Source organism: Limanda limanda, chromosome 21, assembly GCF_963576545.1.
Source record: "Limanda limanda chromosome 21, fLimLim1.1, whole genome shotgun sequence".
Taxonomy (NCBI): Eukaryota; Metazoa; Chordata; class Actinopteri; order Pleuronectiformes; family Pleuronectidae; genus Limanda; species Limanda limanda.
In genome coordinates, this window is record NC_083656.1 from 10,363,260 (window position 1) to 10,434,613 (window position 71,354).

Below are 71,354 nucleotides of genomic sequence, written 5' to 3' on the forward strand. Positions count from 1 at the left end.
CATATATATAATAGATCCAAACAAACTAAAGGAGGCCCCAAAATAAACAAGTCAAGAAATATAAAATATGAAGAGGCCTCCATTATTTGACCCAAGTTAACACATTTTAGTTGCTATCTTGACACATTATTGATTTTCAGAAGTATATAACACTGAAATATCGTTATTGTCTCTAAAATATTATTTTGTGAAGAATATTGTGCTCCAACACTTGCCCAGTAAAATTCTGACAAGTTCACTGCCAGTGGGCTCAGGTGTTCCTCACACTGGATGTTATGTTCCACTGCCCACGTGAGGCCCACAGGTGTAAACTGTACACCATCACATCGGGACCTGTGAAAGATCCTCTGCCCAAAATGTATTCACCACATCTTTGGCTCATACCCTGAAACTAGTTAGGATTATTTTAAGTTAAGAATATGTGAAACCCTTTAAGAATTAATAAAACACTGTACATTTTACAGTATTTACGATAATATATGATTTGAAAATGGGGATGACACATTCAGAGACATTTCACACAGAGTCATTTTATTATAAAACCTCATACATTGATCAAGTTAATTAAAGTTACATAACCTAAGGATGAAAACGTTTGATTGATTTCTTTAATATAGCTTGGCAAAAATAAATTGGGCTACAATCTATGCAACAAAATATTGATCATCCTTCATTTTTTTGACTGCAATACTTAAAAACACATTGACAACACAACAAGGATACTGAGATATGTACTGTCCAAAATACATTGTAAACTCAGTCAAAGTTTATGAGGAAATAACAAATGTAGACATTGAAATTAATGAATAGACTCAGACTGACTTAGTGTGTGTGCGCGTGTGCATGTGTGCGTGCGTGCATGTGTATGTCCGTGTGGAGGATGGCTGATGGCATCAGGGGGAAGAGGAGAGGAGCTCCAGAGAGAGACTGTTGTGTGGGCGAGGTGTTGACTTGTTTGTTTGGATCATGTGTCTCTTCAACAAATCATATCATTTTGTCAAACCAGGGCCGTTGCAAACATGTCTGAATCGCGAAAGTCAAAACCATAGTCTGTGACTGGACTCCTCTCCTTCTCTACACTTTTTTTTTTTTTAAATGTGATTTATTCCCAATAATCGCAGGATGAACATGCTGCACGCCAGCCAGCGGGGTGGCAGGATGTGGCCTATCTGTATGTACACAAATCACTCACCATTATGATTGACATGCTGGAGGATGGGGTTGCCTTGGAGACACAGAAATACAAACTGCCTTACATTGGCTCATAATTCAGAAGCAACACACAGCGGCCCGTCTCCTCAGCGTGTGCTCAGTCTAGCTCAACATTCTGTCATCTCTGTCATTTTTGTCCCATGATCCTTTATGGATTATTTCACGCTCCATCTGCCATGTGATATCTGTCACTGCTGTATTTGTCTGCCACCTTGTAGTGTAGTGCTTGCTGATCTGTCTCCATATTAAATTATCCATGGCTTAAGCTACTCCTACACCCTAAGCCCTCTGTATACCCCTTCTCCATCCTCACTTTGCTCTCACCTGTTCGCTCTTTCACAATCTTTCCCAGGTTTAGCAGAATGCATCTAGGTCACACACCAATCTTGTGTAATTTGTACCATCTGGTTTCTAAGCCAAAACAAAAGTGAAAGGCTGATGGGCAGACAAACACACACATTACATGCATACGCAGGGACCTCGGTGCAGCACAAAGCAGCAGCCGTCTTTGCCAATGCTGTAACCATGGGAATACAGTGTCAACAGCAGGCACTGTCAAAAGTGGATTGACCTTGCCTGTGTGTGTTTAATAAATAATTATTTGTGTATTCTCCTGTTCAAACTGTGCTGTTAATTAGACAGGCGCAGAGCTTTCTGGTTGAGGACGATGACTGGAGATTATCAACAGAACAAGCAGGTGCTAGACAAGCCCAATAAAATCCAACGTGACTGGAGCAGGGAACAGATTTTATCGATATTTCACGTTGGGATCAGCAGATTGTCTTTGTCAAGTTTCTTTCTGATGAAGGCAGCGCTGTGGATGTTTGGTACAAATTTATTGCAGCACTTCTGCTGACATGGTGCGCGCATATCTGGCAGATCGCAGTTTGAGTTCACTGTAGCACTGTACAAAACTGTGGTAGATGAACGTGATGGGCAGCGCCAGGAGAACGATCCCGCTGACTACGCACATTCCCCCGAGCACCCGTCCTCCAACTGTCACGGGGTACACGTCCCCGTACCCCACCGTCGTCATGGAGATGATAACCCACCAGGCAGCAGCTGGGATGCTGGCGTAGTCGGGGTTCTGCGTGCCCAAGTCCAAGCCGTGCTCCAGCAGCTGGGCCAGAGCGCTGTATATCGCCATGGCGACGAAGACAAACACCATCAGCATGACCATCTCCCGGTAGCAGCGCCTGAGCGTCATCCCCAGTGTCTGCAGGCCGAGGAAGTGTCTGGCAAGCTTCATGAGCCAGAACACTCGCATCATCCTCAGCACCCGCAGTACCACCCCGGCAACCCCAAGCCCAGCAGCCGGCATCCCTGCCCGGGCCATTACCATGGTGACATAGTAGGGGGTGATGGCAATCACATCGATGATGTTCAGTGGCCGGCGGAGAAATTCCCACTTGTCCTTGGCTACAAGAAAACGCACTATGCATTCCGCTGTAAACCAGCCCATACACACGGCCTCCACTATCCTACAGGGGAGAGAGCAGAGGAGAAAAATTAGTGTAAACAGGAAATGGCAGAGGCGCTACAGAGATATATGGATGATATGAGAGACACTGTTTGTCAAATGGTAAACATGAGGAAGAAGGAAGAAGAGCAGGGGTCACGTAAATGATGGGAGCAAGGGACGAAATCAGATGCAGTTCCGTGATGACACAAGTAAAGTAAACAATAAGGAAGCAGGAGAGAAAACAGCCCGGAGACCGCACAGAGGGAGACATCATAAACCCTCCTGCTGAGAGTGTGACACAAACAAACAAACGATCATCCCATTGATTAAGGCAATCAGAGTGAATGAGAGTGAGATGCTGTGTGTATTTAAGCAGCCTGGCCCAGCAAACGCCACAGAGCCATGGATGAGGATAACTCCATCAGAGCATTTATAGACCAAAACCAAATTATACAGCGATCGGGAGAATTGCATCATCTACTGGCATGAAACTACATTGGAATCATTTTGACCCCTGAGCACAAACTGCACTTTTAGTCGATTACCTAACCACTGTTATGGTTCCAAAACTCAAAACTATGTCCACCCTGAGTGAACCTAACCCAGCCTTATATAGAGAGAGGCCGCCTCAGCTAGAACAGCAGCTGAGAACAGGCCAAAATCATGTGGAAACAGAGGTGCATAAGGAAAATGAAGCAGAAATAACCATCCAAACACTGCATTCAGAGGGAAGGGGATTACTGTAAGTGGCTTGATTCCTTATTTTTAAGTCGCTTGCTTGAATATTCCCTGCACCTCAGCTATCGCCCTCATTATCCACTGGAAGATTATGAATCTGGCATGTATCTGACATGTTTGTCCTCCTTGTGTACTGTGCATTGTAAACTAACCAATGCAATTGAGAAAGTGATTGTGCAGAGCAGGGTGGTTTATGTCTGTTTAATAATTAACACTGCAATTTATGTAGATAATATGGATCTGTTATTGATTTGCTTCCCTGGGAACTTGTCTGACATATGAGGATACAGTCTCCCACTTGTCATCAGGCTGTATTGACTTGATAAGCATCCGTTCACAAAGCACAAGGACACATTTTCTGCAAATAACGAATACATGTTTACTAAATACACTGCACGGAAGCAGATGATGGTTTTGTTGTATATGAAAACGGTCACATCACAGTAGGATTAAAAAAGCAAACCCCTCCAAGCCAACCTTCTGGAAAATAAATGGAGAGAGCGTGTTTGACCGCTGCCTATAATGCACGCAGGCGTTGGCATGAGATTCTCAAGTGATAATGAGGGTGTTCATTTATTTATAAGGTCTTTTATCGTGATAGGCACGCATCCTTGACATGATTTAGCAGCTTTACGCACCAGTCTCCCTTCGCTCTGGGTCCCATCTCCTGCTCCAAACTTCACTGACCCTTGACTAACACCTACCTGTGCTCGTCCACAGTGGTTCTCTTGGCTGTATCCCAGTCCGGGAGGGTGCTGGCACACAGCATGATCATAGAAACCATCACAAAGATCACGGACACCGAGGCCACCAGCTGCGCAACGAGCGACGAGTTGGGCTCCTCGAAAGTCCTGCGCATCCTCTCCAGCCACAGCGCTCGGCCCGTGAGCGCCGGCCGCTGCACCGACTCGTCCCCGGACACTCCGACCTCCTCCTCGGACAGATCGTCCAGTCCCATCTCGGACATCCTGTCGTCCAGGCGCTTCTGGCAGCAGAAGTCCAGGTGCGCGCTCTCCAGCCCCCAGTAGAGCATCTCCGTGTAGAAGGAGAGCTCGCACACTCCGGGCACGAAGCGCAGGGTCCCGGAGCGCACGTAGAGCATGATGAACACGAAAGCCTGAGCGTGGCGGTCGAAGAAGAACTCGTTCCGGTCCCGGTCGTAGTCGTCGCACAGCTCCAGCACTTCTTTCTCTGATGCGCATGCATGCAGGCGGCTGACGCGCCGGAGAGGGAAATCCTTGATCACCTCCCGGGTGAAGGCGTACCGGGTTCCCCCCACGTTCAGCACGCAGATGCTCTTCCCAAACTTCATCTCGTCCAATGGGTCACCTCAACTAAAAGTCCTCTTCACAGTCCATCCCCCCTTCCAGAGAGGAGTTTGGACTCCTGGGGAGGAGGGGAGAGGGGGTCAGAGTCTCCCATGTTCCCCCCGGGGCGGGTGGGGTTGGCACGGAGTGGAGGTGGCCCTGCGTGCGCGCTGCTCCGTGGCTGATGGAAACTACTCCGTCCGTCCCACAGTCTCCTCTTCCCTGTGTGTGCAGCCTGTGGAGGAGTCTCCCTCTCCAGCCCAGTCAGCCAGGCCAGCCAATCCCAGCAGTGATGTCACATGAGCGCGCACGGACCGGCGCACGCCACAGGATAAAGTAACTCGAGGAAAGTACGGAGCAAAATGGATGTTGAACCGCACAATTATATACAAAGTCCCACCAACAAATATGAACCACAACTCCAAAACACTGATAACAGTTTACAGGTTTTTCCACAATAGTTGACCTATTGAACTCAATACCAGGAATCTTATTATATATTTGATACGTTTATATTGTACATTACATGTTTGTTTATATTGAACTTATTTAGATTTGTCTATAATATATGTATGTAAATATGTTTATTACCTTTACTGAGTGTATATTTCACTATTCCCTCTTTCCTGCTGTAACATGATAAATGTGGTCCAATGATTTATCTATAACTAACAAAAAACAAAATTATAAAAAAGAAGTGCATGAGGTCCGGAAATCAAAGTAGATTATTCTTATAATATGATGTTGTATCTTGTGTGCTCTGTTTTTAGTATTAAGCTTTTTATGTTAAATGTAACAATGGTAAAGTGTCTTTGAGTACTGTGAAAGGCACTCTTTAAATAAAATGTATTATTAATATAAGTAATATGAAGAAAATAGATATAAAAATAAATGTGTGGAATATATCTAGTTTGATTTTTGAGCAAGTTCATAGCAGTGATTTTGCATGGTGGTGATGAATAATAAAGTGTTGACACAATATCACAATTTTTGCCTATGAACTCGGTTTTCTCTTTCTTTTTCCATTCCAGAACGGCGCTGTTGGCTTCCCTCAACCTGTTGTCTATAATTCATCACACAGAGCCACCATCTGAGCTCACATAAAAGCAGCCGTCCAGCTCTGAATCTCACTTTCATGTGTGTACAGTATAAGGAAGGAGCGTTTCACTCTCAGGCTCAAGGCTCAAGTATTATCAGCAAATGATTTAACTGAGAAGAGGTTTGATAATATTTATAATCAGTGCCTTTTAAGAACGTCAACACACATCCATCAATTTTAACATTCAAAGATAATTTTTATAACATTGACCCACAGCCTCCATCACCAGAGCTTTAAAATATGATCACACTCTGGGCTCCAACAATCAGCGAGTTGGCGGGTAGAGTGGTCGTTCTCCAATAAGAAGGTTGCCGGTTCGTCCCCACTCTTTCCCATCTGCATGCTGCAGTGTCTTTGACAAGATGCTGAACCCCCAAAATTGGCAGGACTTAAACCATCTATTCATTGCACAATATCCTACACTATGTTAATTTTAAAAATATATTCAAAAAAATTCTAAAAAATACAGTTCACTTCTGCGCAGGAGGTGCGCAGATCGCTTCTGCGCAGGAGGTAAATAAAATAAATAAATTAAATTAAAAATAAATTAAAAAATAAATAAATAACAGAAAATAAATGAAAAGTAAATTTCACCACTTTCTACTATCTGCCAATTTTAGTAAGAATTTGAGCATGTTAAAGCCCTCAAAAAGCCAATTAATTTGCCTGAAACATAATAATAATAATAATCCTTACAATTTCAATAGGGCCTCACTGTCTGTCAGTGGCTGTCAGTGCTCGGGCCCTAATAACTGTTGGGAGATGTTGCAAAATAGTTGTCCTATACAATACCAGGGATTTTATTATATTTGATTCATGCTCTTATGGGGATTATGAATGTTTCATATCTTCTTCCAGTATTCCTGCAGTATTAATATGTCTTTTTTTGAGTTTATGTTCTACTTTAAATGTTCATGTTAGATATTTTCCTTTATATTTTCTTATTTAGCTTTTTGTCAATGATTCCTCTGAATCTTGGTGACCCCTTGTGTACATTTGTCACTCTTGGTGACAGTTTGGAGTAATGTTTCGCCTGACTGAAAAAAATGTGGCTGTAAACTAGTGTTATGGCTATATTGGACACCTACTGGTTGGTTATATTGAACACCGACTGGTTTTAACATTGCAAACTGTAAATCTGTTATGTATTGTGAAAAAGTTCTCCAGTTCACACCTGGAGTTTTATTGGACACTGGTCAGTAGTTTCAGAGATATGCAAAACATGTGTTTCACCAAACCAGAATCCCCAGTGACGCTGTCTCCAAACACATAGCAACTGAGAAGAAAACAAATTAAGACACTCGTATTTGATGACTTTTCCTAATTTAATGGGGACAACTGCTGGGTGAATACAAGATTTGCATGATTGTATGTCCTGCCTGCACTTTACATGCGTTGGTGTTATTTGGGGTCATAATCTTAAACACTTTATTTTTTGTTCTTTATAAGATGATTTCATTTTATAGTCTTTACACAACTTCCCTCTGTTTTAGGGCTCTAATCTACCTTACCATACTTGTAGTAGTGTAAGAAGCATGGCTCATCAGACCAGTGAGGAGGACGTTCAGTTCAGAGGAATAGCAAACATATAGAAGCTTGCACGACAGCCTTCTAAACTATTTCTCTTATATATTGTCTCGTAATTGGTATTTTGGATGTATAAAGGTTGAGAGGGAGGATAATGTTTGACCTGAAGAAACACAAAGAGCCTGAAGCATAAAACTTGTGTAACAGTTATGATTCTACATTTCTTTTCAGGGAGGTTAAAATTGCTGGGGTCAAAAAGTAGAGTATTGCCTCAAGGTAACATGGCCACTGGCAAAAATGCAACGCAGAGTTTGTGAGTGCACTTGGATAACATTGTGACTGTGTGTTCGGGGTGTGTTTGTGTGTGTGTGGGTTGTGTGTTTGTGTGTGTGTCCCCCCCCACACACACACACATCTGACGTCATCAGCAGCAGCCAGTGGTTTTTCTGGTTGATCTGCTGCTCTGACTTCACTGTAGTGTAAAGGGTGCTGTGAATCGTATCAGGAGGGGAGGGGGGGCTGAATTGCCCAAAAAAAAAATCCTCCCAATTGAGGTGCACATCCGGAGTCTCGTCGGACCCTCTACCTTTTTTTTAAGAGGTCCATTTTTTAACCTTAGTTTTTTTTTTTTTTTTTACTGTTGTTATTACTGTTAATTTATTCTTTTTTTCCCTTTCCTCGCTGGTTTATGGTTTACACTCCGGGAGGGCAGAAATGGCGGCCAACATGTACCGGGTCGGAGGTATGTATGTCAATGTGGACCTTCTTCCCTCCCGGCAGAGAGCCGGCCCCGGGTTCTAACTCCCCGCGGGGGGTTCACCGGGGCCACGGTTCTACTGGTTCGGGTTTCATGGCGACGCGAGGACGTGGTTTCGCCAACACGGGCTCGTTACCGTGGAGCAGGACGGCGATCATTTCAAAATATTTGGGATCCAAAATGGGTCGGGCCTCGCGTCTGTCGTGGCCACGGCAGCTAGCCGCCAGCGTGCTAATGGGCTAGCTCACAATGTAAACATTTTCCCCACTGGTCGGCACTTTCATCTGGGTTTCGCTTTCCCTGCGTGTTCCCACCGGGGAGAGAGGAACCCGAGCCGCGGCGTGGCTCCTCCGCCGGGCATGTGTTTTTTAAAACAGTGGTTCTTTGAACGCTACCCCGGAGAGTCTGAGGCTGCCTTTGTATTTGCCTCCTCTGGCATGCAGCCATTAGTACGATACCTAATTTAGCTAACGTTAGCACCAGCTATGGCTCCACTGATTACCCTGATCGAAGCCCGGGCACCTGGTTCGACCCTGTTTTTTTAGCCTCGCTTCTCACGGAACCAGCCACGTTACACGCTTCGTGCCCCCCCAACCCCCCCCTGTTCACCTACGTCCACCGCAAGTGGCAGTAATTAGCAGATGGGCTCCAGTGGTTAGCTAGCTCGTTAGCACCCGAGGTGGAATCCAACATCAAATTGTTGTCTGGGTTCGTGGCGTCGCTGCGTCTGGAGGATTTCAAGCCCCTTTATTCCCACTCACCTCATGTGTGTATTATTGTTATGATCGGGCTGAAAGGGTCTCGGTGCTTTGACATGTCACACTATCAATACCTAGCTCAGCTCAGGTGATGTTTAATGGCAGCACTTTAATCAAAGCAGGATCAGGTTCGTTTCACCACATAGTGTTGCTCACCTCCAGCTGCTGCCTTCAGGTGCTCTCTGGAAACGACTTCAACTTTAGCTTCTGTGGGCCATTGCTGTTTCCTGTCACAACTACTATCACACGTTTGTGTAATATCACACACCATTTTTAATAAAAGGTTGCTTCTCAATCCATAGGTAATCCCATGCACAGCTGCACTTAATGATTGTTTTCCTTATTGATACATTGTATAGTATGTGAACTTCCAACAACTGCTCATCACAACTTTACAGAATCACAAATGTCTTCTTTAAATCGCTTAATATGTTCAACTAAAACTCCAAATACCCCAAATATTGTGTTAGCAATAATGTATGACAAACAAAAGCAGGAAGTCCGCACACTTGGCATCAGTTTGCTGGTCCTTCGTGACTGAAACAAATGCTTTTTACATTTTCATATCAATCTATGTGACCAGTCTTAGCTTGGTTAATGCTGCTGCTACACTGGGAAAATAAAAAGAGGAATATGTCCTTCAGAGCTGTAATTCATCATTTTACAACTATGAGGATGGACTTATTCTGATTCCAGAGGCAGACAACAGTATGTCTTTTCACTGAATACAACTGAAGGTCTCACTTTGACAGCTGTGATATATTAACCTCTTGGCTGAGTTGTAAATGTCCCCGGACCACTGTAATTACTAAATTTCAGGCATTGCTCTAAGGCAGCATTTTCTATGGACTGAACATAACCCTATAATCTGCCCAGGTGCAATTGAACCAGGCTGGATTTCAGTGAGGTTAGGTTAGGTGAAATCAAGTGGACTCAGTTAGTTTGTTGAAGAGCAGAGGAAACTCTTTTGCCGTGTCCTTATCCCCAAATGATTTACTATACAAAAGTCACGACTGAACCTTTATATAAGCAGTCTATGGACAGAACAGAAACAGAAACTATCTCACAGCCTTTGGAAACCTTTCAGCACGCATGTTGCTTCTGTTGACCTGTTAAACGTGGGAGTTTATATTCTCACTGGTGCTAGCATGTTCAAATTGCACATTAACACACATGCATGTTTCTAGTTTAGACCTTTCTTATGTTTGTTTCATTTCAACACACAGGATTATTCAGCATCACAGTTTTCCGATACAGTAAAGTAATGTGTGTGTTGTTTTTTGTTGCAGATTATGTATTCTTTGAGAACTCCTCCAGTAACCCGTATCTGATCCGCCGAATAGAAGAACTCAACAAGGTATTGAAGTGGTCTGGTCTGTTTTTGTGTATGTGTGTTTATGCTTCTTCATGCCTGAGGGTGAATAACAAGGATTCCTCTCTGTTCCTGCACCCATCCTGCTTTGTAATGTTGAAGGCATGTGTGGTCATTTCTTGACTAAGTGCTTGTAATGTCATTAAAAGAGAGACAGATGTTCCCCATTCTTCTAAATCGCATTTCTATCTCTTGAGTGCTGTGTGTAGGTAGGAGAAACTATTGTAATGATTATTTTAGCTCATATAAGTCTGGACTAACATTTACTGCCAGGCTGAGTAACTGGTAATACTTGCTTTAAAATATGTAGAGTAACCTATTTCATTCGGTATTAAAACATACACAGTTTAAATACCACACTATCCTCTTTATCAGGCTTGTCAGAAATGCTTTTCCCATGTTGCACAGATCAAAGTCAACTTTATTGTCCATTCTACTGTGTACAGGACATAGTTGGGACTGAAATGCTGTTTCTCTAAACCCCGTTGACAGATATATTCATGCCATAAGCAGGTTGTGTTGGTGGGAAAATGTCAGATCCCATCAGGGTCAGCATCAAAGAAAACATACTAAAGATAGACTTAATAAGGTATAGACATAATACATTGTAATTATAGGTGAAAAGAAGTGGCGGCTGAAATAATAGGAACTCCCTGCAGAGTCAGTGTGACGGTTGCTGCCTGTATGAAGCTCATAATCTTCACTTTGTCTTGAGACCGACAGAATAGTTGATTAGTTGTGATGCAGGTTTTTCTAGCTGTAACTTATGTTGGGGCTGCACTGTAATTATTTTCATTATGCTTGATTTTTTCCCACCCACATCCCGCATGTGAAAACTGGTTTAAATGGAGATTTTCTGATACTGATACCGGTATCGGAAATGTCTCAAATACTGCCGAAATTGATGGATTGGGTATTGTAAAGTACGCAAATCTATTAACTGATCCCAACCATGACTATCAAGTGTATTAAATTGTATAAGTATCAACTGTATGCCGCTCCAAACAGCAGTTGCGCTGTACTGCCACTGGCAAGTACTGGTTGCAGAGTGGCAAAGTGTAGCGTTAGCTAGAACTAGCTCAAATGTCAGCAACCTGGCAATGTTTCAAGGGGGAAAGTCCCACCAGTAGAACAGTGACGCGTACCATATGCATTAAATGGTTTACCTGAGACAGGCTGTGCAAGAGGGATATCAGTCATCACTTCCGTACAGGGCTAGTTTTATCCAGCTGTTTAAGTACCTGTAATCTATACATGGCATCTTCAAAGTGCAAAGTCCAGGTATCGGAATAGGAAACGCAAAGGGAAAATAGTATTGAAGCATCATAAAGTACAAATGCTCTTACTGTACTTGAATCCACAAAGCAGAAGAAGTTGGAGCCACTTTTCTCAAACCTTCACTTCCCCTCACTCTCCATCAGTCACACAGTTAATGCCGGCCAGTGTCTTTATGCCTGTCAGCTTAATTATACAGCGAGACAATCAATCAATCATTTGATCTGATAAGTGCTGTTGATGTCCTGGTCAGCCTGCCATAGCAGCTCGAAGAAGCTTGACAGGCAAACAAAAAAACCAAGTCTCATGGGAAATTAGCAGTGTGTGCAGGGAGCCGCTGTCATCCCAGTCCAGCTTCATCTCTGTCATCTCTCTCTGTTTCAGACGGCCAGTGGGAATGTGGAAGCCAAGGTGGTATGTTTCTACAGAAGGAGAGACATCTCCCACAGCCTCATCCAGCTCGCCGACAAACATGCAAGTGAGTCATCAGTCCAACACACCTTTAGTTCGGCTGCCGCGTGCAAACCGCTCCCATGTAGGAGTGTCCGTCTTGTTTCTTTCAGATAAATGTTTTACATCTTTATAAAATGAATATATTTGTATATGATACATTTCTTTGAAAAGTATTTGCACTGACAAGTGATTGTGTTTTTTCCCCCACAACTTTCTGTGATTTTATTGAGAAAACAATTCAATGATGAAAAAATATTTGGCAGATATATTCATCTTCTCAATCTTAGGATTAATACCATGGTTAAATTGAGCACTCAGTTGATTAAAAGATCCTGAAATTATTGTTAATTACTATTAATAACAAAGGTAATATTTAAAAGGTTGCAAATCCTTTACTTTTTAGAAGTGAGGATTTATCAATATTAGATACTAAAAGGTGATAAGATAACAAACAAACTTGTTGGTCAGTTATTAGGTGATTAATGTACATTTCGGCACGTCTCTGAAACTGAATGGTTTTCAGCCATGGTTGTATTTTTAACCATCCATTGTGAATGGAAATGTCATTATGGGCTTTTTGCTGCACGTCAGTAAAGCAGACATTTCCTGCAGCCTTTCCACTGAGCGTTTTCTTTGCACAATGTAACCTGCGCTATCAATAAGTCCAGTTTTTTTCCCCATGTCGAGCACGGCCTCAGAGTGCAGCCATTTAGCGACAGCATTTTTGGAGGTGGTGCAACTGAATCTTAAAAATATGGCACTGTTCATATTGATATATGTTAGTTATTTCTGAATTGCTTGTTATTGAGAGGGAGAGAATCGGAGTGTGGCTGTAAGAATAACCAGCAGAAGGAGACCAAGTGAGAAATACCAGCTGGTCAATAGAAAAGACCGAAGCAGCTATCAGACTTAACACTGCCTAACACAGTTTGAAAAAACATTTCACACAATTTATGGCTCAGATTAGTGCACCCGTGCTCTAAGTGGAGTTATTTTAATGAAAATGTGTTTTTTCTCTCGTGTTGATTGATTATTGCACTTCAGGATCAAAAAAACGCTGCGAGTCAAATATGATCTCTACAGGAGAGTGAACAGGACCCATGTGTAAAATAAACCACATCTTCTCACCTACTCTCACTCGTGTCAAAGCATGCAGATGGTTTTGATTTTATTTCACAAGATTCAAAGGCATCAGTTGAAGTGATCTCCTCCTCTCAAGCTCAATCGAGTTGTTTGTGTTTCAAATTTCTGACAGTCTGTGCGACTTCCTCTTTTCTCCATCTTAGCTTGCAATATGAGAGGAATTAGCAACCAGTCGCTAACGTTGGTGGGAAGAGCGAGACTTCCTGTAGTTGTCCTCGAGTAGTTTACCTGCAAAAAGTAACTCAGTTTTGCTTTGTTTGTTTTTTTCCAATGCGATCACAGCTCTGATGTATCAAAGTAGAGCAGGCAGGCCGCTTTCTGTTGGACTGAAGTAAGAACACCAACATAATGCATAAGGAAAAAAGGACTGTTTTACACCAGACATTTAGAAACATTGAAAACGGCGAATGAAACAAATGACACTGATTTGTTGAGCGTGCTTCAGCTGAAGTGCTTGATGGAGGGTTCTACAGCCAGTGTCCGAAACCCACTTCCCTCAGAATTATTCCATTTTAGAAAGGGGCATAGTGTTTGAACGTCTTTGTAACTCCCACTTGTGTTATTTCCATGAATGCCTGCAGGCAAAGAAGATCCAAAAATGTGCAACGGCTTTTGCCTATCGCTATCATGACCGATATCGTTTCTCTACCTTTTCATACAAACTAGTCAGATTTAAGTGTACCTCAGTCTCAAGTTGTTTAAATGGTTGTTTTTCCAAACCGCTACACTAGAAAGCGGATCTAGAGGAAAGGTTAATATGGGGGCAGCAGTGCACATTTTTTTTACAGCGTCTCCTGCAAGACAATCATAGTGTTGCACTCTGTTGTTCTCGTGGAAAGTTTCAGAAATAGATTTGTCCAATATGTAAAGCAGGGAGTAGAGAGGATTAGTTCTCACCTCTGCACAGCTGGCCAATCACAGAACAGCGTGGGTGTAAATGTTGGATTCTGAAAATTACAGAAATGGTCTGATACACCCTCGCTCCTTCCAATTCCAGTGTTATGTTTCCAACGCTACTCGCCCATGCTATAAGCTGTTCTGACAGAATCAACCAGTAAAGCATGAAAATTCAGGGCTGAAGTTCCAGTAGGAATTTGTAACAGGAATGTAAAGCTGTACAAGTCCGACTCCTCGCTAATGAAAACATCCGGTGGAATAATACATGGAGCAGATCTTTTTTATTTATATGTATATGTATATGTCTGCACTGTTTAAATGTTTATTAGCTGCCTGCATTGTGTGGTGACTCAGCTGCAACACACCAGCTAATCCAATACTTGTGTACACTGTTTTCACAGTTAGAGATCTAGTAATAGTCCTGAGCATAATTACTTCATTGTGTTTTAATAGATGGCACTAATAGCTAGTGATTGAGAGTGTCCCCTGGAGACTTCTTACCAGTCTATTGTTTTGTATCTGAATATATCATTAATTGATTCTGTATGAAATCTGAAAGATAAATGAACGAATTTGGCTGCCTGTAATGTATCTGTCACGGGTTAGCTACACTGTGTCTTCTGTGACACGTGGCCACCAGTTATTATCAGGGTCTCTTTGAATATGGAATCTGAAGTAATTTGTCATGTCTGCATGTGTACTTTGCAGTGGAGTTGGAAGATGAGAAGGAGAACCCAACAGAGACAGATCTATCAGAAAAACAGAAACACCAGCTTCGTCACAGAGAGCTCTTCCTCTCCCGGCAGTATGAGAGTCTACCTGCAACACACATCAGGTACAGTACACGCAGTCAATCTGGGAACGCATGCTTCAAGATACCAATATCCGAGGAATTTAATAGATAAACTGATGGTATTATTGTCTGCAAAAGTCTTATTGTTGGTTGGTGGTTAATGATGCACATCCCTAGAAAACACTCTGCCCCCAACTGCTCATCATCTGCCGGCAGTGCTCATGGGTAGTCACTCATCCAGGCATGAACACGCCTATGAAATGCCTCATGTCACGTGTCGTGTGTTTTACATGGTGCTTGTCCCCTCTCTCTTTCTCTGCCAGGGGGAAGTGCAGTGTCGCATTACTGAATGAGACTGAAGCCGTTCTTTCATACCTTGACAAAGAGGTGAGCCGGACAAAGGAAAGACTTGATTTGCCTTCTCTTGCTAGTCACACTAGATTGTGTTTTTTTTTTCATATGCTGATTTTTTTGTTGATTTATTATTTTGGCTTTTCAGTGAAAGAAAAATGACACAAATATCAAGTTAAGTTTTTGAAAGACCAATATGAAGGTGTTATCACTTGTATTGTCCAGCTTAACACCTCAACATTAAAACTATATTGTCAAATAACTAAAGCAAGTCTGCATATTTTAGAAGTTGGAACCAGACCATATTAAATAATATGAAGCGTCTTTGCCAAGTATTTTTCTGTCTCATGTATGTAATTATCTTTAATTCTTTCAAAACAGTTTATCCACTTGTTTTTGTTCTTCTTTTCAGTAGATATAGTCATAAGGTTGGTTCTGTTATACAACAGCTGATTACAAGTATACCGGCAGATTTTCAAGTAGATTCAAGTTCCATGGTTAAATGTATATTAGCGCAGATGAGTTGACATTGGAGCCTGTGACAAAACCCTACGGCGGAAACTGTGGAAGCTGATTCTTTGTTTTGTTAATCACTGTCTTGTTATTTCCAGGATACCTTCTTCTATTCGCTGGTGTACGACCCGACGCAGAAGACCCTGCTGGCGGACAAGGGAGAGATCCGAGTGGGACCTCGCTTTCAGGCAGACGTACCTGAAATGCTACAAGAGGGTCAGTCTTTACTGCACATGAGCTAAATCCCTTTATATTTGATTTGTGAAAATACGCAGACAGGTTTTGTAAGTGGGAGAAGTCTCAAAGGAAAGTAGATATAGGCTTTGTTCTAACCATGAACAAGTTTTTTTATTAGCGAGCAGTGAAGTAATCTTGAATTCAAACCTGAAAGCATTTCTTCCATATTAGAAACAAAAGTTGTAACATTTCCATAAGTATTAATATTTCATAGAGCCTGTGGAGGTGAAAGTCTCAAAGTCCTCGATTTGTGGTTATTTTAAAATCTTGAGCATATTGCAGTTCCAGGCAGTTGTTGCTGTAAACCATCAGAGTGGAGAGCGCAGTGAACTGTACATTGAGTTCCTGGGGTTTATAGCAGATTAAACTTGGATCTGGTAAAAATGTGCCCATCAGCTATTGATCGAAAACAAAAACAACATTCACTCGGGTACAATCATGAAAAGTGATTTCTTTCCACAACAAGTGGACATTTTGTGGGCAATTTCATTGGGTTTATATGAGACATTGGATTATAAATTGATTATTTGGTCATTTTCTTGTGCTGATGCTGTGTGTAAGCCGGTGTCTGTGTCCTGCAGGTGAGGCAGATGACAGGGACCAGTCGAAGCTCGAAGAAAAGCTCTGGGATCCGGAGTGTCCGCTCAGCAGCAAACAGATAGACCAATTCCTAGTAGTGGCACGGTAAATAACATCTCACCTCCTGTTCAAACGTTTCAGATAATAATAACCTGTTATGAACTCAATTCTTTCAGTCTGCAACTGAAACAACTTTAATTCTCACTAACGTAGAGATTAAATCACTCTTGTCTTGACAATGTATGACCGTAGTAATTAGCTCTGTTTGTATATGATAATGTAAAGCATGACTGTAAAGTAGGACTGATTATTTTCACTCTTTAGAGAATTGTGGAATTAATCACTGCTAATTAATAACTATTGCATTGAAGATGAATTATACAAAGATGGTTTAGGGATGCACCGATCCGCTTTTTTCACCTCCGATACCGATATCTGAGGTTTAGTATCGGCCGATACCGATCCGATACCGATATAAGCATTTCTTTTAGGGTACCTGCAATCGCGTCACTGGTGTGTGACCCACGGAAGTTTTTTGCATTTAACATCGCACTGTTCGGCACGAAACTCTCCTCCAGCCAGTGTGCTGTTAAACTCAAAAGTGACCCGGGGGAAACGGAGCCTTTGACGTCTTTTATCCTCTCCAATATGTGTTTGGACACTTTACCATGCAGTTCAGGTAGAGCCATCCCGGACAAATATTTTCAGCTTACCATGTCATACCGTGGCTCCAGGTGGCTAATTAGTAGCCGAAATCCCTTGTCTCCAACAACCAACAGTGGTTGCCCCTCGGAACATTCACTTTACAGATGTTGCATGTAGCCGTGGAGCTTGTTGGCTGAGGTAGTGTGTAACAGCTCCAGATAGCCAATCCTTTCGCTCGCTCCATTTTGTAAACACTGTCGGCTCCGCACGGCGTGTTGCTTGCGTATGACGTCACTCACAGCGCACAGCATAGAATTACACTGAATAGATCAGCCGATATGGATCGGCCCATTGTCACCGATACCCGATCTAGAAATTTCTTCAATATCGGTACCGATACAAATATCGGATCGGTGCATCCCTAGTTTAAATATTGTAGTTTAACTTTATATTGTTTATTTTAATGCAAAAAAGGGCTCATTTTTGTTTGGTCTCTCTGGAAACATATTCTCATCTGTTTGTCTGTGGTTATTCTTATTCATCCCTACTCATGATGACATATAATCGTGTAGTTATGTGCTGGTATACATATACTTTCATATGTAGTATATATTCTATAACGTTGTAAATATGCATTTTTCCTCCCAGAGCGGTTGGGACCTTTGCTAGAGCGTTGGACTGCAGCAGCTCAGTCAGACAACCAAGTTTACACATGAGTGCAGCTGCAGCCTCGAGAGATATCACATTGGTGAGTGGGACGCACACAAGGGGATACTCACCCTGCAACAGTCAATTGTGATTTATGATAAATGATGAGTCACAGCTTCCTCAAGTCCAATTCTCAATCCAGGTTTATAGAGAAAGTCAAACCCCAGCCAGTGTATACCTCATATAGAGTATAATACGTTATGAAGGGCACTCTGTTTTCCCTTTTTTGTTAACTCCTGGACAGAGTGTTGTATAAAAATCTGTAATTCGTTCTAGATTTTAACTCCCTTCCCGTATCTCTCGGTTGCAGTTCCACGCGATGGACACACTGCATCGCCATAACTACGACCTGTCCAGTGCGCTGAGTGTGCTGGTCCCGGCGGGCGGCCCTGTGCTCTGCAGGGATGAGATGGAGGAGTGGAGCGCATCGGAAGCCGCCATGTTTGAAGAGGCACTAGAGAAATACGGAAAAGACTTCAACGACATTCGACAAGACTTTGTAAGTGGGTGTTTATATCTGTCAACTAGAGTCAAGGTGTAAAATGCACGCACTGCTCACTTTATGACCTCCCCAAGGGAAGTCTCTGCATCCTGCTACCCCAGAGGGCAGCAGTATTATGACCCAGCTGGAGGCTTGTTTAGGAGAGTGTATCTGGAGTAAGGACAATATGAAAGAGAAATAGACAAACATCAACCTGGACTCCAGAAGTCTGTTGGTATAATTTTGTATTGACAGCAGCTGATGTCAGCTTTAATTTATTCAAATCGTGTCCCAATTTAGGTTCATAAAATATTCTTAATTCAATGCTCCTGCCTCATTGCTTTCAATTTGTATACTCATGTATATCAGAGACCAAAGTCCTGTGAAGGCTACAGATAGTAGCTGTGTGATCAAAGGTATTTTAGTGAAATATTTGCCTTTTTAAAAACTTATTTAACACACTGTTGGACAGCATGCATGTACGATTAAGCTGCAGGAGTTATTTGATTAAGTTTCGGGGGATTTGCGATATGTCCCTTCCCAACTCAGTGGAAACTTGTCACAATGGGAATCCATTGTAATTGGTATGAATTCAAGCTGACCCCAGCCGCTGCTCTTGCTGTGAATGTAAATTGCCAATTCTTAACAGCCACCTTTCAGGCCTACAGGGGTTGGCAATGTGTTTCTGCTGAAGTTTTCCTTGTGCCACCTTCTTTTACCGTACAATGAAAGCAGGGTCTGGGTGTATACGGTGGCACCAGGTGCTCATGAGTACTGTGTGTGTGTGTTTTTGTCTGGGGCTCATTACCAAGCGACACTGGTAGCTTTCAGCCTCTGTGGTCACGATGCGTCTCTCTCATGAATATACATGAGGGATTTTGCACTCAGATGGCAAGAACATGAGATATTAATACCATCAATTTACTCTCTCTACCCCCACCCACCCCCTCATTCTTTCCTCTACTGAAGCTGCCATGGAAGTCTCTGACCAGTATCATAGAGTACTACTACATGTGGAAGACCACAGATAGATATGTTCAACAGGTGAGATCAATTCTGTGTTTTCAAAACAGATTTTAAATTTGACTTTGTACCTGCACATCTTAGCCTTAAACAACTATTAGTCATCAGTCATGAATTTTAATTACAAATGTCTTGAATCCTTTTGATTAAGTATTTTTTCCTCATTTGTTTTCTTATTGCTGCAGTGCTGACAGAAATCAGGCAAAAATCTATTTAGTCAGTAAATGAGTAGATACATATTTCTAGCTCTATTATGTCTGAATATTTTCATTCTTTGATTATCGTTACACTGAATAAAGTAGGTATTGAATAGTCTGTGTGGTATGAATTTTTTTTTCTGTTCTTACTGTATTAATGAGTATATTGTCTGTTGTTTCCTGTTTTTCCTCTGAGCAGAAGAGACTGAAGGCAGCAGAGGCAGAGAGCAAACTGAAGCAGGTTTATATCCCCACGTAGTAAGTCGCTTCATTTCACGTTTCGATACTCGCACGTCGGCATCGTTGCTGCAAGATGATAATGAGTTCACATTTAAAGTGCTGTCAAATGCTGTAGAAGTGTTTCTTGAATCTCATCATCTTGTTTTTCTCCCTGACAGTAACAAACCCAACCCCAACCAGATCTCAGTGACCAATGGCAAGATGGCGACAGTGAATGGAGCGGGCCCCGGGGCCTTCCATGCAACAGGCGGGGGCCGAGCCTGCGAGAGCTGCTATTGTGAGTTGTGTTTGTTTGTGTAACAATCAAAACACGAAAGGGAACATGGATAATTCAAAAACTAATGGGAAACTAATTCAGCTGAACGTCTAGAAGGGATGTTTTTATTTAATTTCTCCCATCACTGCTTCTGTGCCTTGACAGCTGTTTTTGATCCAGTGGTGAATGTCTCGTGGGATAATGAAAACTGGTTCCGCATTTAAACGTTTTTTATAAGAACCAGAGATTCTTAAAAAAAAAAAAAGTAAATCCCTGACAGCAAAGTTTGGATCTAATGTATTACATAAGTATGTTGATAACTTCATATGCATAGTTTCTGTGTATTTATATAAGCACTTATCTCATTAGTAACTAAAAGGCATCTACTGTGCCTCCTCCTTGTGTGTAGATATTGATAACATATATTATGTAAGAGCTAGAGACACTGATGAAGAGATTGCTGAGTGAGAGTGTCTTGAGACCGGCGATACATCTGACGAGCTTTAATGCATTTTGTACGTTAACAGCCATGCAGTCGGCCCAGTGGTACTCGTGGGGGCCTCCCAACATGCAGTGTCGTCTCTGCGTAGCCTGCTGGATGTACTGGAAGAAGTACGGCGGCCTGAAGATGCCGAGCAGAGCAGAAGCCCCGGAGGAGAGGACCTCACCGGTTCCGCCAAGCAATGTAAGCTCAGTCAGAAAGCACAGATGTGAAACGCGTGGGATATGGTGGAGGCGTAAAAATGTGTCAGAATCAGGTTTTCTGCCTGTTCTAATGTTCAGGATTGCAGTTGATAAAGCCCTTTGAATCCTCTATTCGTTTTCAAAGGTCCAAAAGTGATGAGCTTTCTTGGTTCAACCAAAACAAATTGGCTCATGTCCCAAATTATAAATGTTTTTCAGAAAAAATAAACAGTAAAACTAAACCCACTATTGCTTCTCCTTAAATTATAATATCTACAGTACATAAAATGAGCTGAAATATAATATACAGTAACTCACTTATTAGCTGTTAATAGCCTCACTTCACACATCTTCCATTTCTATTGTTGGATTCATTTTTTCTCGTGTAAAAACTGACCAGGCAAGAGAAATGTATTTCTATACATCCACAGCAGACTGTTGAATGCACGTCTTAATAACTGGTACTGAAAGAGAAATTGGAGGAAAGTGCAGTCCCCCTGTGACTAACTGTAGTTTATATTTTTTTTAATCATGAAGTGTAAAAGAAAATGTGACTAATAAATATGTCACCGTTCATTTGTGGAGTAATATTTTTTTGTTAGAGATTGCGGAGGACACAGTGCAGAGAGCTCAACCCTCAGACCCATGTTTGAGGGCTCGACAACCATTTTCTCAGCACATGTTTTAAAAGGAATATAATTATTAACGGTGTCACAGTCTAATTGGAGTGCCACTTGTCACAGTGCACAAAGGCAAAGTCGTGGAGTCGGATGATACAGATGGAGTGTAACCATTATTAATGTTAATTACACACGTGCACCTGCCAGTCCACAGTACGCGTCCCACATTTTAATTTAATAGCCGTGTGATTAATTCTTTCTTTCGCAGAAATGAAAATGTTCCAACTTTGCTGAAGCTGCTGATTCAACTCAGTGACCAGTTTGGAAATAGCAGTTACATAAACTCCCACCTCACTGTGTGGACACCAGTAATCTGGCTATTGACCTTATTCTAAAAAAGACGTTACACCGACTATGCTGTTTACTTGAGTTACGAATTTCATATTCCACTCATATTCTTGTTTACGCTTTACAGAGCCAAGATAATGACACATCAACATCACATCCTGCCACTTGTTTACCCTGGAAACTTGGGCATGAATCGTCTGCATAATGCAATGACTACTCCACATGTCTTCATTTGATTGTTGCTAATTCTGAGTATGACCTCATTCGGATTAACATCAGAAAATGTTATAAACATTGCAGCATCTTTTTCACACTTATAAGGTTCATACTAGAATATTGCGGCTCATATAAACATGTCTTTTCCAATATGATACAGTTTGATCACAACATATTATTGTTGAGTTGATCACATCTTCTGATGGTGCTTTTTATTTAATTCCTTTGTATTTAAAAGCTGGACTGTGATGTTAATCATACAAACAGCTTGGCATTATAATTTGAAAAGTGTGTTGAAAAACAAAGTTAGATGACAACACTAATCCATCAAAACTATAGCTTCGATAAGTCTTGGACATTAGAGTACTGTAATGGCCAGGAAATGGACTGTAACATGGGCTAATGGGTTTTTAAAACTTTTAATGCTCTTGAAAATTTAGTTTAAAGTCTGATATTAAATCTTCATAACTAAATATGCAACCGCAGCATATAAAGAACTCCCTTGGGTATTTAAAAAAAAAGTTTTAGACCACACAAAAAGAAAAGAAAAATATCTTATGCAAAGTAAAACTGTTCAAAGGTTTTTTATATTGCAGGGTGTCCTTTCCTCAGTCCACCTGTATTCAGTGTTCTTCTCTCTGTCTCCCTCCTTCCTTCGCAGGAGTTTCGCTCACGAGGTCACGCTCCCCGCCAGTCCAACCACATGGTGCCGATGCGGAACAGTGGCAGCCCCAAGTCCAACATGAAGACCAAGCAGGCCTTCCTGCTGCAGGCCACCCGCCTCACCAAGCTGGCCCGGCACATGTGCCGTGACATCATCAGGCTGCGCCGTGCCGCACGCCGGCCCTTTGTCCCCATTAACTGTGGGGCCATAAAGGCAGAGTGTAAGAGCTCTTTCAATTCCTCCTAACTTCTGCCACATGGACACACACAGACAAACACAGCATACGCAGACATATAGAAACGCACACACACACCCACACCACACCACCCCGCCTCACCCTGACCGCCCCACCATCAACCCCCATCTCTGCCCATCTCCGCCCCCACACCGCTGTCTGTCTCCCTTTCTGTTTTTATTATTATTGTTATTATTATTATTTTGGTTTTTGTATTTTTCCCCCACCCCTTTTTCCAATAAAGACTGCCTGTCCTCATAACTATGAGTTTTGATCATCTTTTCATTCATAGTTTTATTTTTTATTATTTTATCTGTTGTGGTGTTGTCTTATACTCGCTGTGAACTGAAACCCACTGTTGGAATCATACACAAAGACTTACAGCTCAAACAGGACTATTGTACATGAACACCCACTTTGAATATACACATAACAGCAGATTTTGCTCCTGACATTAACAGTGAGTCTGTAATGGAATCCAATAGAAGTCATATTCTAGTCTGAGCCGTATATTTGCTGAAGTTAGACGTAGAGAGAATGTATTTTACTAAGAGACGCTCTATTTTTTGTCTCAGCCACCAAATGTTTATTGTAAATACTAAACTTAAGCTTTGCTTTGTTCGCCATCATCATTTACAAAAATAGAAGAGATTTTTATTCCATATTTTGTGCACACACATCTTCTCCTCATGCTGTCAATCATGTGTTTATGGACAAAATGAATGATACATGAGCTTTGGACTGATGAAACTTGAAATAACGGAGGTTTAAAGCTTAAGAATTTATTTTGTCCGGTACGAGGAATAACGACAGCTGGGGTTAATCACTGTTCGCTGCTAGCTACACCCCCCCCCCCCCCCCCCCATTACTGTAGTTCAGGCTCAGGCCTTAAGACCTCATCTCCTGGACCGCAGTGTCTTAACCATACCATCCACTTCAGCTGTTCGCCTATGTTCACATCATGCTCAACACTCCTCTGAATCCATCCTGTTGCTTCCTCTGTTCTGTAAATCCTGTAGCACGGGATTTGCCATTATCCCCCCCTCCTCCACTTTGTCCTTCATTTTTATTGACCGACGTGTTGCAATATTCTCATCTCACCTTCTACCTCTGTCTTCATTTTTCTTGTTTTGCTCTTTTCTCTCATCACTGTGTGAACTCGGAGTAGACCTCCAATAAAGCCGCACCTGAAAGCATCTCTTCCGAGTCCTTGTGCTTCATGTGTCCATGTTATCTGTCCATCAACCTCCACCACACTCCAGAGGAACCACAACCCACCCTGTCACCCTGACCTCGCTCCACCTCCAGCATGCACTCAATTCTGAGCGCCTGCTCCCGTGACGCCCTCATGTATCGATGTGTGTGTGTGTTTACAGTGTGCTTTTCGTTGTTGTGAGTGTGCACTTGGAAGCATGTAGTAGAGATCTTAATTGGTTTTTCGTGGTCATGTCATACCAGGAAGCATCTCACCATTTTACTACCCCCAGAGTGATTTGCATTGACTCCTGTGTCTCCATGCATTCTAACCATCTACATCAGACGACCATAAACCAGGTCCCACTCCTATCAACTGATTTATATACAGATTTCAATGAACACTCACTTGGTTTTAATTGCATGAAATTTGCCACTTTTACTGCTTAAATGTTAAAATAGTACTTTGTGTTCTTGGCCAGCCAGCATGGAGTAGAGGGAGTTCATGCAATCTGAGAAACACTGCACTGCTTTGTAAAATGTGTGTGTGTGTGTGCGTTTAATTTAGACATGTTAAGGGTGTCAGAATGGCAGGGGACCCGCCTGCCCAAAACCAGGGCCGCCCAAAGGAGCACTCTGACCAGTGTCGTGCAGTTTCTAGGTAAATCAATGCAAATAATCTTTTAATCAATAGATTCGACCTTGATGAGTCACTATTTGACTCTATTGTACTGAATAACTGTCAAATGAATCCGATATGAGCTGACAACATTCAGGTGGTCCTCAGAAACAAGTTGATGCAGCCCTGGTGTGGCGTCTCTTTCAGAGTCCCGTCCCGCAGCCCAAGCCCCTCGCTCCCACCGCACCCCGGGCCTGCAGACGCCCCCCCCTCGACGCCTGCTCTCCTCTCTCCCGCACGGTCCCCATGGCATGCTGGGAAAACGCGGCTACCACCACCACAGCCGGGCTGAGCCTGACAGGCGCTCAGGTAGACACACAAGCACGCACACAAATAAATCAACCACACAAAAAGTAATTTTGTTATTGCGTACATTAATCCTGCCCTGAAGCAAAAGTCAGTGGATGCTGTGTTTAAAAAGTGATAAATTCGTCCCTTCTTGCTTTTAACTGAGTTAGTGCTGATGTGAATGCACCTTGGGGAGCGTACAGTGTTGATATCTAATGTTCTTGTCATCAGTTTGCGTGATGAAATCCAGTTAGAAGAGATACGCCCGGAGCTGATAACCTTTTCTGCCGTTTCTTATCTAAACTAGCTCGTTGGAGAGAATGACAACTAATTCTATCTAAAGCGAATCAGCAGATGGGGGTCATTTGGATAATTTGGATGATTCAACTTCATTCTGACTCTTTGTTTTTTATTGGTAACTTCACTATTCTTACTGAAATTGAAACACAGTCATATGTTGCACCACTTGTAACAAGGAAAAGCAATAAACCAATCAATACTAGTCATAAGGTGGCAGAGTCCCTCATGCACTTTGCATCTTTCTCTCACTGCTGTGGCTTTGTTTTCACAGAGAACCCAGGTACAACAGGTGGCCCCCCCCTGGTACGTGTCTTATTATATTTTATATATATATGTTTTAACCCTGCACCACTGAATCCATATTATTTAATTGTGTTTTTGCAGCACAACGGCCGTACCAGCAGCAGTGGCAACAGCCGAGGAGGGATGATGATCCGCAAGAGGCGCCCCAACTGGATCGATGCCCCCGATGACAGCTTCTTCCTCGTCACCCGGGAGACCAGGTAAGCAAAGGTGACCCTTTTCTGACCTCTGATTGGCTGAATGTGCGTGCGTGTATGTGCATGTGAAGGGAAAGCAAGTGATGCTGAGAGTCGAGCAACAGAGGAATTGAGCTGCAACACAGATACAACACAACTCATTCAAGCTCAGATCCACTGATTTCATAGTTTTAATGATTTAAAGGTGTAAAAAACATCAGTGCATCTTCTTAAAGATATAAAATCAATTTTAGTGTGAATTTTCATCAAAACACATCCAGCTGACATCACAAGAAAATATAACATAGGGCCTTATCAAACACTCTGGTCATGTTTGCTATTCTCTCTATTATAACGTTGTCCAATTGATTTCAGTCTACTTATTAAATTTCTTTTAATAAATGGGGTTCAAAACAATAGAGTAGTAGGTGTCAAAAATAAATAGCGAGAACAAATATAGAAAAAAGGTGTCAGATGAAGTGACCGCCGTTATAACACCTTCCATTTACCCACATAATTAATTTAAATGGCTGCCTTATAAGGCCTGGGCTTAGATCAGTCAGAACAAACTGAATCAGAGACAAAACCACAATCAATGCTTTCTATTTCTATTTGATTCAACAACATGATGAATATTAAACCTAATAAAAAACAGGAATTTGTTTTCATACACGTTTCCAAAGGTGTTGATGATAAATTTAACTTTATTTATTAAATTCAAATAATTGCTTAATGATTTTCAGTTCATAGAGATAAACCTACCTTTTAGGCTCATGAATAGAAATTTTGAAGATTAATTTCATTAAAAGATCCAAATTTATTGACATTTTATTCACACAGTTTAAAAATACAGCAAATATTACAATTCCCTTTGGGCTTATTTTAAAGCCTCTAGCTAATTAATGTTAAAAATACAATATATGACATGCAGAAAATGACATGACCACAAAAGAGAGTCAACAGCATAATGACATATTAATAAGAATCTGCATAAATTCAAATAAAAAAAATTTTCCGTGTCCGTTTTCTCGGGAAGCTGGTGGGGCACAAAGCGTCTTCACAGGCACAAACTGTCATGCACATAATGAGTGAAAGTTTGCATGTCTGTATGTGAGCGAGAAAGATGTTCTCCCATTAAGCCTGTGTCTAAATGAGCCATGGCACCCGGCCCTCACAGCCGCCCTCAGACCGCCGGGACTAAAATTAGAGCAGCTAACTGGTGCAGATGGGCCAGCGAGGAGCCAGGCACCGCTGGTCCCTGAGTGGAAATATCATTACCACATTAACCACGGCTGCACTCACATGGATCACTCACTTCCCACCAAGACAAGATTGGCTGTGTGTGTGTGTTAGTGTGTGTGTGTGTGTGTGTGTGTGTGTGTGTGTGTGTGTGTGTGTGTGTGTGTGTGTGTGTGTGTGTGTGTGTGTGTGTGTGTGCGTGTGCGTGTGCGTGTGTGAGTGTGTGTGAGATAGCATCATTCTGAACACTGTACCCTTCCTGTTGTATCACGTTGCCAATTGCTCTCCTGGTAAAGACAATGAATGGTTTTCTGAGTAAAAGACATTAATATATCTGCTATGAGAGGCTGCAGCTAATGAGACATGATCGGAAGTTTCATTTTCTCCCCCCTTCTCCATCTCTTTGTGCTCCCCTTCTCTCTCTCTCGCTCTCTTTCTTTCTTTCTTTCTCTCTTTCTCTCTTTCTCTCTCTCTCTCTCTCTTTCTCTCTTTCTTTATCTCCCAGTGTGATGAAGAGCAACAGAGGAGAGAGAGAGAGTGGGAGATCACTCCCTCTTATTCAAGGAGGCAAAAGAGACAAATAGAGGCAAAAACACTTTTCCTGCAACGCGTAAAACATTAAACGTTAAATTGGACTAAAGTATGATAATAAGGACAAGAAAAAGTCAAAGGAATCCATGAAGCATTAAAGTTTATTCTGCCGGAAATTAACATTGGTGCCTGATTATATAGCGTTCCATCCAAAGTGTTGAGATACTTACCTATCTATTTTAAACAAAAATATCCAAATGGATTTCCATGAAACTTGGCGACAGGTTGTGGTCCGGGAGACACACTCCAAGGAAGAATGTAGGGCAGATTCAGATTTTTACATCTTTTACATTACAAGATTTTCCATTACTCAACATCTTCCTCATTTTCCCAGGGAATAATTCATGAATCTTGATGAAAGAAATCAGGCACATTTAGGAGACTGATGAGTGTGTGAAATTCAGTACAGCTTGATTAATTTTAGCAGGGCTGTTGGGTCTTGGTGTGGATTTGCGCTCCACTGAGTGTCATTCTAGTTCATTTTGAAATGTTAAAAAGTATTATTCAAATGGTGGCTCTGCAGTAAATCTCAGGGGATCACCAACTTCAGTTAGAGTCAACATCTAGGGGCCATTTATATCTCTAATGAAAAACAAAATCAATTGCAATCAATACAATAGTTATTAAGATTTTTCATTCTGGAGGAGAGTGGTGTAAATTATGTACTTAAGTCCACTTTCAATGCATAATGCATTAGTGCTTTGCTCAAATATTTTGATTATGTGCTATTTCGTACTTCATTTATCATTTAAGTCCACAACACATCAGGTCCAGTGTGAGTAACCTTTCAGACTTAGATTTAGGTAACACCTTGTAATACAGCTTGTGATTTACGGTGTAATTTCAGTCTATAATAAAATACTGCTGCAGTCCTGCTGGTCTTTAAAGACCCAGTAGAGGATTATAATTTATTTCTTCACTCCCTCCTTGCTTTTTTTTTTGTGTGTAATGATATTTAAGAACTCGTAAGAATTGGGGAGTTTATGAAAAAAAGTTCACACGAGAAAACACATTCTTCAACTACTACAGTTGCTTTTGCTATCTATTCTAAAAGTTGTCCAAGAGATTATTTTTTATTTCTGTGTGAGGAGATGTGAGCTCCAGAAACACAGAGATACAAAGTCATGGAAATCAGTTATAAACATGCAGAACAATAATCAAGAAGATAATGAAACACAGTGTCTCATGACAGCAGACGCTCATAACAGTAAAGTGAGAGATATTAATGTTAATAGAAATAAGATCACAGTGTGCCGCGTCGTTAGACACGAACGGAAACACGCAGAGCAGAAGTGCAGACGCAAATACATAACATATATAGAGTATATTTGTTTGACACAATAAAAACAAACCACAAAGAAGACGTGTGCTGGAAAGATTGAGACAGATCAGAGCAGACTGAGCCTGATAAGGTTAATCAACCGTTTCTTGAAATGAGCTCTAAACTGTATTTATCCAGTTCTCTCAAATCAGAAATGAAACAAAAAACATCCATATTTTTAGTTTATTGTAAATCTTTGTATTTGCTTAATTAAAAAAAACATTAATGTACATAAGGGGCAAGTCAATGATTTACAATAAAAACCAAATATTTTAGCTCCAATGTTTTTTCATGCCATGTTTATGAGCTGCATCGTTTGGAACGCCTTGATGCATTTAATGAACAGTTGGAAACTCATTAGAGAATCGTCCAGGAGTTAATTCAGACTTGTGATTTAAGCAGAACTTTTTCTCTTCTGCCCCACTGATTACATCACAACGGGTCACATTCACCTTGTGTGATTCATCGACACTATCTGTAGAATCGCTGCAACGTTGAATTGCTGCTTAGGCTTAATGCATAGTTATTACCTCGGCCAAGGAGGTTATGTTTTCAAGTAGGATTACGCAAAAACTGCCAATTGGATTTCAATGAAACTTGGTGAAAGGATGCTGTATGTGTCTGGGACGAACTCATTCGATTTTCGTTTAAATCAGGATCATTAAATCATCTTTTACCATATACAAAAATGTTCCCAGGAAATAATTCATGGATCTTGATGAAAATCAGGAACATTCAGGCGACTGATTTATGTGAGTATGTGAAGTTTGGTGCAGCCTGATTGCATTTAAGTGGGTTGTTGGGCTGAATTCATTTATTATATATCAGGGACAGGGACACATTTCTCTGCAGAATTTGTACTTTTAGTTTAAGCACATAAAGTACATTTGATGGGTGACACCAGAGTACTGATAAGTAGGATTTTGAATGCAGGATTTACTTGTAATCAAGTATTTTTGCACTTTAGTATTGTTATACTTTTAGGATCCAGGTAATTCCTCCATGACTGTGTCCAGTGAAAGAAACAGGGAGGTTGGATTTGGACTGAGCAGCAGAAATGGGAACAGAGCGAGAGACGGAGAGAACAGATCTGTAAACCAGACAGCCTGATATGTTTGACATTGGATTTACGTGTTTGCTCACCTCCTCCCAGAGGGCCAGCTGAACGGACAAACGCCGGAGCTTTGGACGATGTGTCACCAGAGCTGAATCTGTTCTTTTCCTCTCTCTGGTTTATATTCTGCTGCGACTCAAGAGAGAGCACGGTGTAGAGTATTGAGCTTGAAAGACGTGTGCGGAGAGTAGATTCACACTTGGTTTCACATGGAATATCATCATTTTACAAGTACAACACAACCACTGCTATAATCACACGGCACAGTCATCTCATCACAGTGTTGGTCTTAAACCCTGCATCCTCCATGTTAGGGGATGGGACATGGACTTATCTCTATGAACAGATTCTGGAGAATATGTATGTGAGGGACAAAATTTGGGGGCAGGAAGCGGTTTAACAATCTGAGTGAGGAGGACAATTTCTGTACAGTCGGAGGAAGCGGAGACGCATCATCCATCTTTATTTACCTCATTATATAGCTATTGCATTCACAAAAGCTATCTATTTCTCTTGCTATTGTTTTGTTTCAAATACAACATTATTCTTCCCACACACACTGTCAAATAAATCTTTATTTCAACAAACATACCAAAAAACACCATAATTACATAAACATGTTATTATCCTCTATAACCCAGACTATCCTGCAAGACTGTAATGCATATAGGGAACAGTGCTGTGTGTGAGAGAGCATGACTTGAAATGAAAGGAAGAGCAATTCCACATGTAATAGGCTACAGAACTTATGATGTTATGTGCAAAACCCAAGTAATTATATCTTAAGGGGCCTCTCATACTCTCGCACTTACAGATGCTGTAATCACACTTGGAGGATGCAGCCACGTAATGTACAAGGAGTCTCCACGAGTGCTCTGGTGCTGATTTTATTAAGAGCAAGGATCAGGAGGGAAGAACAAACCCCCTCGGTGCCGCAGAGAGAGCAGGGAAAGAGGAAGAAAATGGGAGCACATGTAGTTCACTTTACATGACCGCCTTAGGGGAACAATGAAGAATCGTGTATGTGGTTATGTGTCTTGTTCTTGTGAATTACATTAGTGCTGCGTCCCATACTTGTGAGCGTATGTACGCCGCGGTCGTTTAGTGCTGCGGCTGCTGAAAGAGCACTTCCTCTCTCAGGATGGAAATTGCCACTGAGCCCATTTGTAAGCCTGAAAATCCTGCAGAGATGATCCCCTCTCTTACTTCATAACGGAGATAGATACTGATGCTAGATACACGCCGCTCTCTGCTTTAGTGAATCCTCCTGAAATTAGAAAAGGAACATGTTTCTGATAACTTCCTCAGCGGCCTGGATCCTCAATATCGTGTCCTCACACTGAACTCATCCGCATGCGTTGAATCACTCAAACCAACTTATAGTTCACCGCTTTTTCTCTTTATTAGTTTCTCCATCATACGTCTCAAATGCGTCAATTTCTGCACCTCACGTAAAGCTGGTCCCAGTCCTGTAGGGGAGCTGAACACAGAAAACAAACATCGCTCCAAGGAGACATTGTTTGAAACAGAATCGATTGTTGAGTAATGGAGAATTTTCTTGCTCACAGCTACGCAATCAATTGAGCAACTAGCAGCAGTTCAGTCGAATGCATTGTTGTTGAGCAGTTATGTACACATGACAAATTAGCAGCAAAACTACAGAGTGGCCGCAGTAATGAGAAGTAGCCAGATAAATTAGAGGAATCAAGCCTATGGACAGCCGAGTATAAATAATAAATTCACACAAACATTATCCGCAGGCTATTTCCAAGGCTACGTACAGAAACATAAAGATGCAATCATGAATTATTTAGCTCCCACAAAAAATTTGCAGCCATATTATATTTAATATCAAACGCCATATTTAAACATGTTTCATGAAAAATCTGATGTGTTTTAAATTATAGAGCTTTCCTCACTCATTCATCACACGTCCAGAGACTTCAAGAAAAAGTTTAACTATGCAAGAATTTATTCGTGATTTTAATGGACAAAAGTCATAATTTAGAAAACGTTATTCCACTCCTTCTAGATCCAGAATGTTAATTACTTATCTCATTGTTTCTTGAGAAACTATAAAAAAACTTTCGCAAACAGATCTATCAAACAATAATCTTGCAGGCCACCACTATGAAACATCTCCTTCTCCACAACAGACACAATCTCCTCCAGGTCTGTGAGGTTCTTCCTTCAGATTAGACATAGTTTCAATCAAAGTCCTGACTCTTGTTATAATGTGGTGCTGATGTGACAAAGGATGAAGTATTTTGTTATTTGTGAAGCCTTTACTAAAGTATAACTTAACAAGATGCTCCCCATTCCTCCTTTTAATACAGGGGACTTTAATCAGAATCAGGTTTTATTGCCAAATGGTTTTACACATGCAAGGACTTGGCTGTGTTATGTTTGTGTTTAAGCATACCAATAAAAATCTAAGAATAGAAAAATGATAAACACTTTGTACAATATGAACTTTAAATATGTGCTACCCTTTCTCTAAATATAAGGACTTTATTCTCGAGTTCTCCTTTCTTCCCCCCTAAGTGACCCTAGTACTCTTACAACACAGTTTAGTTGACAAAGAAGACTCTCAGTGGAGCTCACCTCCAGCTAGCCACACCATAAAAGCTTTAATCACGTCAGAAACATCTCTGTAGTGAGCAGTATATGAGAGGCAGCACAGAGGTCAGTGTAAGTCATGGCAGGATCGACATTTTCTTGATGAGAGCTGAGATTACTTCTGAGGCCTTATGACCTCTGAGCTCAGCCGCTTGTGAAACAACACTTTGGTCAGGCAGAATAAAACAGGCATTAAGACGCAAAAATCCCTACCCCTATTCTGTTGGCTATATATAATATATAGTAGTTAAAACTAGATAAATGTACCAAGTTACAACTACACTGTATCTGACTAACGCTTTACTTTCTTCTCTCATCTTAGCCTTTTCATCCGTGTGTCTTCTTCTGCACTTATATCTGGTCTCGTCTCCACATCTCCAGGAGGGCCAGGCGGCTGCTGTCCCGCTCTCAGCTGAGGCACGCCTGTCGGCAGCCCTGCGAGCTGATCACCCTGCGCAGGGCTTCCCAGGGTCCCCCGCAGGGGCTCGTCCTGGCGCCACCACACCCTCACCCCAGCCTGAGAATGCGAGGCCCCATCGTCATCCACGACTGAGCGGACCAGCAACACGCCGACAAACTCTCGCCTCATGTTCGTCTCATTTTAACATCCTCCTTTGCTTTTAGTCCTTTCTTATTCTCGACAACACCGGAAGCTGGTGAGCCGTGATGCAACGGAGATGAACACCTGACCTGACTGCAAGAGCTGCCTGTCTTTTAATCCCTCCTGGAAATGTGTGAAGGTGTGTGTGAGGAAATGAGGGGGATGCTGTTCTTAATTTGTATGGATGGACGTAACGACAGAGCTTCGTGTGACCTTTGTGTTGATGGTGAATTGTTGTGAAGTTATCAGTTTGTATAAAGTTATTTTGGGGCAGGGACAGGGGGATTAGGGTATAGAACAGGGTAGGTTATGGGAGGGGGTTGGTTTTAATTAACAGGGACTGGGGTTCTTTTAACATTGGAGGCAAATGTCTGATGCTGACATAGAAAAAAAGAAAAGTAAATGCACTGTACTATGTGAAACAGCCTTTTTAAGAAATGGCTGCTTAAAATTTGTACCTGCAGTTTTTCCCGCGCTCATCCTGACATGTAAATCAAAAACGCTGGAGACACACTTGTGGAACGATGGACTATACTTAACAAATATATCAGTTATTCATGAGCAATCGTGCAGGTTTGGAAACATAATAGGGCAAAGAAATAGCGCATAGAGCTAGCAAACCTCCCTCTGTATAATATGTTGTATATCTCATTACGGCACTGTAAATCTTCTCATTCTATTTCTATGGGCGACTGTACTTACCTAGCCCGAACTTGGGTACTAAAGCTCTTTCTTTGCAGCAGATTAAATGGGCATGGATCCATCATATTCCACATGAGGCTGTGACGCACTGGCAATATTTTTTGAGGCGGAAATAAGCAACTTTGCCAGCCGATGCTACCTGCTATTTGCTGATGACGCCTATTTTCTCTGATGTTCTCTGAAGCAGCTTTTTCCTGTTTCCAGACCTCTTTTTTTCCCTCTCTTCTCCCTTGCTGCTTCATTGACAAAGTTGCCGGTTCACCCGTCCGGCCTTCGGGTGTGTACAGATCTGAAACTGGCATCGCCGCTGCATGTATTTGAGGCTCGAGCCTCCGCTGGCCAACGGGTCATGTGCTTTCTTCTATTTCATTCAGAATGTTATTGTTTGTGACTCCTGTATGTCTTGTGTTGAATTATGAATATGCTGAGAACTGTAATATTAATAAAAAACAACAACAACAACACAATGACAGATTATGGTGTCCAGTCTCAGTGAGTCATTTCCTGCTGTTAAACACGGACAGCCTGTCCTGTCTCCCAGCCTCCCACTCCATCTTTCTGTCTCTATCTGCCTTTGTGCTGCTCTGGAGGGGGTGTGTGTGTGATGGATGGGGACCCGTACACTCGGCGGCCTGAGCAGGGATGCCATAAAATACCTCCACAAAATATGGCAACTTGACACAGTGATGAGGAATGAGAAGTGCTCTCAGAATATAAATCACCATCCTGGAGGCTTACAGGCCGCCTCGAGGTGCATCACTGTGTGTTTATGTGTTGACACAGCCCCTGTTGTTCTGTGGCCAAAGGTTTTTCATGTGCCGTTTTACCCTCTCGTCACAGCACGCAGCTTTTTATATAAATGCAACCACAGTCCGATGCTGCAGCTGGCGGATGTTTTCTACACAGTCCGAGGCTTTCACTGGAGGTGAGAATCAGAAACGACGTTGAGACGGACCAGGACATGATTCGTCTTTCAGCTTTAATCATGTGGGACCTCAGAGTGACAGAAACAGTTCCCGTATGTGCACTGAAAAAAAGCCCAACCTCAATATCGTTGTTCCAACTTTGTTTCCGGAGTTGAGTGAGCAATTGTTTTTGAAAAATGTTGAGTTAACTCAAAGTTCCAAGTTGACAGATAAGTAATGCAGTTCACTGAACATTTTAAGTTGAGGAAACTTAATATAGTGATTAGCCATCTCTTGTGGTAACTAAGATCACTGACCAAGAATATACATATACATATGTGTATGAATGTATGTATAAATGCGGGCGGATACTCTTTCATGCACTCCCGCCCTTTGTGGCTTTCTTATATGGACTTCCCCTTGCTTTCTCTATGACTTTTGTCCTTATCTCAACACATAGCCTAATTGTGTTGACCCAGATTTGGATACAACAAACACGTCATCCACCCACAGACCGGATGGAGTGATGGCACTGTTTGCCAGATCTAGGCCATAAGTAAGCCGTAGCAATAATGCATGTCAAATTTAGCAAACTTACCACTTTAGACTATATACAGAGCTACCTTGGCTAGAGCTCAGCATGTTTGCCAAGAAAGGCTCACATTTGTGTTGGGATACTTGGGCCTAACTTTGCTATTTACATGTGGGCAATTTTAGGCTCACATCCAATCCATCTGGGCAACAAGAAGGCCAGAGGTGCTGCATCATTGCCTGTGGTCAGTGTGGCCCACATCCGTGTTCTATCTGGATATCCATGCAAGAAGAAAGAAATCTCAGATACTCACGCTAACACTGCCATCTTGTGCATTTGGAGTGTGCACTCCACCAATCATGACGCAGTCTCAGCTGGGGTTTCTAATCTTTTTTATACCATAAAAAAAAATCGATATTCAAACAAAGTGTACTTTAACTACAATGAAATAAATCCAAGACATGTCAAACATTATAAAAATTCACAAAACAGCGAATGAAAGTGGGTTTTATTTACTCAGTAGACTCTAGAATCGCCACTGAGTATTGGACAATATAAACACAGTTGAGGGCACCAGCAGAGGGAAGCAATGCTCCACGGCAGCGTCTAGTCTCAGCGAGAAGAAGAAGTAGTTGCTGGCGGTCGGAGCTGAGCGAGTGGTCCGTGAACGCATCACTCGAGTGGGCCGTGGTGGCCGCGCTTGTTTGTGGGACCGAGTTCGATCCTCACTTCTCCTCCAGCCTTCACAGAGTCTACTCATGTATCAACGAACAGAAACACATCGATTACAAGAAGAATTACTAAGATCTGTTCAAGTGCAAAATTTCACTAGTACTTAAGCCTTATTCCCGTCGCCGTACTGACGAAGCTCCAGTGGCGCAATCGGTCAGCGCGCGGTACTTATATGACAGTATGCAGCAGAGCAATGCCGAGGTTGTGAGTTCGAGCCTCACCTGGAGCAAGTCTTTTCTTTTTCTGTCTCCTGCAGGTAAATCCCCACCGGTCTGAACAGAACCACGTCACACAGGAATATGAAGTCCTTGTAGTTCTACACGTACTACTCGTAAGCACACTAGTCAGCATACACAACGTCCTGACTTTGATCTGTGTATGATTATTCACACATATGCAAACACACAACTGTGAAAATACCTGATTGTAGGTTGTGATTATTGTGTCAGTTCATCACAAGAGGTGAGAACTCTCACCTCTTCTACAGGGACCTCGTTTCAGTGCAACCTCTTATATGTTGTTAAATGGAATATTTCCATTTATTCATTCATTCATTAATTGAAAAAGAAACACAAGGCAATATAAGAAGATGCAAATATTATTTCACACAGTTTCTTTTGTGTAAACATTTTAAAATAAATATGTATGCAACATTGTATTTTTATTCTTATATTCATTCTAATCAGTAGTAGTAGTAGTAGTTATTTATCCACTATCTTTGCACCAATTTAATCATATTTTCAATATATATGCTCGTAAATTATAATTATTACTATAAACATATAACTTTCATTCGTTTAAAGAGCGATATTTTTATTCAATTATATTTGTGGTAGAAAGTTCAAATGTATCTAACGTTGTTGTTTCAAACAATAAATAAAATAACCGCATAAAAGAACAAATATTAGTATTTAATTCATAAACTATGAGGACAGATGTGCTGCTGGCAACCCTTTTCCTTTGTTGTTCAGCATCGCATCCTGCTGGCGTTAAGGTGGAACTACATCACTGTTGTAAAACCAGGGTTTCACCACGGGGGGGCGGTGCGACTGCGCCAAACACATGCATGTCACTTTAAGAAAATGTGCATTTTAAAACTTCCTAATGATGCCTGTGGCTGTTTCTCTATACTCCACCTCAGGTTACTATTATTACCATTAATTAATATCTTATATTCTTATATTCTACTATTTATTATATTTCTACTATATAACTATTCAGAATCTGTCCACATTGCTTTATACTAATTTCTGAACAACACGGTCCAGTTTCCTCAATCTGTGGGATTTAAGACATCAACCATCATCTTATTCTTTTTCAGATGTGATTCATCTCAGTTTGGGCCTGACATGTTGTATAGTGTGTCTGGATTTCTGTGTGTGTGTCTGTGATCTATGCGCGAATGTTTGTTTGCAGGACGTCTGTCACTCTAAGCCTCGCAAAGCTGGGAATGAACAAGCAGAAGATTGCAGTAATGATGTGACCCAGATGTCCCGGGTGCAGATCTCTGGGCTGAAAATGAGAGTGCAGATCAGGGCTGCCGTACATCCCGTCACCCCCCCTCACACACCCCACCCTCCTCCTCCCTCCAACCACCCCTCCCTGGGACACAATCACAGAGTATTGAGCAGCAGGGAATGTGTGTGTGTGTGTGTGTGTGTGTGTGTGTGTGTGTACTTGAAAGTATGCAGTGAATATGTGTATGTCATTTGTGAGAGAATGCTGTAGTGTGTGTGTGTGTGTGTGTGTGTGTGTGTGTGTGTGTGTGTGTGTGTGTGTGTACTTGAAAGTATGCAGTGAATATGTGTATGTCATTTGTGAGAGAATGCTGTAGTGTGTGTGTGTGTGTGTGTGTGTGTGTGTGTGTGTGTGTGTGTGTGTGTGTGTGTGTGTGTGTGTGTGTGTGTGTGTGTGTGTGTGTGTGTGTGTGTGTGGGTGTGCATGTGTGTTTAAGCCCATGCAGATCCATGTAAACACAAGGGATCAGATTTTGGAGCGTGTGCCACTTGTTCTTGGTGCTCCGGATTAGACGTAACAGTTTTTTAATTTACTCTCCTCAGCTGCCTCCAAAAGACGCTTAAAGCTGAGCATCGCCACACCCCAGACCCCCTCCCCCCTCTCGACATGCCCCCCCCCCCCCACTACCACCACCAACCCCCGTCCAGCATCTCCACCATCCTCACCCATCGCCTGAGGTGACCAGGTGGCGGAACAATCACTCTCACACACACACACACCACCCTGACAGTAGGCTCAGCGGGCCACTTTCTCCAATGAGAAGCCTGGCAGTCTGTGTGTGTGTGTGTGTTTGTGTGAGGGATTGAGGGGACAAAAGACGAAGAGTTTAATATTTGGGATAAGCTGTGATTGAACATCCTGAGATCAGAGCCGAATGATCAAATTCAGCCAGTGATAATCCCTCATCTTGGAAAATTAAATACCCCTCTTCTGGCTCTCTTCAAGCCCAGTCACACTCTCTGTATTTCTGTGACACACACACACACGCGCGCACACACACACACCAGGGTCTTAATCTGACCTGTGTCTCATAACCCCGCTTGGTTCCTCGGGGAGCTGTTCTGATATCTGATGAGTTTTTCATTAATAAGACTCAAGTCTAATCCTGAGGGAGAAACACAAAATGACAACGGATAAGCCCCGCTCTCCCCCCCTTCCTACCATCACAAACACTGATTCACTGATTCACTGTCTAACTAAACATCTTTATACATGCACTTATTTTCTAGTTTATGCTTCAATCTCCCAATCCCGCCGTTCTGCTCCCCCCAGCCTTTCATTTGATTGCTTTGCTCGTCTATGTTTTACAAATCTTTGGTTTACAATCTGCCGGTGCAAGAATTGGTCCAGGCTTCTCAAAACCAAACTAATTGGAAGGTCTTGTAGGCTTCCTCCCTTATATCCTATCATTGAAAACTGGTCACAAGTCAAAATATGTCTGACCAAGCATGAGCTCAGGTTTATTATAGCAATCTCTATTTTGCTGTTTGCATTGTATCTGAGTCATATGTCTTCCTGTGAGGGCAGGCAGAGCTCATGTAAAACACGTTACTCATTGTTCATGTCATGTGGGGAATCACCTGAGCTCCTGCAGATTGTTGACTCAGTGTGGGATTTCAACATTTAGAGTTTTCGTGAAAATCCTCTTGTTTTTCCTTAAAAAAACGAACAGTTTGCTAAATCAGACCAAGGAAGGAAATAAAGGGTAACTCCTTGTTTTGTGTTTATGAATGACTATGATCTGAATGCAACATATGACAAATGCATAATTTCTTGAAGCTCTTGGCTATAGACAAACCTAGTTGATTGTCCAAAGTGAATAGTTGACCTTCCATTAAGAAAGAACAGAGCATTAATAAACATTTTACAACAATTAAGACATTTTCGTTAAGCACAATCAATGACGGCTGAGTGTTGGGCCTCAACAGTAATGAAAGAGATTTATCTCATGTGCTCCCTCCACTGGCTTCCTGTTCCTTACAGGATTGATTTAAACATTTTGTTGTTTACAATTAAATCTCCTAATCAACCTGCACCACCCACGCCCGAACTTCTTCATGTTCACACTCCAGCTAGGTCAGAGGTCAGCCACTCAGCTGCTCCTCGACGTGCCACTAACTAGGCTCATAACCCGAGGTGATCAAGCCCTTGCAGTAGCAAACTTGTGGAGCAGCTCCCGACTAGATATTAGATCTGCTCCCTCTCTCACAAACTTGAAATCATTGTTAAAGACTCATCTCTTCTCTTCTCAAGTTGAGAACGTTACTATCCCAGCAGGTTATATTCTATTGTCATTTGTTTTATGATTCATGCGTATTGCTGTTTTTTTGTATTACCTTTTACTTTGTGAAGGACTTCGGTCAACCAAGTTGTTTTACATGTGCTATATATAAATACAGTTGACATTGATATAGTATACACACATGGAACGCTAAGTAAGGGTGTCAATGAAACCCAATACCACATTATTATTATGATTATGATTATAATTAATATTACCTACTGTCTTGTTCATAATGTTCATAATGGTTTAGATTTATTTATTTATTCCTTCTATGCACAAACAATGAGTGTGATTCTGCTGGAGAAGCATCACTGCTGCGCTTTCAATAGTTGGCGCTTGTTATCTGTTCAGGGGCACTCCTCTGTGTGGTAACTAGAGGGTATATTGAGGAAGGACGATGAGATATAAACTAAATTTGTTGTTGTATTTAGATTTCGAGCCTTTGCCGTCACGTTTGACTCAAATGATTCCCCTCCGCGGCGTCACATGCTTTTATTTCAAGCCAGACTCCGCCCACCCAAAGTGGCTTCGGCGCATGCTAGTAGACGTTACAAGTGTATCCTCCGGATCCAGCGCGTCACGGAGCTCTGCTGACTGACCAATGGGATTGTCGCTCCGGACAGGGGCAGAGCTAATTGACACGAGAAGTGGCCAATTAACCGACGTTTCGCCAGGACGTGGTAACCAATCGGCGGGAATGTGCCAAAAATAACACCTCCTCTTGTTCAGCACCCAAAGTGGAAGGAAAGCTCTGTGGCCTTTCAATGGAAGAAGAAAGTGCGAGATTTGCCCGTGTTGTATAATATCTACTGTTCTCAGGGTCCATATTTGTTTTGGAAACGATCGACACCATCTTCAGTTGACGTGAGCGACAAGAACGGGCGTCAAACATGCGTAAGATTCAACGCTGTCCAAGCAGGGAACCGCCGAGAGAGGAATTATCGCCGCTCGTCTGAGGCCAAATCTCGGGTTATTTTTTTTTTTTTGTCAAATAAGGAAACATTAACGTAGCTAGCCGGCTAACGTTAGCACCGCAGATAGCTAGGGCAGCGACACATCTTCAGACCGAAGCGGGCTCCGGCAGGTGATCAACATTGGATCTGCGTTCGCCCAGCGGCAGGAAAACGTAAGTAGCATGTGTGCTAGCGGCAGGAAAACGTAAGTAGCATGTGTGCTAGCGGCAGGAAAACGTAAGTAGCATGTGTGCTAGCGGCAGGAAAACGTAAGTAGCATGTGTGCTAACGTCGCTAGCTAACGTTTGACAACCCGGGGCAGTCAAAACGTCGGGTTAGCGTTAGCATGCCCGCTAACGCTAGCTAGCTCGCAGCGACACACGAGCAAACTAGGCCCGTTCGTGTTGTGAGGAGTTCGGCATGTGGTCAGTGGATCGGTATTTATTTGTTTTTACACAGGAACGCGTTTCACAAACAGAGGCCGGTCGACGAACGCAACGCAACCCGTTGTTTTGCGGGAACGTGACGCGTGGGAACGGAGCGTTGCCAGGTGAAAAACCCCGAGCCTTTAGCCCAAGTTTCAAAGTAGCTCCGCCAGCGTTAGCGAGCCACCTCCTGAATGAAGCACATTTAAAGTAACGCTGGTGGGAACACGTTGGTCTCCAGTGCTTAGTCGGGTCCCAGGCGAGCTAATTTAGCACGGTGTAGGCGACGCACTAGCTATATCCAGCTAATAGGAGCTTAGCGGACTTTGTCATACGAGTGTCAGCGGTTAGCTAATGACATTTCTGGCGATATGAGATCTTTATTTGAACAAGCAGGCGACCTCACGCAGCTATAGGTCCGATCGATTTCAGTAAGTAGCCATGTAGCGATATAAATACCCAGAGATAACAACGACATGGTTAAAAAAAACTGATTGAGTTGCATGGCTGCTGTTTGTCCTGTTGTGTATGCGGCGACCTCACAGGTTAAATATAACCGCAAGGGCCCATTTTTACGTCTGGTGTCTTTGGTGGAAGTCCCTCGCTACACGTGAAACGAGATTAAATCAGATTATGTTTAATGTGGCAAGAGAGATGTTCATAATAAGTCATGTTTCACTGCGGCAACAGCAGTACTCCTCCCCACTTCACCCATTCTCGTCTGATATGAAAGATTGGTTTTATGTACACATCAGTTTGCAGCAGGACATTGTGTTTTGCTGAGGTTCAGTTGATGTTGTGTAGCTGGAAATCTGTCAACACACCTACTACAACAAAACATTGTATCTGAGATGTAAACATATAAACAAACCCTCAGGAGACTTCAGCAAACCTCAGCCAAGGCCCAACAGTCCCCTTACGAAACCACATTTACATTCACTAGATCCAGATTCATTTTTATTGCAGACACTATAAGCAACACCCCATCTAGAGCCATGAATGATTCTCAGAGAAATTTAAATGGGAGGAAAAATTAATAAATCTTGAATCCTGTCCCTTTTCTGGATCTGGACCAAAATTAAATTGGTTCTTTCTTGACCCAGCCTTCCACCAAGTTCCGTGGTGATCCATCCAGTAGTTGGGCTTAATCCTGCTAATAAACCACGCCGAGGAAAACACGCAGGTGACAACATTTAGTTTAAACTTCACTTCTTTGTTTTGCCTTTTTACCTTTCAGGTAGGCTAATGTTGTAATTGTGAAACTCTAAGTTTGCCCTTGTACCTCAATTGATTGTTACTACAGCAAAGTCAGATGTTGTGTGATTAATTCTTTGGAATATTTATTTAATAAATTCCAGGCGTCCACCGGCGCATGGCAGATGTGTAAAATGAAAAGGGTTTGGCCTGAGCTTAAACATGGGCTTGGCTGGGAACTCCTAACCGTACTTAAGATATGCTACAGTATAGGTTTTACGAGTTTGGAGTTTTTGCTGATACAATAATAACAACCATTGAGTTTGTATGCACTCTTGTTGTAATTGTAAATCATTATTACATTCACCAACGAGTTTGTTTCCATTAGCAATTATTTTGGCTGAGAAATGTAATTTGCCTTTATATTTATGTATTTAAAGGGATTGTTCACTGAAAAGTGTAAGTTCACTCATTATCTACTTGTCGACAAAACACTTCTGGATTTTCAGGGGTAAACAGCATTGCAGCCAAATCCAATACAATTGAAGTAACAGGGTATCCCCTCTTCAAACGGAAGAAAATAAGAGCACAAAAACAAAATGTCCCCACACTGCCCCTGTGGTGTCATCCCAGTGTCCACAAGCCTCAACATTCAAACTCAACCTGAAATGGTCAATGTCAATCTGTGATCCTACTCTGGAGCTGTGTTCACGTCCGCACGCACACACCAGTAACACTGCACACAAGGTCTTGCCCAAGGGTATGTGGTAGCATTGCTACTTCCTGCAGTGGACATTTAGGCTAAAAACATGGTGCAAATGACACCATTTGGATTAGAATTGGAATGTCGGGGCTAACAGACACGTGGATGACACCACAATAGCAACATGGAGGCATTTTAAGTTTTCCCCCCTGTTTTTTTATTTTAAAGTTTGAATAAGTGATCCCCATTTACTTCAATTGTGTTGGATTTGGCTGCAACATCATTTTCCCCTAAAAATCCTGAAGTGTTATGTGGACTGAAACACTTAACCCACCCCTCAATTTTGTTTTCAATTTTTTGGTGAACGATCCCTAAAGCTGATTATTGGGTCTTGGCTGAGGCATGTGCCTGACTAACTGCCATTCTAGTTTTAAATGCTACATGCTGATTCCTTCAACCAACTTTTTAAGCTTTGCTTACTTTCAGATACAAAGTTGATTAGATTACATTATGTAATCAGTCACTGTACGTCATGTCCTATGTTACCTCTTGTAACAACTCACATCAGTAATCAAACCAATCAATCACTATTTTATTTCATGATTGGAATGGCTCAATCTTTTAATGCAGCCAGGGTCTATTGCTGGTTTGACTCTGTCCAAACAGGACAAACTTCTGATGCACGTCTCCTCTTTCCATTGCAAAGAAAATGTTTACTTTTAAACTGAGGATCTTGACTTATGTGTTTGGCAGCAGCCCAAACTTTGCAGCCTCTTCTTATGACCAGGAATCTTATGTGATCTCAGATGATTGTAAATTGCCCCATTGTATTTGAAATTTCATCAAAGCTAAGCTCGTGGTTAGTTCATGGCATATTATAATTTATTATTTTGCCATGTTGAAATTAAGACAGGCAGCCACTCGCTCACCCATTATCAGATTGTGATAAGGTGCACAGTTAACCAGTATATGACATCACTTGGTGTTTGGCAGGTGCCCGACAAGTCAGATTCAGGAGGAGTTCAATAGCTGGTTATCTTCTCTGAGTCAGCAGACACTGTGTAAAGACTGAGTGGGCAGACAAAACAGGGGGTCAGTGCGAGATTGAGACATCCTTCACTCTTATTTTAGTGCTTGACAGATCCAAAAAAGGCCACGGCCATGTAGTGGGAAATCTGTAGGCATCTCAAGGTGCTTCATTCTGCACCATGTCATCATTGGGCACATTTTAAAATACATAAATACTGTGCCATACGGCGACCCATGCACTGTCAGTAGCAGATGCTTCATCTAAGTACAGACCTCCACTTTACATGTCACTTTGAGCACAGACAGGACAGAAACTGAAAGTCTGCTCACCAATTCATTCTTTACTGTTTGTATTAACAAGACTTTGGCCCAATATCTTTTGACAACTGTGTGCTAGTGTTCACTACCCAATAGTGACAGACTAGATGGAGTATAATTCACACACTGTCCAGTCAACTTCCACAGTCTCATTACTCATAGCCACTGCCAGAGATAATATCTCCTCGACAAAGACAAACCATGCATTCAGATCAGTAAGCAGAGTTCTATCTGTCATTTCCTTGTAAGGTTGGCGCTCTAGATTTGCTACAAGATAGCCAGTCAGCTAACCATTATTTTTATATATTTAACAAGTTTTTTTGGTGGGGACTTATTATACACTACTTTACTTTATCACTAAGTCTGAAGTTGTGTGTACTGTTGGAATCCTCATTGGGCGCCTTGATGCTTTTGTCTCTTTTTGGATTTCAAAGGTTTATCAAGTCTGCCTAGGTTTGAAAACTGTCTTTACAGCTGTCGTGTCCGTTTTTGTCCATTAAGCTCCTGCTTTGTAGCTTATGTCGGCATCTTAGCGTCAAATCGTATTGCCTATCTCACTGTCAAAGAAAAAATTTCATGAGAACAAGCGGTACGAGGGCGATTTCCATTGACAGCCATGATTCAGGAGTTGTACGGCTGACATTGGAAGCACTCTGCTGCAGATCAGAGCACAAAGGGGGGGAGAAAGAAATGGAGTCAATTAAGAATGTGGAAGTTAGGGCTGCCGCGATTCGTCGACGTCATCGATTACGTTGACGCTGAAAATGCGGCTGGGGCAGCAGTCGCCCCGGCGCCCCCTCCCCTCCACGCAGCCGGAGGCTCGGTGTGCGGCCCGCCTCAAGTTGTTTTTTTTTGGGGGGGGGGGTCCTCGTCCACGGCGCTTCACGGCGTCGCTGGTGCGGGGGCTTCCTTTCTCTTGGACCGCGGGGCGGTATCCGTCGCAGGTGCGGACGGCGGCCCTGGACGCGAGTCGGGTCCTTCTCGCGTCACCTCAGCTACGGCGCCTGCGTGGGGGGAGGGGGGGCCGCTAGACTGAGTCCAGAACAAGTGGACATGCTGACATTCTTACATTACAACACGCATGTCTAACTAACGTTTGAGTTTGATTTTGAGCTGGACACCATTGTTTCTTATACTTTAAACTTGTTGCACTTTGTTTAATATGCAGACATAACTTTTTATTTTGATAAGGGGTTAAATAGAAACTTTGATATCTTTTTGAGTTGCACTGCTGACTTAACTTATATGCCCTCTTTTTTATTTATTTTTATCACGTTGGAGTTGCTAGTTTAAACCTACAGTTTTGCACTTTAATATTTGAGCCTTTGTTTACATTTTGTTTTGTGCTGCATTATACGATGACATACAGTTTGTTGTTGTCAAAATAAAATTAACTGAAATGAAATGGTCAATTTGATTTTTTTGGAGGAAAATTAGTCGTTTAGACTAATCGATAAAATAGTCGTCCGATTAATCGATAGAAAAATAGTCGTTAGTGGCAGCCCTAGTGGAAGTGCTGCATGCTGAATCTATGCACCTTGTTCTGTGTGTAATGAAAACAACGTAGACACAGAGCCAAGGTCAGAGTTGGTGTAGAGTAAAGGTTAAAAATGTTTTTAGCAGGATCCTTTAAGCGTTGGATAAGATAAATAAAAGCTTTAAAAAAACTGTCAACCGATTTAATAGGAAGGTGTGGCTCTATAAGTAATCACTAACTCTGGGGATCATCTACACAACATAGGCTGTGTTCCAATTCAGGCCTTATTTCAAGACTGAATACGTCATAACAGTTCGACGGGGCTGTTCCATTCCAGAGACTTCTCCAAATGCGGCTGTGAAATGTGACCCGGTGTATCCTCTGCAGTCCTCACTCACTATCCCACAATCCACTCTGGGCTGGCTAGTTTAATGGTGCTATTCACGTGGTACTTTCTGCGAATACTAGGAAATATCACATGACCGTGTCATGTTTATCAGGTGTTCTCCTTCGGTCATCACTCACTGAATCCATGACAGGGACTGGACCACTGAAAAAGCCAGAACAGAATGTAAATGCTGTGAGAGAAGACCGTGGATTATTTTTTAAAGCTGGGTAATTCAATATTCACAGGATATGACAGTAAAATGTTAAGGATACTTAAATTACCGTCTGTACATTGTTTGATAGTGTCTTTCATATGTTGAGGTGAAATTAACGAAAACTATCAAGAGTTGAGATGGAGATTCAGCTTAGTTTTCAAGAAAGAGGTTTGATGTAAAGGACTCACAATCAGACTGAGCAACAATTTGATCACCACTCCATTATTCTATCAACATGGACTTCTTGTTTGCCTCTTTTTGTGGAGGAACGACTAAAATTTCAAACCCTAGTGACTGAGATGTTGATCACTTTGACATTGTAGATAAATCTGTCCATTACTGTAGCTGGCAACAAGCTATTAGCTCATATTGCATAAGAATTGTATGTTTGTTAAAATATCTTGTCCACTTGGTATTGTTACCCACTGTTGCTATTCCTATTATTGGCTCCATTGTTTGTCTATCTGGGGGAAAATTATTTATGGCTATGTCCTCTCTAGTACATTTTCATTTTGAAACAGCCTTTTATAACCTGAATAGCTCTGTATCAGAAATAATCTCTCCCGAAAACACGCATCACTTAACCTTTCGCGTACACTGGTCATGAGAGTGCAAATGTAAAGAGGAAGCTGATTCTCGACTTTGCAGTTGGTTGCGTAGTCGCAGAAAGACAGCATCGGAAAAAAATTATGACAGTTGACTTCTTATTTTGCACTGATGACAGTGCATAATGTTACTGACGGTAAATGTTCATAACGCTTTACATTCACTGCTGTTAGTCGAGTCATGGCTGATGTGACTCAATCAGAAAGTACCAGTGGTTTTCTGTTTCATTGTTTCTGGAACTCCCAGTTTCTGCAAGTCCAGACTTAAATGCAACCCTGGAATTTTCCAACGAAAAGCAGTTTTTTTTAGGGCGTGAAAACGGCAGAGTAGTCTAGACGGCAGGTGAAAATATAAAATGTCTTTAAACAAGTAACATGTTAGTGTAGACATGGCAAAACAGTTCTTCAGTCCGGGCGATTATGGAAAAACCCTGAAACGTATTCAAAGGTATTACCGTAATGTAAGGTCTTTAGCTTTATTTGAGAAGTTTGAAATAATAGTTGAAGTGAAAGAAAAACACGTGTCTCAGGTGCTCTATTTCGACTCTGTTATCATGAATAAACTTGCAGCTCCAGGGTTCTTGGAACACATTTAAGTGCATGCTTGTTTAGTTCTTGAACCTCCACGTGAAACTTGTTAAGATGGGGCTCCCTGCAGCAATACGTAATCCGTGACCTTCCTCTTCCCTCTTGGTAGCCAGTGGTTCATGGCAGACTTGCCTCTGAGCATCGGGCGTGTTGGTTTTTGATCTGTGGTAACAGCGCGGGTGACGGCAGCTTTCGGGGGTGGAGTGTTCCTGGTTTCAATGTGACGTCTCAACAGAGATATTTTTGGCGCTTTTTCTTGTGTGGATGAATATGTGTGTGTTTCGTTCCTTCTTTTTTTGCCAGAAGTTGTAGCGTCGTTAGCCAGAGGAAATCTCATAGTATCTGCATGTGATCTTGCAGTCTGCATGTCTCCTTTCAGGGTTTAGCTGCTGCGACTGCTTTAATGGAGGGATGATGCAACTCTCCTTTCCTCTTTTTACCAGGCGGCTGTGTGTGTGAGCGAGCAAGAGAGAGAGAGAGACAGAGAGGGGGATGTAGTTGAATGAAGCTTAGCCTGGATGTTTGCACTGCAGGGTGGGTGGTTGCTAGGCAATGGCAGTGTGTTTGTTTTATTTTTAGAGAGAATCACTGCTGGTGAACATAACAGATTTCTTTTTCTTACACACACACACACACACACACACACACACACACACACACACACATATGTGATCCCTCTTTCTTACCATACATGTACATTCTGGCTGCCTCTGAATCTCAATAACTGGTAGTGAAGGTGAGAGCTTGAAAGAGGGAATACTGTTGATATAATCAAATAGCAGAAGCTATAGAAATGCCAATGGCAATGGCCCTATGCCCCACCCTGGACATGAAATCTAAACCAGCCTGGCGTATTTATAGAGCACCTTTTTCTTGCACATAGACCATGACACTGCACACATGCGCAGAGCTCACACCCACACTCCTCTGAAACCAGCGGCAGTCACTCCCTGAATGTACCAGCCTTTTTTGGGCACACGCCTGACATGCCATGTGTGTGCTCATGTGGGAGGTAATGCAGGGCGAGAAATCAATATGGGGGGGGGGACATGCAGAGGGTGCTTTAAATTTTAAATTCAATTTCAAAATCTCATTAGTGCGACAACACCTACCAAGCAGTGCACCCTGTAAGTTGCTCCATGCTGCAACAATTGCTAGATTCCAAATTAATGACCAAAATAGTATAAAAATATAGTTCAATGACGAATTTAATTTATTATTAATTTAAAGAAATGATGCAGATGCCTTTTTTGGCCTGGTAACAGAGCAGAGATGCTGTCTACCTGCCTGACGACATCAATAATTAAGCCGTTGGTTGTGATCCGCTCATGATTTGAGCGAGTGTACGTAGACAGAGAGCTTAAGTAACACCTGATGTTAACCCCTACAAGTCAAATTTCACTCCACTTCAGCTCTCGGGAAGTTGACAATTTCCAACTGTGCTGATTCAGTGATGTTACTCTGTTCCCAAGTTGACTAATGGCATTAGTAACTGTGGGAAAGCAGTTCTCTTCGCTCAAAGAAGCTTAACAGCTGCAGTGTAATCCTGGGCTCTGTGGTTCCTCCAGTGCTATCTTTGTCTTGTTGTCAGTATCTCTGGCTCTCACCATCCATTAAGTAATTAAAAGCAGCCTGCAACAATAGTAAGAAGCAGCCTACTGAACTACTGACACAAGCAACTGGTGATTTACAGAGGATGTTATAGGACTGGGGATATTTTTGGAGACTATTATGTAAACAGTTGTTTAAACTATTGAAGTGAAACTTTACCTGTGCACGGAGGCAATGCTTCCTTCACATTTCTGTCACAATCATGTTTTTAAATATATAAAATATGAGAACCCCCACACATTGGTACTGCCTGTATTGTAATTATAGCACAACTAATTAAACCTTTAACATGCTATGATATATTGACAAAGTATTTTTACTTTACTTTTTGCATGTAAAACAATCTTGAAACCGATCTTGTAGATTTGTTTATGAAAGCATTTTCACCTTGATATTAGTGAGAGACTTTTAAAAGTTGAAATATCAACTTGTTCATGCTTTCTGATATTCAAACTATCTACTGGTGACACTATTTTCTTTTTTCAATTACCTCAGACCTTGTTTGGCAGTTCTGTACTGCATTTTCTTGTTACTTCTATATTAGCCAATTTTTTTAGTTCAAAACTAACTTTAATTATGTATGCAATATATTTAACAGAAGGATAGGAATATAGGATAGATGATGAGAGGTGAGGGATATAATCTTCTTGGTTCTTGTTGACGATGGTTCATTGTCAATGCTTCTCTTTCCTCCTTTCACCTCCAGCTATAGGCAACAATGGGGGCATTCCTGGACAAGCCGAAAACAGAGAAGCACAGTGCCCACGGGGATGGCAACGGGCTGCAGTATGGCCTGAGCTCCATGCAGGGATGGCGGGTGGAGATGGAGGATGCCCACACGGCTGCGGTGGGTCTTCCACATGGACTGACCGACTGGTCCTTCTTTGCCGTCTATGATGGCCATGCAGGGTCCCGGGTGGCCAACTACTGCTCTGGCCACCTGCTGGAACACATCTTGTCTGGAGGGGCCGAATTTGTGCCCGGATCCGGCTCTGTGGAGGGCGTGAAGGACGGCATCCGCTCAGGCTTCCTGAACATTGACGAGTACATGCGCAGCTTCACTGACCTGCGGCAGGGCATGGACCGCAGCGGATCCACAGCTGTGTGCGTGTTGCTCAGCCCGACCCACCTCTACTTCATTAACTGCGGCGATTCGCGGGCCGTGCTGTGTCGAGACAGCAAGTTGGGCTTCTCCACCCAGGACCACAAGCCCTGCAACCCCCGTGAAAAGGAGCGCATCCAGAACGCTGGCGGCTCAGTCATGATCCAGAGGGTGAACGGCTCCCTGGCTGTGTCCCGGGCCCTGGGGGACTATGACTACAAATGTGTGGATGGTAAGGGCCCCACGGAGCAGCTGGTAAGCCCTGAGCCCGAGGTGTGTGTGTTGGAACGAGCGGCCGAAGGAGACGAGTTTGTGGTGCTGGCGTGCGATGGAATCTGGGACGTCATGTCCAACGAGGAGCTGTGCGAGTTTGTCCGCTCACGACTGCTGGTGTGTGATGACCTGGAGAAGGTCTGTAACTCTGTGGTGGACTGCTGTCTACACAAGGTAAGCTGCTTTTGTTCCACATACATTCTCACACATTGCAGGTGAAAGTTCATACATAGTTGCCAGCTTAGAATGTTTCTCAGAAGGCGCCCATATGCTCAGTTCTCTTGATTACTTTGTGCCTTTGCTTTGATTAAACCTTTGAGAAAGTGTCTGGTGAAGAAGTATTATTATTTGATCGATTTGTCATTCAAATATTGCCTCAGAGTTTTAGAGGTCAACATTTCCCAATAGCGATAAATCAACAAATACAAAGGCAATGATTCCAAGGCAATAAGGCTTGATATTTGTAGTTAAATCATAAACTTTAGTATCAATAAATATATAGAGCTTGAATTAAGAAAATAAACAGGAAAAGTTTCTTTAAAGCATACCGGCAGATAAAAAAAAAAAATCTACAGACAAAAGTATTTGTCCAAAAATATTTTAATAACTTCACCCCAGTATAAGAAAAAGGATTTCATGTTAGCAGAACCTAACCTCTCACATCGAGAGATAAGATAAATCAGATGTTGAATAATACATTACTGCTTTTAAATCGGTCCCTGTCCATTGACCTTCCCTGTTATCGATCCAAGATAAAGTAACGGTCACTCTTAACCTGAACTAACCCCAACAGTGTTCATCTGAGGCTTTTGCTTTATGTGTATCACTCATATATTTGTACCTGAAGTAAAGAAGAAAAGGGCACAACGTCCTGGTTATTTTCAGTTCAGGGATTCTCACAAGTATCACATTATCATAAATCTCCTCTGCTGCCACTGCCCTTTGTGATGAATGTGAGATTGTACACTTGGAGAACGTTGCTATGACTTTATTTCATAATGACAAGGTGACTATCCATTGCTTTGAGGCCATTGCACCAGCTGTAGGTGACTGTGTGTCCTATAAATATCAACTAATATATTGTCTAATGATCAGACAGCAGCTTCCAGCCAGAGGGTAAGCTGTTCTGTTTCTAGAACACACGGCAAGAGAATAAATCCCTTAAACGTCGTCAGAGGTTCATAATTGTTTTTTATTCAGAAGCAGTTGGCAAATGTTTTGATGATCAATTAATGACCTTTAATAGCATTATACTGATTTCAGCATTTCACCAACCTGAAATATTTTAGAACGTTATTAAACAACATAATTGCCAATTACTATAACTCATTATTTACACCATATTAAGTCAACCTCAGTAGAAAGCTTTGAATTAATATTAAATTAAGATTAAAGCCACTATAGGACTTTTTAAAATTAAAGTAATGCCATGCTAGTATTACAAAAATAGTGGTAAAAACACTCAGGATGAGGTAATACAATATTAAGTTGATGTCTCAAACAATATTTGTGTTGAAATGAAATTCTTAAGATAACATATTCCTTGATTTCATTTAACTCTGTATTTGTTCCTTCATCCTACAGGGGAGCAGGGACAATATGAGTGTGGTGTTGGTGTGTTTACCCGGAGCTCCCAAGATCTCAGAGGAGGCTGTGAAGAAAGAAGAGGAATTGGATAAATACCTGGAGTCCCGTGTCGAGGGTCAGTAGACTTGACATCACCCAACGTCCTAAACTTGAATCATGGTTCTTTCAAATACATCGATCATTTTGTTCTCATTTAAAGTCGGAATGGATTATTGTTAACATTTATCTGTTCAGTAGTGGATGAATACCTACACTGTTTTTATGACCCAGCAGTCTTTCTATGTTTTTCTTTGTTCTTTTTTCAATACATATACATATATATTTCTTTAAAAGGTCATTGTAAAAGTGGCCACATGCTGTGTTCAGTTTCTGTGTACACGATCAGGACAAAATAAACATTCTGTAGGGTAATACAAATATTTAGAAATCATTCGCTACAGTCAGTAGTGCTGCAAATAGCAAGAAGCAATGGATCAGATTTGTTTTTTCCCTCTCCACTGCTATGGTTGTTTTCTCAGCCTCTGCAGAGAAACATGGTTTTTAAAACGCTACAACCTCACTTCAGTATACAACACAGCCTCTCACAAACCTTTTATCCTCTTTGTGTTTGTGTGTAGAACTACTGGCAGGTTGTGGGGACGCAGGAGTCCCTGACCTGGTGTCTGTCCTAAGGAGCATTGCCACAGAGAGCATCCCCAACCTTCCACCTGGTGGCGGCCTGGCCAGCAAGTAAATATATGACTACATGTTATTACATTTCAAACATACTGTTGAATAAGATTAGAGGTTAATAGCAGGAATGCATATTTCCTTATGCTTTAGTTACTTGTTAGAAGGATAAAATGAATACAAAACTCTGGACCCTCTCACTCTGACATTTGCGTTCTCACTTACATTATATCAGGAGATTTTCCAGAGTGGTGTGGGAGGAATCCCGTCTCATTAAAATACCCTTTTATTTTTACCGTCCTTGGAGGGCCACAGTTACCACCACAGATAGATTCTCATTGTTTCACGTCACTGGTGGAAACTGTTCAGACGGTAAAAAAAATCTAAATTTATCTCAACCTGCCCTCAACACTTTTTTCCCACTCACTTAAAATAAGTGGAAGACGGCCAATCTGGCAGCAGTGCAGGAGCAACAACCGTACACTAACTTTCATCAAAACACTTTAATGCGCACATGGTTGAGGAGATTCTGGAGTGTCTCGATGCACAAACAGCGGAGACTCGAGGAGCGACTCAGTTGCTTTCTTGATTCCATTACAATCTTAATCAATACACATTTGAGAAGAATGAGCACAGAGTGTTTACATGATGTCAGGAGTTGTTCTCTCCTCTAAGCAGCGAGGCGTGTGCTGTTTGTGTGTTTGCAGACGCAGTGTGATCGAGGCGGTGTACAACAAGCTGAACCCTCACAGAGAAGAGGAAGGCGTGAGTTGATCTCTCTCTAAACCCCCCCCTCACCTCTTCAATCTTTCACCCCAGCCCCTAAACATGACCTCATAAACACACACCAGCCCAGACAAGGACACTCTTTTGTGTGTGTGTTTGTGTATGTGTGTGTGTGTGCTAAGAGTGAGAGAAAATGAATGCGGTTAAAGTGTGAATGAGGGTGGTGGATAGACTAAACAGAATAGCCTTGGTAATCTTAGTTCACTGGATTCATGTTGAAAGGCACCGAAGGCCTCTGCAGTCAGTTTCGATTTTGTGTTTGTCATTGTAACACGATGTATAGCAGGAACCTTGGCAAACCTGCTGAACTCCTCTTTAAACCACCTGACTCATAGTATTAAAGGCTTCACAAACCTGGAATAAAAACATCTGAATTCGATAACTGGCAGTCTGTCAAGTGTAAATCTTTTGATTAAACCAACTTTCACCCCCTTTAAGAAAAAAATAATACTGAATATGTAGTTGACACTTCAAGCTGATGAAATGAAGGAGCTTTTTATTGTTAGGAAAATGTGTCATATAGTAAATTAAGGCCTAGGATAAGGTATCAAACTAAGTCAAGTGAGAAACCTTTATGACCTAAATATGTGCATAAACACAAACACTTGTGCAAGCACCAGCATCAAGAACAAAAAGACTCTTCACCCCAACCTTTTCTGGAAGGCTGTTCAGAGATTTTAGTTAATTAATTGATCGTACATCACACAGAAAACAACATTCATTAGAAGTTGTTTACTTTTATTTTATTTAATCTAGTTTAATTTACAAACCCTCCCCTTAAAATAAGGCCCTCAGAAATAGGTAGAAAACAACATATCTGTTCCTGAGTGCATCACTATAGTGTCACAATCATTCAGCGAAGGCCTGAATCAGAATAAATAAGAACTTTAATCTTAAAGACTACAAATTCCAGTATAATTCAAAATGCTTAAAAGCTACAAAGTAAAATACCTTTCTCAGGCCGGTGCAAAAAGACCATCTGTGTAATCTAATGTCAATCTCAGAGTCGTGAGTCAGAGGAAATCTCATAAGCAGCATCTTAAAGAAATCCCTTCTTCCAAGCTTTTCAAATGTCATCACTCTGAAGAAAAAAGAGCATTATCAGGTTTTAAACAGTTCAGATGTGATTGTGTGTGTCTGTGCGTGTGTGTGTTTGAGGGCACATGAGCTTATTTGTCACATTAATGTCAGTGGAGTCTTGCGCTGCGGCTCTTTTCTCTGGGCTGTGCGGGTTCTGACCAACCCCCCCCCCTCTCTGTTACACCACACAGCCAAACTCACAGAGGGTTGTTGGCCACAAGGTCAGAGGTCGCTCTTGCATGGGCCCGTCCGACTGGAGCAAGAATGTCGCTGACGTTGTCATGCTAGTGTGTGGTAGATATTTGTGTAAATGAGTATTGTGCCACTGCTTGTTAGATGTACGTGTGTGTGTGTGTGTGTGTGTGTTTGACCATGGAGCGTGCCTGCAGAGTCTGACCCCTGGCGTGTCACCTCAGGCCTTTGCGGGGGGAGAGGAGGAGAGTGAGGAGGGAGGTGGCAGCACGGCGGCACATCTGCTGGAGGCTCTACGGCAGTTCCGCCTCCACCACCGGGGGCAGTACCGCGCGGTGCTGGAGGACACCCTGGCCAACTACCAAGCGCGGGGGGAGAGCGCCGCCGAGGGACCCGGGGCGAGCAGGAGGAGCCCGGACGGCGACAGTGACGGCCAGAAGCAGCCCGCCTCACCTCCCTCTCCCCCCTCGCCCCCGCCCTCACCTGCCACCGCAGAGCCGGAGGCCAGCGAGGATGCGCCCGCCCCCGAGTTAAATCCCTCCTCTGACTGAGCACCCCCGCCTGCAAACCGCCCCCCCCCCCCCAGCCATCTCTCCCTCGCACTCCAGCGCTCTAGTCAGGCGTGCTATGACCTCTCCGCTTTCCTGCAGCACAGAATTTGAATTGACACATCGGCCATTTCTGGTTTGGTCTCCAGCCTCAGCTGCCACTCCCATATACCCGTAACAATATTTTAACAACTCTTTGTAAACACAAATGGCCCCTCTGTCTGTTCAAGTTCTGTCTGCGAGCCACATTTATTACATAAACCTAATGAAGACTCTTTCGCTCCCTGATTTTCTCTCCCCGCTTTTCCTCCTGACCACCTCGGCTTTGATTCCCCAAAACTTGCCAGGCCACTTTTACAACACACACTCATGTTTGCAATTTGAATTATTGTGTAAAGTGTAAAAGTGGCTTGTGAAGAAGAAAAAAAACAAATGAACATGGCACTCCACAATCTACGATTCCTGGTGTTGGCTTCTGGCTGATTTCCTACCTGAACCCCTCCTCTCCCCCAGCCTCACCCCCCCCTCACACCTGCTTACAATGGACAAAGAAAAGGAGAGGAGACACTCTGACCTGCAGCTGTGTCTCCAGGCCTACTCCATCTACAGACTCAGAACACACTCTTTTATGTTTATGTGTGTGTATGTATGTATGTGTGTGTTTGAGTGCGCCAGAGTTTGAGAGACCAATCGCTTCTAAAAACATTTCCTGATTTAACGGAATGATACTTGAGTGTTAACTTGTTAATCTGCACAATCACAGGGCAGTTAAACTACGGAGGGATGCTTGGGGTGGGTGTTTACTTGTAGTTGGAGCGACAGTTGATAATAATTCTCTCACCACATATCCCCGATTCTACAACATCACAGTAAAGTCACACTGCCTCACAATCACACACAAAGAGGTTAAGATCTGCTTCTTCCTGGTGCAGCACTAGAGAGGGCGAGATTGCAGCGTGGTTTTTACAGTTGACATGTTGGCATACACACTAGCATGCTAACATTTAGCATTTCACTTGTTGGCATGCTAAAATTCCATTTGTAGTGTTTGTTGAGTTGCCTTACTAATATGGTAACATGCATCCTGTTAGCATGCTAGCAGGCTATGTTGGTATTCATGTCATTAATCTGCAGGGTTTTCTGTCAGGAGCTGAAGACAGCAATCGGAATATTTGACCTGATAATGGCACTAGATGGGTGACTGAGATAACAATTGTTTCCTTGTACATCTCATGCAGCACCTTTTGACCAAATAGTTGGACCTGGCCAACCACCATCATATCCCTAAGGTCACACTGCTACTGTAGCGCGTCTGACCATATCCAATCCAGGCCTGATACAGCACTTATACCCTCAGTCACACCTGGAGCAAACATCGAATGTGTTTAACGTGAGACAGTTGTGCATCTATAATCAGTAATGTTGTTATACCTGTGTTTTAATAAATTTCCAACAGCTAACGCTGCCAGATGCTTGTAATAAATGTGGCTTTACGAGAGTCGCAGCTTGATTAAAACCATCCCCCACATCCGGCATATTTCATTCCCCACAGGTTTCTGGCTTTATTCAGAGAGAAACTATCTGAAACTCTTAGCTCATTATAGACGTTTGATTCAAACAGGCTGCACAAGCTACAGTGTTTATTCCTTCTCTATGAAAGCAGGAAGAGGGAGTCTGTAATGCCCTGCACCTTGCCACTCTGGTAATGCATGCACTGCCCTCATCCTTTACATTATCTAAAGCACTTAGCTATCAGGAAGAGAGGTTACGCTTAACACTGTGTGTGTCTGTCTGTGTGTGTGTGCGCGTGTGTATGAATTGTATTTGTATGGGGTTTCGTGGGCCAAATCAGTCCCACACCGTTGATGAAATGACAAATGAACAAATAAAAACGATTTGAGGTATCATGCTACAGCTTTGTGTCAAGTGAGTGTCTCTCAGTGTGAACTGGCTGTCCAGCTGTTTCCTCTCTGTCTGTTAGTCCCGTGCCAAGTGAGTCACGTTGCAGATGTGCAAGTCAGGGTTGTGGTTAGGGAATTCAAAAAGCTGAGAGTCATAGTTCACCATTTGCACGTCACAAACAAGTCACAAAAAGCCTAAACAGACCTGAGACTGATTGGTCAGCATTATATACCATGTCCTCAAAAGTTTCAGAGGTTTTTCTGTGTCCTAAACAATATTTAATGTGTTTTGTATGTTTCTGTGGAGTTTTTGTGAGCAGCTTGAGCCGGAAATAAATCCATACCTTCCTCGCCCTCTTCTGTCCGCTTTCAGCCCTCGCCCTAGACTTGTAATTTTGTGTCGGCTGCTTAAGGACATTTTTAATATGTCTTCTCCTTTTAAAATAAATGGCAGCTCCCAGGTTTGAATCAAGTCAAAGAAAATAAACACCTGCCACTGTGCTGCTTGAGCTGGCGGTGATAAGCAAGAGGGAAGGTGTGTGGTCTTATAGGGACTCCATTCTCTCCCATTTCTCCCCCCTGTTTTTCAGTCTTGACAGTTGGCCTTGTGATTCTCCGCAAGGTGAGTCATCGAGGTCTGGGTTCTTGGTGTCTCAACGTGCTGGCCGGGCAGGGGGATCTCACTGTCTTTCACCATTATCCATTCATTTTGAGTTCATGAGAGGGCAGTAAGGTTCCAAATCTACTTCTATTCAAGGCATCAGGAGCAGTTTGTTAACTATTGTGTGCATTGGAAGATGCAGCTACAAAAAAAAAAAAAGCTAACGCACAACTCTCCATCTCTTTTTGCTTTTTACCCGCCCAGAGCACCGGTGAGCTGGAGGACCCCTGGTAGCCGTGGCAATAATCCCCCTTCGTCTCCTCCCGGTGACCGGCTCGTCCACCCAGAGGAGGAGGTGTCTCTCCATCTCGCCGTGTCGTTCTCCACTTAAAAAAAAGAGGACATGTGGTGTGTCTTGGAGTGCGTGAGTGCGTATGTTGGTTGTGTGTGTGTGTGTGTGTTTGCAGCAGTGGGACAAAGACGACAAACGACAAGTACACACACACGCATACTGCTTTAGACCTGGAGGATTTAAAAAAACAAAACAAATTCACTTTTTCAGACATGTCAAGGTTTTATGAACTGAAGCATTGTTATGGTAGAGCTGATTTTTTTACCATTGAGGTGTTTTTTTTTCTTTTCTTTTCTTTTCTTGAATGTTGACAATGAACACCCGACTTCACAATGACATGAGGACCTATGGTGTGTGTCTGTGTGTGTGTGTGTGTGTCTGCGTATGTGTGTTTGTATGTGTGAGAGATGAGTTTGTGTTTCATGGAGGGCCAAGAGAAGACAGATGAAGGACAGAGACTTTGTAATTCTTCTTCTGGACATTTTTTTTTCGTGCCCCTTGGTCTGATAATTGCCTAACACCTTCGCTTGTCCCCCTCGTTAAAAACACACACACACACACACACACACACACACTAACACACAGACATTAAAACCATAAACCCCCCCCCCACCCCCTCTCCCCACACCCACCAACTCCCACTTCCACCTGTGCACGTTATGTGCCACTTTTGCAGGGCACTGCATGAGGACTTTGGTTCTACATGTACAGCTATGTGGTGTTCTCGTCCACCCCGGATCGGACAGCCATTGGTTGAAACTGACTGAACCCGAAGGACCTCTGGGCTCTGATTGGCTCCCGCCGTGTGAGAAGTGGAAATGAGTTGTGTTTTTTTTTTTTTCTTCTTTGCTCATACTATTAGAATGATGACGATGATAATCACAATGGGGAAAATGGGAGGTTATTTAGTTTACTGAGGAGCTGAGGGCGAGGTGGACTCATGGTGGTGGTGGTGGGGAGGCTGTTGTATCACTGGTTGGACTTCCTGTAGAGGAGGAGGGGGTGAGGGTGGGCGGGTGGGAGATCGGACGTGATTCCCCACCCCCCTCCTCACCATCGCAGTTGGAGGTACACATAACGGCGGACTGTCCTGACAGAGGAACGTGTTTTTTTTTCCTTTTTTAATGTTGGCCATGAGGTTACTAGCTGCTCGCTGTGTAGAGTGAGTGAACTCCCTGTTTTAACCCTGTTCCTGGTTCTCAGACTGCATTGGTAATGTTTGTATTGCTGTTGTTTGATTGCACTCACATTTGATTACAGAAAGCGTCTATATATGAAATAAAATACCTGCCAAGGACCCAGCGGTGGCTGCGTATTTCAATCAGTGAAGTCGTGTCATTTTCTTGATGCTTGTGCGGCTTCATGGAGGCCGTTACCGTGTGTGCAATATTTTTGTCACTCTCCAGACAGATTTACAAACTTGTATTTCCAGAAATGACCATATTTAATGGTTTTAGCTTTTTCTTTTGTCATATGTTTGTGATTTTTTCTTTACAGGATGAGTTGTGTTACACTGAGGGTTGTGTGTGTTTGTTAAAGCACCATGTTGAGACTCCAAAGGCCTTATGAGCTGTAGGGACCCAATTCTCGTCGACCTTGATGTTTGACCAGAGTAGAATGAGCAAAGACCCTGCTGCAGGTGGGAAAGTATTTTACTAATCCCCCAAGAGAACCTTCAAGAAAAAATGTAAATTCTTCAAAATGTAAATTGCTGAATATTACTTCAATTACCAGAACATCATAAACTCTTGTTTGAGGTGAAACGGTAGAAACGTTTAGCCCTTCTGCTTCAGGAATCACACTGTGTGCCAGAGCCACATGTCCATATATGAGAGATAAAAGGGAAGAATCACTAAAATGTGTTGGAAGAACTGAGAAGATGAAACTTCAGAACTGGTACATGATATCAAAAAGTTGAAAAACACCTGAAAAGCTGAAACTCTTGAATGAAGTTTCTAGCACATAAGTATGAAGACTTAGATTCGTTTAAAAGGGCTCAAGGTTTTTGAAGGTTTGAATACTTTCTCATTCATTTGAATGATATAAAAACTTTAAGAAACAGTTGAATATCTAAAAACATAAATAGTGTAACATGATGAAAAATATAATGGCAGGAAAGTCCTAAACGAGCTGAATGCTTTGATACTTGAATGGTTGAAATTGCACAAGGTATGCAGGAGCTGAAGGATAATTTGATAAAGAAGCGGGAAGGCAGCATTCACACTAAATATTAGGTTGTTCAAATGATTAAAGTCCATGAAATGAAAAGTAAAAGTAATGCATTGATATTTGAAGAAAGACTCATTTTTTAAGTGTCTGTCTGCTGCAGGGTTTGTATCGACTGCTTCTCAATGCAGAACTCCACAATATGTATTCTTTCCACAGGGGAAGGCTGAGTCAGTAGATGAACAGTGTGAATATAGCGGTTTTCTAAAAGGTATTTTATGAAAAATACAGAATGTATAATAGCTTGAATTTATAAAGTTTCTTTGAAAAGACCCAAGGACACTTATAAGAGCGTAAAAGAGACAGACAAAGGCACAAATCCTTACTAGAATGAATAAACAGACTTATTATTGTACACCATCCTTGACACTTTGGTAAAGTTGTAACTTTACAACTGCAAAATACATTCTCACAAACCAGTTCGTAGCAGCAGGAAACTTCAACTTAAGTTTAATTTAGTTGAGTTGAGTTTATATTCTTTTATTTCAGTGTAATCCAAACACAAGTTTACAAATCACAGCAATACACTTAAACACTTGTATACAGTATATGAAAGAAGAAGAAAATCTCATATAACATAATGTACAACCTAAATACTGTTGGCCAAATCAAATAAATCAATTATATATTAATCGTTAACCATCATCATAACATAAATATTGCAAAATACGTTGATACAGTTTCATTAGTTTTATATATGTTGCCCCACATCAATACTAACATCAATCAACATATATGAAGCAATAGTGAACAAATCAAATTATGAAGATAAACAACATCTAAAGTGTCCTTTGCTTTGCACAGTGCTGCAAAGCAAACTTTCCTCTTTATATATTTGATCTGAAGTTTCCAGGTAAATTTGAAATATGAACCACTTAAAAATAAACAAGAATAAAAGATATTTATTCTGAAAAAGGGTAGAAAAACCAACAAATTATAAAGACTCGGGAGAAAAAGACGTAGGCTGATCCACACATTAGAAACAGCAGTCGGTTAAAAAATTAATCTCACCACACAAGATAAAATACACACATTACATACATGTAGAAAGTGACAGACTCATGTTTTTCAAAAGGATTTCTCTAAACCCTACATGCTCTATGCTAAAGGATAATTTATAAAAATTTGGAAGTGATCCATCCCTTCCTGTAGTTCTTACCGTCCGACAATGATCCTCTGGTCGACAAAATTAAACTTTTGATTTGAATTATGGATTTTCCATTTTCTATTTTCTGGAATATGTTTCACTCTTCACTAAATAGTATAAACGTCAAATTAAAGCAGAGCGCTGTACAGAGACAGACGTCTTCATAAATGATTGTGTGTGCTGCTGTCACACCACCATATCTCCTCTACACACACACACACACAACCCCTGTCTAATCTGTCACTCTGTCATAATTTGATCATAATCCCTAATCATAATCACATCGTATCTTAAAGGTGTTCTCAATCTGGAGTGGGATTATGGGATTGCGGAGCGTGTGTGTGCGTTAGAGTGTGAATGAGCCATCCAAATATATTACGGTGGTGGTGTGTATGATGATGGCGTGTGTGCATGTACTGGAGGGGGGGGGGTGGAATTTAATTTGATGATGGTGGCGGGGTACAGAGTGCGCCCTCTCACTGATTCACCGGCTGAATCCACATTAAGCCTCATATTACAAAACAATAGATAGTGACCTGTTAAAACTGTTTGCGCGCCCTTGCTCTCTGCATCTTTAATCTCTTTCACTTTAATTTGTTTTCACAGAACTACACGACGTAAAACAACAGATCTGCCCCCTCCGCCTTCTCCTGTCTGACATGCACTTTTCTTTTCAGCCGAGCTTGTACTACTAAGGTGACGTCAGTTCATCCACCAGCACCAGACTGAAAGATCAGCTATCATTAAATCATGGTCCCCAGAGGATGGATCCTAACTGACTTCAGTCGTCCGTGACGTTTTTAATGTGGTGCTACAACAAGGTTTTTAATTTTTAGTGAAATATCTCAACAAAAACTGTCACGTGAAATTTGTTACAGATATAAATGATCCTCAGAAATTAGGTTCTCATAACTGGTGATTTTTTTTACTTCTCCTCTAATGCAGCCTATTTTTTACTCTTGTAGTGAGAAACCTCTGCAAATACCTAGAGGGAAAAATACAAAGTTTTCCATAAAGTCATGCAATTACAATTACACCTGGGCGTACACCGTGTCCATGCATCAGCAGTGTTTGTGTAAATCCACTCACCGCCAGAGGGAGGAGACAAAACGTCCTCACTGCAGGTTTAAGTACTTGAGTATATGCACTTAGTTACATTACACCACTGGAATCTTCACGCTGGATCGGTTCAGGTGTTCTTGTTCCCCAAAGGAAGAACCCCGAGCACCACCATGAGACTGATTATTGTGGTTTCCAGTCCGATGTCTCCACTACTGTCTCGACTATTGGACGGATTGCCATGAAGTTTGTCACAGACATGCGTTGTCTCCAGAGGATGAATCCGCTGACTTTGTTCATCCCTTAACTTTTCTCTTTCTTTTTTTCACTTTCTTTTGCATTGTAAGATTCTAGATTTGTGGAATAATTGGTGCACTTGAGTGAATTTGGGGACTGTTGGGCCTTGGTGGAAGTTTGCACTCTTTAAGTTATGAACATGAAACATACGACTGTACACATGAGCATCCAGATGTTTGCAGCCTCACACGGCTGTTGACTCTATACTTCCAACACGCCTCTTTCTCATTTCCCTCTTTCTCCTCTTCTTTGAATTGACGGCAGCTTCTTTGAAAACCTCCGAGCTTCTCGGTCAACAACCTCCAACCCGGAGCTGTTCGAAAACCCCCAGCTGCCTCACAAACTCCATTTACAGATGGCGTACGCTCGGCACGCGGATCCCGCTCCGTGTTACAATATTTATGCTATATATTCGTGTTGTTTGTGTTTATTCATCGCTCCCCTGAAAGGACGGGGAAGGTGTTCAGTGACAGCGTTGTGCTCTCTACATCTGAAGGTCAGCTGACCCAGGTGACCCCGACGTGCTAAAGAACATGCGCCCACAGAAAATCCGACCGCCGGGTTGCTTTGTTCGCAGGGAAGGGGAAGGTGTTTCTCTTTCTCCTCGCCGTTGGTTTACCTTCTCTCCTTTCTTCTCTCACCTGCTCCTGCGCTTTCACTGGAGTCCTTCGTCCTCTCCTTCCGCCCACTCCTGTCTTTTCACACCGAGGCTGTGGCTGTGACCTTGGACGAGAGCGGTGACCAGTTCGACTCAAACACGACACCTCTGGGTTTGACTTTAAGCGCTTGAAATGAAGAGCTCGAAGGGAGTTCAATATTCATACCCGGTGAAATATAAATACTGATGGCTCTCAGAAATCTGTGTGGGCGTCTGTACTTCTGTGTGTGTGTGTGTGTGTGTGTGTGTGTGTGTGTGTGTGTGTGTGTGTGTGTGTGTGTGTGTGTGTGTGTGTGTGTGTGTGTGTGTGTGTGTGTGTGTGTGTGTGTTTCAGCATATGATTTTGAGTGGAGTAATTTAGCAGATGAGCGGGTGGCCATTGTTAGAGGGATAATCTGGCTCTTGCTGCTCAGATAGGTTAACATGCAGCAGATTAGACCAGATTACCCCCAACCACACCAGACAGGACAGGGGCCGGCCTCCCCTCCTCTCCCCCCCCCTCCCTTTATTTCAGTCATCCTCCTCTTTTCACTCATTTAAATTCATCCTCTCTTGGCTTTTTTTCCCTCATTCCCGTACCCTCGTCCCACTTTGTTTTGTCGTGTCTCATCAGCTGTTTCCTCTCTGCTACACCTCCTCCAACATTTCCAACTAATCACTTCATTTATTTTATTTATCTTTTTTTTGTCTAAAACAGAACTCATAGCTACATAAATTCCAGCCTGGACACATGTTGTTCTCATTTCTTCTTCTTTATTTCAGATAAAGGGATTTCAATTTCAAACCCGGACAGATCATACTCTATTTTTATAATATTGCTTGTCCGTAGTTTTTCTGTTTCCTTGTTACCTCTGTGCACTTTTATTTGTTTCTGCATTTGTTAGTTTTACCATATTGTCTTTATACGATTTGGTGAGTAAAGGTTAAAAACTTCTATATATTATAATATTATTTAATATATGTCTTACTCACATATTCAGGTGTGTGTTGTGCCAACCAGGAACATTATAAAACACATGCAAGTCTGATATTTAATAAAAATGGAAAAAACATTCAAGTCAATCACACTAACAAAGATAATTTTAAATATTAAAAGTACAAAAACTGAAATACTGACAGATTGAGACAGGCATGTTGTTCTGTTTCTCTTTGGGTGTTTATATATCTCAGTGTATGGGAATAAGACAAAATGTTAGGAAATAAGCTTTGTGATTAAAAAGAATTTAGTGATAAATTACACTACAAGTATTCTTTTAAACAACTAACAAATCCTAGGCAGCGTAAGTAAGAGTAGTAATATGATTAATAGATAACAAAGTAGGAACAGTGTTAATAATGGAGTGAATCATATATAAAACAACCAACGCATCACTGACACTGACACAATGAAAACATACTCAGATTCAGCCCAATATATAACATGGACATGAATATAAGTCTATCCAATTAGAAAAATTGAAATATGTAATGTTATGTTGTCTTTTTCTTTATGAACTGCCTGCGAGACACTTAACAAGAGATTGAGTTTTTTGGATTTTGATATTTAGATTAAAACCTTTTTTTGTTTTTGATTTTAGAGAATGCATTTGTTTAGGAAACTATTATTAATATAAACAACTGCTGATTCTATTTGGGTCTCATTTTATTCTTTCTTTATATTTTATGGATGTTAATTTAAAATTTTAGTTGCTGCTGACACCCTTACCAAACTATCTGGATTCTAGAAAATGTTAAAAGATCAATTGATTTACTTCCTCAGTTTTATTAAGGACACTGTAGTTGGACTGACGTGGTTTAAAACACCAAACATTTCCTCAATAATTGGAAATGAGGATGTAAATCTGATGCTTCTCTCAGACACAGTGGTTTCCCCTCTGCCGTGTGAGTGTTCTTTGCTACATGTTACTGGTGGATGTGTGTTAGTTGTGTGATTGGATGCCTTGTGTGTGTGTGTGTGTGTGTGTGTGTGTGTGTGTGTGTGTGTGTGTGTATGTGTGTGTGTGTGTGTGTGTGTGTGTGAGTGTGTGTGTGTGTGTGTGTGTGTGTGTGTGTGTGTGTGTGTTTGTGTTGTTACATCTGTACATTTGTATGCATCTGCCTAACAGCCTGACGTTTGTTCAGACTCCAGCTGTTAGTATTTTTGGCCGCTGGTGTTTTTCTTTGTCTCCAAAAACAGCCTGAGTGGTGAGACAACACACGGGACAATGATGTAATCACTGCGTTTACATCTGGGCCCGCTGCTCTGATCTACAGTGTTGGGTTACAAACCAATCAGAGTGCAGGATTAGTTGCTCAGGTGCAGTTACTTGAATACCTGTATCCTTCCTTGGGTTCTTATGGGACAGAGGTCAAGATGGAGTCAAATGGTGACCACACACACACACACACACACAAACACACACACACAAACACACACACGCACACGCACACACACACACAGACACACACACAGTTGTGTCTCCATGATTTAAGAGGATGTTATATTGACTTACATTTATTTCATGCAGACCTTATAACCTTAACCATAGTTCCTATACTTGCCCAACCCTAAGCCTTAAACCTAAACCTTAACTTAAGCCTAAACCTGACCTCAACCTAAATGTCTTCACCTTAAATTTTTATAGATTAACGTTTTTGAGACTTAATGTTTGTCCCCACGAGGAGGACACTTCCCATAATGTGTAAACAGATTTAGGTCCCCACAGCATCACTAATACCTGGACCACACACACGAACACACGCTCACACGCAGGTTTGCACAGAATTAGTTTTGCCTCATTAGAACGAGGCTTTGGTCCCCATGAGGTCCACTGGTACTGAAAAAGGTCAGTGTTGCACACACACACATACACACACATATATATATATATACACACACACACATGCAGCCTTCTTTGCTTCTTTTGGAAGATGAAGGAGTCAATCAATGTCCCACTAGTTGTTTCAATTCAAATCAATCAAATTAAAACAAGATGAAACACTTTCCAACGACTAATTGATTGATTATCTAACACACTGACAGTTTTGTGACCAGGCTAAAAAAAACACTGTCCTCCCACTCCTCTCCACGTCTTCATTTTCCTCCTCGCTCCGCTACAATTCCCCTCCTCTTTCCTTTTCTTTTTCGGGGGTACCATTGTGCACCGCACTCTCTTGGAGCCCTGCGAGAGCACAAAAGCACAACAAAGACTCAGGAAGTGATTAGTGGCTTAACGAGGGGGAGAACTCTGGGGGAGTCAGGGGAGGGGGCTGTGCGGCCTCCTCCGTGAGGCAGGGTGAGGGGTTAAAGTTTCGGGGCTTAGGGGGTCAGTGTTAAGTTGTGGAGAGGTTAATTAGGAGCAGGGCTTTTGTTTGTGGGGTGGGATAAGGAGACGCTGAAGTGATTCACTTCCTTCACTGGGCTCCTGCAGCCACCATGGTGGTGTCATCCACCTCCTTTTAGCCGTGCTCCACTCTCCCTCCTCCTCCCCAATAATTGTCCTCTGGCTGAAAGGAGATGTAGCTGAATTGACTTAATTGTCACCGCTACGACACACTCGTCCCCCTCATCACACACACACACACATTCACACACACATATACACACACCTTGAGTATGCTTCCTCGACTATGTCTGGTGTGTCCTCCCTGCTTCGATTATAGAAGAATGTCTTTTCAACTTGGAGGAGGCCTGGCCATGACTGTCGCTTGGAGACTGTAGTGTGTGTTTGTCCATTGTTGTGTTTGTTACAACACAGAGGAACATGCTGAGGTTCTCTGGGGACTCAGGCATCTTGAGAAGAGCAGGAGGAGCCTCTCGACAGAACTGACACTGAAACTGAAACAGCTTTCTTGGCTGCAAATCACCTTCATTCAATGTTGTTTGCAAATATTTCTTTATAACTCACCAGAGACTCCAGCTCTTTTTTCTTGCCTCCGTGCATCTAAGAAGTAAATGAATAAAACCCAGGGATAAGTGCAAATAATATATCCCGTTGCTAATGGTAAGAACATCAATTCAAATGTGTGCATGTGCAAATGTGAGTGCACAGCACATTTATATTTATGCATATACTGGTCTATTATATGTTGCTTTTTTCTCAGTTTCAACTTGATTTTTCTTATTTCCACTCTTATTTTTGTTCATATTTGCTCATTATTATTGTTGTTTTTGTTGCCGTTATAATAACTATTATTGTTATTATTTAGGCTTATTGGATTTGATTTAAACCATATGCATCATCCAGGGCGAAAACTGGCACACGCCTCCTCACACACCACCATGTAGGGACATCTGTCTCTCTGGGTAATTGGCATTAACCCCCTAAAGCTGGGTGACCCCCTTTTTCACCACCAACACATCTGCACTGGGGTATTTGGAGGAGTTTAATATGTGCGAGTAACAAAACATCATGCAAAGATGCACGATCAAATTAAAAAGAATTGTCTATTTCTTTTATTTTGCGCCAAAATATCACGTTTATATTCATATTTCCCACCTGATGTTCACTATATGCACACGTACACACCCTAATGCTGCACTGAGGGTGCCACACTCCGAAGCATATGGCCGGGGGGGGGCCACCGAAATGTGCTAATGTTGATTGAATATGCTTCTCTATTAGACTAATGTTGGCAGGAGGTGTATGGGCGCGCTGTTAATCCAAGGTAACTGAATGGAGCTGCACTGTGGCTTAGGATCTCTGAACTTATGGATATTAGAGAACAGGAGAGTGATTAGAGTGGCGGGAGAACACTCAGAGAAACATACGCTTTCAGGTCTGGAGGAGATTTCCGATCACACCGGGTTACCGCACACATTACTGCTATTAATGATGCAAGCAGCTTAGCGGAGGGAGAGAGAGGAGCGGAGAGGTGTCAGTTTATTAGTCCAGTTTTTTCTGAATGCTCCCCCTTATTTTATAATCTTAATCAGCATCTGTCCTGCTCATGAGGCTTATGGTCTTACTTGTGTTTAATTATTAATTTAATCTATTTTAGGGCTGAATATTTGTTCACATCTGAATATTTGCCATATCTCGGCGATGTGGCCAAAAATGACCGAGATGGAAGTTTCAGGATCAGTGGATATTGATAATCATCACGATACATGTCACATTATTACATCTTTTATGTTTAATGCCTGAGGTTTTTTTTGCTCCTGAAGCATAAACATTTGTACAAATTCAATTTTGCTCACTTGTGTATTATACCTCCTCACTCTGCTTCTCTTATATTGCCATAGATGACAATTATACTGTGGTAATTATTGATATTATTTTAATTATTGCCCAGCTCCAGTACACAGGGCTACGTTGCTGTTTCCATGGTGTTTGTGATGCAGAAATAAAGGCATCAGTGAAGTTTGACAAGGTGGCATCAAAATTAAAATGTTTGTTCCTTTAAACATCTTACACGCATGAAGAAATGTACGACTCAACAATAAAGAGAATACACAACCAGATGAGAGTTTTAACAGACCACTTATTTAAATCAAATACTCATTACACTTTCTTTCTCTCTTTAGATTTGTTTCTGTCAATCTGGAGGCTCATGGATCCCTAAGGAGCAGGTGCAACAGTGTTTTTTGACCAGCTTGTACTGATATTAATTTCCTGCACAATATGTTTGAATCAACTCAACTCCATGAATCATTTAATCTGTTCCACAGCTCTGGAAAAAAAGTGATAAAGTGACCTTTGATTTATTTTTTTAATTAATTAATTTAATAACTTTTATGGCAAACCTTCCTCTTTGGTTAAATCGTTAACACCAGAGAGACTGTATGTGTCCAGCTTGTGCGTAAAACGAGGGAGATAAACCCTCTGTGCTTGAGTGACAGTGCTGCCATGACAACCTCGCATCAGCTCCACAGTGACCAATCAGGAGTGAGATCCGGGGTCCCTCCCTGACTCCCAGGTGAACTAAAGAGTCAGACTTCAGCACATTTCTGTCAGACTGTCTCCGTCTCCTCTCGGGCGTCACTCAGTGGACCAGATGGTTTTCAGATCTCCACTCGACTTCTTCTCAGCCTCCCGCCTCCTCCTGCCGCACTTCGCGGATGGGCCCTCTCCCGTGGCCCGCTCCCGGTCCCCGGAGGATAGTCCCTCCTCCGCCTGCCCACCCATGGCTCTCCCTGGACTCTGCTTCTCCGCGGCGCAGATCGCCAGTGTGTGCGAGACCCTGGAGGAGACCGGGGACATCGAGCGGCTGGCCCGCTTCCTCTGGTCCCTCCCGGTGACCGCGGACGGGCGCGACTCCATCTCCGAGCACGAGTCGGTGCAGCGGGCCCGCGCCGTGGTGGCGTTCCACACCGGGAGCTTCCGCGAGCTGTACCACATCCTGGAGAGCCACCGCTTTACGCGCGCGTCCCACGGCAAACTGCAGGCCATGTGGCTGGAGGCGCACTACCGGGAGGCCGAGAAGCTCCGGGGGCGACCCCTCGGACCCGTGGACAAGTACCGCGTCAGGAAGAAGTTCCCGTTACCCAGGACCATCTGGGACGGGGAGCAGAAGACGCACTGCTTCAAGGAGAGGACAAGGGGGCTGCTGAGGGAGTGGTACCTGCAGGACCCCTACCCCAACCCGGGCAAGAAGCGGGAGCTGGCCCACGCCACCGGACTGACACCGACCCAAGTGGGGAACTGGTTCAAAAACCGGAGACAGAGGGACCGAGCGGCAGCAGCCAAAAACAGGTCAGTAACTTTCTGAAAGAAGTTTTCAGTTGAGAGTTAGACTTGGCATCTTGCAGGGAGCAGGATTAAGATTAAGATTAAGATACATTTATTTGTCCCAAACACATGCACAGACATGCACAGGCACACTCATGCAAGGAGGGAAATGTAACCTCTGCTTTTAACCCATCTGGTGCAGGACACACAGAGCAGTGAGCAGCCATGTACGGCGCCCGGGGAGCAGATGTTAGGGGAGTAAGGTGCCTTGCTCAGGGGCACTAGACAGGGTTTTTTGAACACATCAATCCAGGTTCGTCTCTTTGTTGTTTCTCCGTGGAGTCGAACCAGAGACCTTTTCTGCCCATAGTCCAAGTTTCTGCCACTAATCCACCGCCTCTCAGGATGAACGTATGTCCATCTATACCCGCCAAACACAGACCTTATTGGTATTAGCATATATACAAAATATATTGTCCAATTTTTTACAACTCCAAAATGTCTAATTTCTCTCTTTATTGACCACTCCTCCATCATCATGCGCTCACTTGTTGAAGCAATTTCCTCTCCACGGGCAGCCAAGGCTGTGCGTAAAGGGGCCATTCATGCGTAAAAGTGCTCGGCCATTCAGCGTGTAGGTTTTTGTCTTCTCCCTCTGTCAGCGTGTCCTCGTTGATCCTTCTTCTCCTTTCTCTCGCTTTAATTTGCTTCAGGGTCAGTGTTTGGGTCAACCACCCTGTTGGTGGAGGCAAAATGTGCATGAATGGGCGCAAATTGCTTACCATGCCCGCACGGTCTCCAAGACGTTTTGACTGAGATGATTTGTTATTTTT

At 42.3% G+C, this 71,354-nt stretch overlaps 4 protein-coding genes and 1 non-coding gene across 9 annotated transcripts in view; 4 read left to right on the forward strand and 1 right to left on the reverse strand.

Moving 5' to 3' along the window:
- Positions 1-1,946: 1,946 nt before the first annotated feature.
- On the reverse strand, positions 1,947-4,724 carry kcng3 (potassium voltage-gated channel, subfamily G, member 3). The gene is made up of 2 exons (XM_061095560.1): positions 4,117-4,724; positions 1,947-2,693 (listed from the first exon to the last, which is right to left on the reverse strand). The coding sequence occupies exons 1-2, from the start codon at positions 4,722-4,724 to the stop codon at positions 2,048-2,050; spliced, it is 1,254 nt and encodes a 417-aa protein (XP_060951543.1). The 3' UTR covers positions 1,947-2,047.
- Positions 4,725-7,837: 3,113 nt separating this feature from the next.
- mta3 (metastasis associated 1 family, member 3) lies at positions 7,838-33,167 on the forward strand. 2 transcript variants are annotated; one of them, XM_061094677.1, is made up of 19 exons: positions 7,838-8,087; positions 10,150-10,217; positions 11,892-11,985; positions 14,709-14,835; positions 15,117-15,180; positions 15,756-15,873; positions 16,476-16,578; positions 17,767-17,866; positions 18,137-18,325; positions 19,277-19,351; positions 19,727-19,785; positions 19,926-20,044; positions 20,551-20,708; positions 22,553-22,775; positions 24,553-24,645; positions 24,811-24,972; positions 25,523-25,554; positions 25,636-25,754; positions 32,996-33,167. In XM_061094677.1, exons 1-19 carry the CDS (start codon positions 8,060-8,062, stop codon positions 33,165-33,167), a joined length of 2,103 nt encoding a protein of 700 aa, XP_060950660.1. In that variant the 5' UTR covers positions 7,838-8,059. The 2 variants fall into 2 exon arrangements, with proteins under 2 accessions (XP_060950660.1, XP_060950659.1); XM_061094676.1 differs by lacking the exon at positions 25,523-25,554 and having other exon boundaries at positions 24,811-24,976; positions 25,590-25,754.
- Positions 33,168-36,221: 3,054 nt separating this feature from the next.
- trnai-uau (transfer RNA isoleucine (anticodon UAU)) lies at positions 36,222-36,315 on the forward strand. The gene is made up of 2 exons: positions 36,222-36,259; positions 36,280-36,315. It is a non-coding gene; the product is annotated as a tRNA-Ile (tRNA).
- A 4,306-nt stretch (positions 36,316-40,621) lies between these two features.
- ppm1bb (protein phosphatase, Mg2+/Mn2+ dependent, 1Bb) lies at positions 40,622-59,477 on the forward strand. 4 transcript variants are annotated; one of them, XM_061094561.1, is made up of 6 exons: positions 40,622-41,014; positions 50,100-50,942; positions 52,353-52,470; positions 52,973-53,084; positions 53,732-53,789; positions 58,397-59,477. In XM_061094561.1, exons 2-6 carry the CDS (start codon positions 50,112-50,114, stop codon positions 58,424-58,426), a joined length of 1,149 nt encoding a protein of 382 aa, XP_060950544.1. In that variant the 5' UTR covers positions 40,622-41,014; positions 50,100-50,111; the 3' UTR covers positions 58,427-59,477. The 4 variants fall into 4 exon arrangements, with proteins under 4 accessions (XP_060950544.1, XP_060950542.1, XP_060950545.1 ...); XM_061094559.1 differs by lacking the exon at positions 58,397-59,477 and adding an exon at positions 55,307-58,088; XM_061094560.1 differs by lacking the exons at positions 40,622-41,014; positions 58,397-59,477 and adding exons at positions 41,098-41,110; positions 55,307-58,088.
- A 10,370-nt stretch (positions 59,478-69,847) lies between these two features.
- The window catches only part of six3b (SIX homeobox 3b), a 1,872-nt gene continuing 365 nt past the window's right edge, over positions 69,848-71,354 (forward strand). The window contains exon 1 of the mRNA XM_061095255.1: positions 69,848-70,545. Coding sequence (XP_060951238.1) covers positions 69,848-70,545 — 698 coding nt within the window. The remainder of the gene's footprint in view (positions 70,546-71,354) is intronic.

What these genes read in the sequence shown, in the direction of transcription:
- kcng3 (XM_061095560.1), bottom strand. Translation starts at nt 4,724, where the DNA reads ATGAAGTTTGGGAAGAGCATCTGCGTGCTGAACGTGGGGGGAACCCGG. An exon ending in ACCACTGTGGACGAGCACAG is followed by an intron (nt 2,694 to 4,116) that starts GTAGGTGTTAGT and finishes TCTCCCCTGTAG; the next exon opens with GATAGTGGAGGCCGTGTGTA.
- mta3 (XM_061094676.1), top strand. Translation starts at nt 8,060, where the DNA reads ATGGCGGCCAACATGTACCGGGTCGGAG. An exon ending in ACGACATTCGACAAGACTTT is followed by an intron (nt 18,326 to 19,276) that starts GTAAGTGGGTGT and finishes CCTCTACTGAAG; the next exon opens with CTGCCATGGAAGTCTCTGAC. An exon ending in CAGGTTTATATCCCCACGTA is followed by an intron (nt 19,786 to 19,925) that starts GTAAGTCGCTTC and finishes TCTCCCTGACAG; the next exon opens with TAACAAACCCAACCCCAACC.
- ppm1bb (XM_061094559.1), top strand. Translation starts at nt 50,112, where the DNA reads ATGGGGGCATTCCTGGACAAGCCGAAAACAGAGAAGCACAGTGCCCAC. An exon ending in TGGACTGCTGTCTACACAAG is followed by an intron (nt 50,943 to 52,352) that starts GTAAGCTGCTTT and finishes TTCATCCTACAG; the next exon opens with GGGAGCAGGGACAATATGAG. An exon ending in GGTGGCGGCCTGGCCAGCAA is followed by an intron (nt 53,085 to 53,731) that starts GTAAATATATGA and finishes GTGTGTTTGCAG; the next exon opens with ACGCAGTGTGATCGAGGCGG.